This window comes from Dipodomys merriami, unplaced genomic scaffold, assembly GCF_024711535.1.
Source record: "Dipodomys merriami isolate MVZ:Mamm:240054 unplaced genomic scaffold, mDipMer1.0.p SCAF_9, whole genome shotgun sequence".
In the NCBI taxonomy this organism is placed as follows: domain Eukaryota; kingdom Metazoa; phylum Chordata; class Mammalia; order Rodentia; family Heteromyidae; genus Dipodomys; species Dipodomys merriami.
This window is the reverse complement of record NW_027206512.1, coordinates 9,881,701-9,953,789: the sequence shown is the minus strand read 5'-3', so window position 1 is coordinate 9,953,789 and position 72,089 is coordinate 9,881,701. Positions and strand designations below refer to the sequence as shown.

General features: G+C 38.8%; 1 protein-coding gene across 2 annotated transcripts; it reads left to right on the top strand.

The window, feature by feature from the left end:
* The first annotated feature begins 13,489 nt into the window (after positions 1-13,489).
* On the top strand, positions 13,490-66,743 carry LOC138820988 (probable E3 ubiquitin-protein ligase HERC6). Of its 2 annotated transcripts, none has more exons than XM_070013026.1 (23): positions 13,490-13,688; positions 20,148-20,307; positions 24,578-24,654; positions 25,425-25,652; positions 29,714-29,808; positions 31,724-31,851; positions 32,716-32,852; positions 33,785-33,852; positions 34,184-34,305; positions 34,828-34,887; positions 37,349-37,442; positions 41,148-41,337; positions 44,347-44,486; positions 47,790-47,903; positions 48,909-49,013; positions 52,412-52,573; positions 54,666-54,806; positions 57,789-57,955; positions 59,950-60,010; positions 60,982-61,052; positions 64,199-64,382; positions 64,472-64,574; positions 66,245-66,743. In XM_070013026.1, the coding sequence occupies exons 1-23, from the start codon at positions 13,490-13,492 to the stop codon at positions 66,469-66,471; spliced, it is 3,033 nt and encodes a 1,010-aa protein (XP_069869127.1). In that variant the 3' UTR covers positions 66,472-66,743. The 2 variants fall into 2 exon arrangements, with proteins under 2 accessions (XP_069869127.1, XP_069869128.1); XM_070013027.1 differs by lacking the exon at positions 66,245-66,743 and adding an exon at positions 65,700-66,174.
* Positions 66,744-72,089: the final 5,346 nt, after the last annotated feature.

Sequence of the window (72,089 nt, the reverse complement as noted above, 5' to 3'; positions counted from 1 at the left end):
TATGTTATAATTTCACTATACTTGGTTCATTTAATTCTTCAAGTCTTACTTAAAACCCAGAAGAAAATGGCAACAGATGCAGTAGATGAAAGTCCCTTCATTAACTATAATACAGAAAATTTCAGTTAAGAAAGGAAAATTGTTTCCAACCATGAATAGGATCCATGAAAATTTATTTCTTTTGGTCTATTACTTTGAAGAGGAAAGCTACACTAATCTCTTTGTCTTGCACTAGAAATACCCAAACAGAATATCTGGAGATTTTGCCTATCAGATATCATAGAGCACATGTGCAGCAAAGATGGCACTGAGAGGGAGTTGAGTGGACAGAACCCAATTTGCCTTACTTCAATGCATAACCAGTGGAAGCTTAGGTGCATGATAGGGTGTGACCTTGACAGTGATTGGTTCCTTTTCCTCCCTTGCCATGCCACCCGCTCTTTTTTGCTTTAAAAAGGGCTTGCTCTGTGTTAATAAACGAATTTTTTCCTGCTTGACTTGACTCCCGGCCGTGTCTGATTGTCTCCCGGGCTGAGGGAGGCTGGGGAGCAGGCCAGTGGCCGCACTTACTTTTCCTCAGACCCAGCATTTGTGGGACTAAGACCCGACAAGATATTCAGTGCTCTTCCCCAGCTCTCTTCCTATGCTATAGTTTTATTTAAGCTTTATAAGGCAATACAATTTTGGTGTCAAATTCATAATTGTGCAATATAGTCTTTCCTGAATTATTTGAGCCTTTCAATAATGGAGAAAATATGAGAATGTAACTATCAGTTTTTGAAGGACAAATTATCTAGAAGTGTTATATACAGTTAATTACAGTTATATAACTAATTTGAATGAGGATTAAGAGATATATGAAGAAAGATAAAAACTATACCATTACTATATATATGAAATAAACTCAATTAATGTTTCATTTCTCTCAGTAAAAGAATAAGGAGTAAACAAAGCCAAGAAAATATTTGAGGTATTGATCTTAGCAATTTGCATTGATTAAGGTAGTGTCTTACTCTCAACTTCCATTTTGGAATAAAATTCATATATATATATATATATATATAGGTATACATATGTAAATATAAAATGTACATATAGATAGATATTTAATTACAGAAATTGGTTTTCCTAAGCCAAGGGAAATCACTATATATTTTAAAAAAGAGTAATTTAACTTATAGGGAGAAATGGGGGGAAAAAAAGAACCAAGAGCAGGCTTACAGTAATCCTAGCTAATCAGGAGACTGAGATCAGAGGATTGTGGTTCAAAGACAACTAGGACAGGAAGCTCCATGAGACTTTTATCTCTAATTCACCACCAAAAGCCAGAAGTGGAGCTGTGTCTCAAATGGTAGAGCATTAGCCTTGAGCAAAAAAACCTCATTAACAGAAAAATAAAATAAAATAAAGTCTACAAAGGAGGCACAAAGTCATTCACTCAAGAAATGTACTTTGCTTTGATCACAAGGAAATAAATTGCCTCTCTGTTTTGTCTTCCTCATCTTACATCACTGTCTCTGTGCAGGAGGCTCACTGCAGGAGGAAAAAGAATCTTAGGCAATATAAAGCTGAAATAGGATAGATTAAAGGGAGAACTCAAATAGTATAATTTCTAAGAAAGGAAAAGTCAAAATTCAGCAAAATAAAATACAAAGAAGAGGGTACTAAAGAAAGGGGGAAGTGTGGGACAGATGAAGAAGAGAAAGGGGGAAGAATATAGTAAAAAAATTCAATATATGTCCTCCAAAATTAAAAAGAATTAGAGAGAGGGTCAGAAAGGGAGATGTGGAGAGAATGATGAAAGGGTAACCATTGATAAAGTTATATTGGATTAATAAACTGCTTTGTTAGATGGCAACTCCTTTGGTCAACTACTTAACAATAATAAAAATAAACTAAAAAGAAAGTAAGCATTATTTAGAAGAGCAGTTACTATTTTGTTAAGTATCTGATGAGAGCAAAACTTTCAGGTTGCTATCATAGACTAGTTTCTACTTAAGTCAGGGAGACAATCAAGAACAACTTAGGAAACCTGAGGCAGGGTCTAAAGCTAGACAAGAAAAGACCTTTAGAAGAAGAGAGTTCAATCATGAGAATTTCCCATGATTCAGTGGAGAGAGACATTCTAAGAAGAGATGCTACAAACTCAGATGTTAAATGAAGTATATCTGGAGATCTAGAAACTGCTTTTGTGCAAACTATAAGTGTAGAAGGAAATTTGAATTGATCAGCCTTTTAGATAGCATTTTAAGTCTGTGACAATCTCTCAGCATCTGGAAATGATTCTTAGAAAGAGTAGGCCACCATAAAAGAAATGTAAATCAAAACACCATTGAGATTCTACTTTACCCCAGTTAGCTAAGATATGGAACCAACCCAGATGCCCCTCAGTAGATGAACAAATAAAAAATGTGATATATATGCATATATATATATATACATATAATGGAATTCTATGCTTCCATCGGAAAGAATGCCACCACCCAAATGTTAGGAAATGGAAGGACTTGGAAAAAAATCATATTAAGTGAAGTAAGCTAGACCCAAAGGAATATAGGTCTCATGGTTTCACTTATTTGCAATATGTCTGGGATAATCTTATCAAATGAGCAGAAAAGTTCAAAGGCTATGTTCATATTTCCATAAGAGATCATGCTAAGCAAAATGAACCCAAGATATGGACACAAGAGGTTTTTCTTTGTTGTTGTTATTTTTAATTGACTATGCAATTTTTTGTTTCTTTTGTATTTCCTTCCCTTCCCCCTATGGTATATCCCCTGTTGTCACTATACTTAATTTTGGGACCCTGTATCTTGTGTATTCATTTATCTAATTTGGGGAGGGGAAGGAGAACAACAAAATGTTGAAACAAGGACACAGGATGACCCATTGCAACAATGATATTCACAAGACATTGTAGGAAATAATCTTTACAACTTCAATAGGAGGTGGGGGGGGAGAGGGAAGGGATAGTAGGAAAAAAACAAAGGAGGGGGTAACAATGTTTGACAAGAAATGTACTGATTACCTTACTCATGTAATTGTAACCCCTCTGTATAGCATCTTTACAATAAAATAAAATTAAAAAAATTAAAAAAAGAAAGGCCACAAGAACCAATATATTTCCTAGGTAGTGACTTTGCCCTGTAGCTTGTGTTGAAATATTCTGGGGTGGGCATATAGCCTAAATGGTCACTTCTGTACTCTTTCCTAAGATTCCTCAAAATGAAAGTAATGAAAACAATTTAATTCTAGGTGATTTGAACTCTAAGCCCTATTAACATAAAATTATTTATTTCCTGAAAGACAATAATTTGAATTGAAGTAACAAAGATTACAATTCTGCACTAGAAAGCCAATTTCCCAGAAGCAAATGTGTAAAAGGAAAATGTGTGTTTATTATATTATGTTTTACTTTTCAAAAGTCCCAGCTTGCCTAAATATTTACAGTTGTGTTCCTGTACCTGGAACTAAAAAAGACAACCAATAAATTATTTCATTAGATTGATAGAGTGTGTTATGTCTATAAGACTGGGCTCCACCAAAAGCATCTGTAAGAGGCAAAAATGACATTTTATCTTCAGGTAGATCAGTGAAAATCATAAGCACAGAGATGAAATATTAAGACATCCTGATAAAGGTGATAGCAAGAGATTATAACTCAAGTTACAGAACTAAGGATAAGACACAAAGATTTCTGATAAAGTCCAACACCTCTTCCGTACACATTTTTAGCCGTCTGAATTATTATTGTATTCACTAGAGGTGAGGATGAACCTATGCTGACAAAATATTGTCTCTCAAAGACCATATTTGCATTAGGATTCACTCTTAATATTGTATATTTGAAGCCAGCCCGGATAAGAAAATCCAAGAACCTTTTATTTCCAAAAAATCTACTCAGAAAAAGCCCGAAGTAGAGCTGTGGTTCAAGTGGTAGAGAGCTAGCTTGAGCACACAGAGTCTTGGGGACAGAACCCAGGACCTCATCTAAGCCCAGGACTGAAAAAGAAAGGAAGGAAGGAAAGAAAGAAAGAAAGTAAGAAAGAAGGAAGGAAAGAAAGAAGGAAGGAAGGAAGGAAGAAAGAAAGAAAGAAAGAAAGAAAGAAAGAAAGAAAGAAAGAAAGAAAGATAAAAAGAAAAAAGAAAGAAAGAAAGAGAAATAAATGTGATGACAAGAGCATGTTAAAGTAAAACCTATTGGTTCTACTGACATTCTCACCTCCTACCCTATTCAACCAATCCTGGCTCCAGCAAGGCCCAGACAAGCACACTGGTTCTGGAGCTATTTACATGCACATCATCACCTACATGCTTCCTCCCCTCCTCCCCTCGACCCCACAGTCAGGTCTTCCATGGCTTCCACATTCTTTCCATTATGAATCTCAAGATCATACTAGTGTCCCTGGGCAAATTTCTTTTCTCTGGACCTCAATGATCTGGATGCAGGGCTGTTAAATCTGGGTCATTTTAGCTCACCTGCTGCTGTGCCCCTTCTGTTAAAGCATATTCCTTTTGGCTGTTTGGGTGCCCTTTGTTTCAACCATTCCAAGTCTTTTTATTTCCTACAAGATGATGCTTAAGCATGCTTAAACCCAGATTTGAGGGATTGGGGCTACATTGATCTCTTCACTCTCTACTTACACCAAAAAGCAGAGGTGTCAGATATCACTGTCCTCTTCCCTAAAGATCTTTTTTCACATGCCTCAGGTTCTCTTATCCCCCTGCTCCCATAACCCCATTTAGAGACATCTGAACCTAAACTACAATTACCCTGGATGAGGATTGTTTACCTGTGTATCCCTTGAATTCTCTACCAGACTGGCTTTGAACAGAGGGCCTCATGTTCCTGATACAAAGCTGAGTTATACTGTCCAAATGGACACTCAGGTAGCTAGTTATTTTCCAAGCTCCTTCAAAAAAAATAATAATTCTGACAAAGCTGGAGATCATTTTTTGGTCAGCGCCCCAAATTAAGATGAGTCTGGAGGACAAGAGGTCATATTCTTAAAGCCTTCTTAAAGCCACTGTGAAAGTTTAGCTTTAAAGAAATAATGAGCAAAAAGAAAAAAATACAGAGAGCAAACAAACAAATATCACTAGTGAAGTTGAAAACCTCCAAATAAAGAAAAAATCCTTTGAGTCTTGTCACGTTTGTTAAATTTCAACTGAGTAACTCATACCCTGGCTGTATATGTATGCAGATCTCCATTCATATGTATGAATATGCACAAGCTATATAGTGTTGTTTCTAACCTGATTGCATTTGAGGTCTGCAGATCTTTATACAAAGGGCTGTTGCTAGAACTGTTGCTAGATGTCTGAGTAATTAGGGATAGGATATAGCTGAGCACCTCTGAAAGTTGACAGTATGGTAGTGGAGTCCCATATAGAATAACTCATTATTCACACTGAGGCATTTGGTTTTGATTATAACATGTTTAAAAATTGTTAGTCTCTGAAGAAGCACTTGATGGGGTATGAAGTTCAATTCAAAAAGTAGTAGGGATATGAAATTAAAGAACAAGGCCCATTTTTGTCTAGCATGGGTGAAGCCTTAGGTTCACCTTTAGCCCAACACACAAAATAAAACAACAAAAGGAAACTAAACAAAACTAAACAAAAACAAAGCAAAACATAAACAAGACATTAAGGAACACTAGAGAAGATAAAGTATTTACTTTTAAGCAATAATAACAACTGATGTGTATTTTAGCAAGAAATTGTAGATGATCAAAGTTTCATTTTTGGCATCAAATGTGTAGTAGATTGGGAAAATCAATAAATATCTTGTCTCATTTCAAGGCAAAGGAAATAAAAGTGATTTGAATAGTTGATTCAACTTATTAGGGATAGCATCAAGCTAAAAATAAAACAAAACAACAAACAAAAAAAAGTCATATAAAAATGGAAACAATTGGGCTGGGAAGGTGACTCAGTGGTAGAGTGCTTGCCTTGCATGCATGAGGCCCTGGGTTCGATTTCTCAGCACCACATAAGCAAAAAGAAAAAAGCCGGAAGTGGTGCTGTGGCTCAAGTGGTAGAGTGTTAGCTTTGAGCTGAAGAGCTGAGGGACAGCGCCCAGGCCAAGAGTTCAGACCACACGACTAGATTCCCCCCCCAAATGGAAACAATTGACAGGATGAAGTGACACTATATAAATAGCAATAACATTTATTTTATCTCAATATTTTATGAATATTGATTGCTATTCATCTAACAGAAGTATACATCCAGAATATGTAAAAAACTAAAAAAAACACAAAATTACAAACAATCCAATCATAAATGGAAAAGTATATACATATATTATATATAATGTTCAGCATTTTTACCCATCAAGAAAATCCTAGTGAGTATAGCCATTATCAAGAAAACAAAAAAAAAATCTGTAAGGATATTCAGAATGAGAAGTTATATATACTGTTTGTTGGAATGTAAGTTAACCCCAACACTATAGAAATCTGTTTATACATTACTCACAACCCTAAAGCAATAAAACTACCATATGATCCAGCTATGCCACTTTCTGAATATATAATGAATAAAATTTAAACCAATGTATAAAAATCAAAGCCAAATTACAAAGAGATGCATGAATCTGAATACTCATGTAGGGCATATGGGCAGCAAAGATGGTGCTGAGAGGGAGTTGAGTGGGCAGAGCCCGATTTGTGTACCTTCAGTGCATGAACAGCTCATGGAAGCTTAGGACATGATAGAGTGTGACCTTTACAGTGATTGGTTGGTTCCTTTTCCTCCCCTCCCATGCCACATGGTCTTTTGCTTTAAAAATGCTTGCTGTGCAGTAATAAATGAGTTCCTGCTTGACTCCCCGCTGTCTGATTGTCTCCGGGGCTAAGGAAGGCTGGGGAACAGGTGAGCTGCGCAGTTACAGTTCCTTGGACCCCGTCAGTCCTCTTCCTTCTGCAGGATGGAAAAGACCCGACATACTTAGCAATATTCACAATCATCAGATTATTAAATCAATTTAAGTAGATATTATCAGATAAATGTGACACACACACACACACACACACACACACACACACATATATGACATATATGTCACTTGTAGGAAAATTGATGTAATTGGAGATCAACATTTAAGAAAATAAACTAGCCTTAGAAAAAACATCACATTTTTTTCTCTCATATGTGGAGTCTTCTAAAAGAAGATAGAAAAGTAGAAGAGAAACTTCAAAGAAGAGAAAGGGAAAAAGTAGTATGTAAGAAAGGTGATGAGAGAAGATATGTAGAAATAATATAACCAAAGTACATTATTTCATATAGGAGATAGCATGATTAAGCCCATTATTTTATTCAACTTATATATGGTAATAATTTTTTAATAAAAAAGGACGTTTCTGGTTTTGAGGCCCCTATGTAGCTACAACTCTGGGAAGAAGTAAACATACAGAAGAAATCATGAAAACATGTCTTAGAGAAAACAGAAATAATTATCAATAAATTGGGGGAACAACATTATTTCTCAAGAAATCACCACAATCAAAGAACTAATGTGAAAAAAATCAGCATGAATTGAACAAAGAAAAAGTATACAATAGTCATGGACTATTTGATATTCTATATCATAGGAAATAATAAGAAAAACATGACATGAGTACTGTAGGCCCTGCCTTTTCTTCTATGCTCTAGGTTTACTAAGTTTATCTACCTTATGAATTTGGTATTGACACTCAGAAATGTTTAGGTACATATGTAAAAACAGAACCATATATTTCCCTTTTCCTCCCCTCCTTACTTTTCCTCCTTCCCTCTCTGTATTGTTCCCTCCTTCCCTCCCTTCCTTCCTTCCTCCCTTTCTTCCTTTCTTCCTTCCTTCTCTCCTCCCTCTCTCTCTGCCCTCCCCATGCTTCCTCTTCCCTCCCTTCCCCTTCCCTTCCCCTTCTTCCTTCTTTCCATTTTCTTTCCCTTCAGTGGTTGGGCTTGAATCAAGGACCTAAGGCCTTGAATATTCTAAGCATGCAATCAGTAGCTTCATCTCCAGATCAGAACTAATATTTCAGAATAATTAAAATGATAAACTTGTTTCTTTATAAATGAGGACAAAAATAAGCCATAAAAAGGAATGAAATATGTCATATCACAATACTATTTCTTGAGTTTATGATCTCATAACTTTTGAAATTTTACAATAAATCAAAGGTAGGGTATTTCCTTTCCAAATTATAATTATCTTTTCTTTTAGTCTTGAATCAAATCCAATCTCTACCTTGAACTTTCTAATAGGAGTAAATGTTTATTTTAACAGATAACACAAATATTTTAAATGCATTTAAAGTAAAACCTATCATTTATAATATTTATAAGAATTTTATTTGAGGATGTGAAGATTTTTGGTTATGAAAGATGTTTGAAAGACAATTGTGAAGTCACATTCCATTCATTTAGGGACATCTGTGAACAAGAACATATTCACCAAGAGCAATATATTCATTTTAGAAATATACATTTTAGTCATTTAAAAAATTATCTATGAAAAAGCCAACTTGAGTTCAGAAAGTGATTATAATTATTCTGAATTCCATTAATGTGTGTATACATATATATGTATGTATATATGTATGCATATGTGTGTATGCATGTGTGTATATAAATATGTATGTATATAAGCTAGAACAGCACTGGATTTATTCTGTTTTGATAAGCTTATTCTGAATTGAACACTTTATAATCTTCTTTAGTATATATTCCATTTGTGGAAGCTACCATTTGTGGAAGCTACCAACCTCTTTCTCCCCCTCTCCCCCCCCTCCACTGTTATAGTTTGGATATAATGTTTATATATTGTTTATGTGTTGAAAGCATGTTCCCCTAGCTATGGTGATTTTCTTAGAGGTTCTGGCACTTCTAGAAGGAAAAACTACCTGGAAGCAGTTTGTCCCTGGTAGCATGGGTCCTTTGTGGTATATGTTGTCCCAGACATCTCTGGGGCTCGAATCTGCCTCTGTCCATGCTATGAGCTCCTCTGCCATGTTGTCTCTATCACAAAGGATGAAACATTGGAAATTGAGTTAAAACATGTAATTATTCCCTTTGATTTGTTCTCTTGAGCATTTCAATCATAGTTCTTGAATAATGCCAACTAACACAGAAAGTTGGAACTATATAAGTGAAATCATTGCTATGATAACCTGACAATATGGTCAGTCATGGGGCTTGAACTCTGGGCCTGGGCTCTGTCCCTGTGCTCTTTGGCTCAAGGCAAGCCCTCTACCTCTGGTTTTCTAGTGGTTTATTGGAGATCAGAGTCTCACAGACTTTTCTGCCTGGGCTGGCTTTGAACCAGGATTCTCAGATTCCCACTTCCTGAGTAGCTAGGATTACAGGCGTGAGCCACCGGTGCCTGGAGACAATATGGTTCTTAAGCCTTTGGAATTTGGAAAAGGTTGCAGAAGTAGACTAAAGTAAGTCCAGAAGTCTGAAAAACAGAGCTTAATAGGAAATTCTGTTGTGACCTCAGGAAGAACTGATGCTGGTAACACTGTACCTGAAGTTTCTAGTGGGAACAGGTCTGTATTGGGAATTGAACTATAATTATTTTGTGTTACATCCTAGCCATCAGTCTATATTGGGAATTGAACTACAGTTATTTTGTGTTACATCCTAGCCTTAGTCTATATTGGGAATTGAACTAGAGTTATTTTGTGCTATATCCTAGCAATTCATCTACTTTTTACCTGTGACCAGAGATTTTTGAGGAAAGCTGTGTTCATACATGATGGACAATTTAATCTGAGGAAGGAAATTTAAAAGTAACATAATATTTAGTCTTTGTGCCAGTTATTAAAATCTCTTTCTGGCTAAGGATCAAATCCAGAGTGGAATGGCTTGAAAAACAAGCAATTTGGCCAGAAGAAGATATTTCTTTTTTTGGGGGGGGGGGGAGGGGTCTGGTCATGGGCCTGAACTCTGGGCCTGGGTTCTGTCCCTCAGCGCTCTTCAGCTCAAGGCTAGCGCTCTACCACTTGAGCCACAGCACCACTTCCGGCTTTTTTCTTTTTGCTTATGTGGTGCTGAGAAATCGAACCCAGGGCCTCATGCATGCAAGGCAAGCGATCTACCACTGAGCCACTTTCCCAGCCCAGAAGATATTTCTGATGCTAAAAGTAAGGCTTTTTTTATGTGTGCATAGGAACGATAGTAATGATGCCTTGAGGATATCTCAGGAATTGGCCAGACCCTCACCATGTCAGACTCAAGGATGTGAAATAGCAAACCCAGTTGAAAGATTTTTGACATTGGAAAGTGCTTTCTTTGTTTCTAAAGCAACTTGCTCATGTAGGAGCCATGTAGAAAGCTATTTCCCCAGGATTTGATACCATGCACAGGTGTCCAGACACTTACAGGTAGACATCATCATGGCTGAGAGAGGGGAGCTAGCCACTCAAGTTGGTATCAGAGCCTGTCATCATTCTTTAGGATGTTCACTTTTCAGGCTTCAGCATGGCAGGATTATGAGGTCCTGGATGCTTCTAGTCAAACTCCATAGGAAAGACTAGGAAGCTAGACAACACTAAGCAAGTTCAGGTTTCCCTCAGCAACAGCTTTGTGGGTGATGCCTGAAAGAGTGAAGCAGAAGGTGCTGGGAGCAGAAAATATCTGCTTAAGGGCAGCTCCAGGCATACAGGCTACAACTGGCAAGACACTAGAGACAGAGTTGCTGCACGACTTTGGAGCTCACATCACACTACCACACGCTCTGGTTACTAGGAATGGAGCTACAGGATGTATTGTTTGTTCTGCAGGGTTTGAGTCTTGCTTTACCCCGATTTCTCATTTCTAATGTTCCCATTTTTAGGAGTGGGAATATTCTTGCTGTGCCACTGTATCTTGTAATTTGTTATCTATTGTTTGTTTTACTAATAATTTTTTTATTTTATTGTCAAGGTGAATTACAGAGGGGTTACACTTACATAAGTAAGGTAATAAGTATATTTCTTGTCAATTTTGTTCCTCATTTTTCTCCTACTTTCCCTACCCCTAACACCTCCCCTCCCCAAGTTGTTTTTTGGGGTCTCACTACTCAGAGATTGCTTTCAATCCTACAGATGACTTTGAACTTTGATATTCAGACTGTGGGGTCTCTAGGGAATGGACTAATTGTATTTTGTACTATGAGATAGACATGAGTCTTCTTGGAGCTAGGTGAAAAGTGTTGGTTTGAAAATGATTTGTCCGGGAATAGGAGAAACCCTAGGTCTCCTTGGCTCAGGCCGAAATTTTCTGAATAGAGACCCAGAAACACAACAAATCAAAGAAAGGTTGGACAAATGGGATTGCATGAAGTTGCAGAGTTTCTGCATGGCAAAGGACATAGCTAGCAAGATCAATAGAAAGTCCACGGATTGGGAGAAGATCTTCACTATCCATACAAGAGACAAGGGTCTCATATCTAAAATATACTTGGAGCTCAAAAAATTATATCCCCCAACAACAAATCCTCAAAGAAACAACTGCCCAATAAATAAGTGGGTGAAAGACTTAAAGAGAAACTTCTCTGAAGAAGAAAGAAGGATGGCCAATAGACACATGAAGAAATGCTCAACATCCCTAGCCGTAAAAGAAATGCAAATCAAAACAACATTGAGATACCACCTCACTCCAGTTAGAATGGCAAAAATCAAGAACTCTAACAACATCAGATGCTGAAGGGGATGTGGACAGAAGGGAACCTTACTTCATTGTTGGTGGGAATGTAAACTTGTTCAACCACTTTGGAAAGCAGTATGGAGGTTCCTCAAAAGACTTCACATAGAGCTCCCCTATGACCCAGCAGTCCCACTTTTGGGCATTTACCCAAATGTTTACAAACAAGACCACACTAAAGCTACCAGCACAACAATGTTTATTGCAGCCTTCTTTAACATAGCTAAGATATGGAACCAACCCAGATGCCCCTCAGTAGATGAATGGATCAAGAAAATGTGGTAAATATACACAATGGAATTCTATGCCTCCATCAGAAAGAATGACATTGCCCCATTTGTTAGGAAATGGAAAAACTTGGAAAAAATTATATGAAGTGAAGTAAGCCAGGCCCAAAGAAACATAGGTCCCATGGTTTTCCTTATTTGCAATATCTAGTATATGTATGAGTCAAGCGGAAAAGGTCAGATAATGTGATGTTAGGAAAATGAACCCTTAGGTATGTATTTTAATGTTTTTTTCTTTCATGCATTTGTTTCTAATGCATTCATAAGATTATTTCTTTGTTGCTTTGTATGTCCCTCCCCCACAGTATAACCCCTGCTTTCACTATATTTGATGTCAGTATAACTTGTGGAGGAGATGGGGAAAAACAAGTCGTTTAAGGATACAGGTGGACCTGTTGCAACAATGAGAAGTACAAGTTGTAATGTCGAAAATGAGCTATACAACTTTGGTGGGGGGGGGAGGGGGGAGGATTGGGTGTGGGGGGAGGCTGGGAAGGGATGTGAAGGGTAAACAAAGGAGGAGGCTGCAATTCTTGATAAGAAATATACGCATTATCCTGCCCATGTAATTGTAACCCCTCTGTACAGTATGTTCACAAAATAAAATAAAATAAAATAAAATGAAAAAAAAAGAAAATGATTTGTCTGGCCCAAGTAGTTAGGCATTAGAGGTTTATTTCTTAACTGGTAGCACTATTTTTGGAGAGTCTACCTGGAAACTTCAGGAGCTGGACTCCAACTAGAGGAAGAAAGTCACTGAGGGTATGCTTTCTGGGGCTGTGTCTTTCTCTCAGGTTGTGTTGATCTCACTCTATTTTCTATTTACCATTAGACAATAAACACATTCCACCACTGTGATGTTCTGTACAGGCACATTAGAACATGCAACCACCAACTGAACTCTCTGAAACCTGAGCCAAAATAAACTCCTCATCCTTGAAAGTGTTTTATCTTTTTTTTTTTTTTTTTGTCGGTCATGGTGCTTGAACTTGGGGCCTGGGTGTTGTCCCCGTGCTTTTTTTGCTCAAGGATATCACTCTACCACTTTGTGCCACTTCCATGTTTCTGGTTGTTAATTGGAAATAAGAGTCTCAAGGCCTTGAACTGCGCAGGCTGGTTTAGAACTGCTGTTCTCGGATCTAAGCCTCCTGAGTAGCTAAGCTTACAGGCGTGAGTCACCAGCGCCCGGCTAACTTCCTCTCTCTCTTTAACACTCTTTGATCATTGTTTTTGCTACTGTCCATATGTCCTAAATGTAGTAGCTAAGGCACAGAACGGCTAGACGATTTACCTGGCACTGCACAGCTCGAAAGAGGCCATACCCTCTGCTGGTCATACTGGGAACATGGGTAGTCAGAGGCTAAGCTGACTTAGATGATGGGGCTGCGCTAGTCGGTTGAGGCGGGTTGTGAAGCAGGCTGACCCACTGGGAGGCTGGACCACACAGCCTTTGGCACACCCATCCCTGGCGCTCTAGAGTCCGTGGGGCGGAGCGCGCATAGCCAGTGCAGGTGGCAGTGGCCGGCGGGATGTACTGGTCCTGGGTCTCAGGGTCTCGGGGTCCGCAGCGCCAAGGGGCGGCGGGCGGTGCAGGCAGCGAGCTGCTGCAGGCGGCCAGCGGGGGACGGCACTCGCTGCTGCTGCTGACCGACCACACTGTCCTCTCGTTGGGGGACAACAGCTGCGGCCAGCTGGGCCGGAGGGGCGTGCCGAGCGCGAAGCAGGCAGGTGAGTGCGGGGCCCGGATGGGGGTCGCGGAGGGCCGCGGGGGGCTGGGGTCCTGGGTGCTCCGAGAGGCTCGGGAGCGGGGCACCCCGCTGCGCGCCGCCCCGGCTCACCCCATCAGTTTCGTTTCGGGACTCTTCGGACTGGTTTCGGTTTCCAGTTCATCCGGAGAACCAAAGAATTGCGCGAAGCTGGAGGCTCCGCCCAATGTGCCCAGCCTGGAGAGGGGGTCCCCTCCGCTGTCTACCCCGTCCTGGCCGCGCCATCTGGGGGCGCCGGCTACCTGCCAAACGTAGTGTGTGGGTCTGACACCGGTAACTAGCATTTTGTACCCACTCTTATGGATGCTTGTGGAAACACGAAAGGAAATCACCTATAACTTCAGCTCATAGACACTTTCCAATTTCCAAACTCAGAAATTTGGAAACTGTATCCGAATTTTCCCCCTTGTCTTTTTTTCCAGGTATATATTTAATTTTGATGTCAAAGATCTGCCATATGTAGTGTGTTGACAATTCTGTTAATTGCCGATTGAAAATTGTTTTTTATTGTAAAGATGCTACAGAGGGGTTACAGTTACATGAGTACGGTAATGAGTGCATGTCCTGTCGAACATTGTTACCCCCTCCTTTATTGTTCTCCCTCTATTCCTTCCCTCCCCCACCTCCATCACTCCTCCCTCACTCCAAGTTGTGAAGTTTATTTCTAATATACTGCCTTGTGGGTATCATTGTTGCAATGGATCATCCTGTATCCTTGTTTCATCGTTTTGCTCTTCCCCTTCCCCTCCCCAAATGAGCCAAATGTATATACAAGATGCAGTGCAGTGACAACAGGGGATATATCATAGGGGAAGAACATACAAAGGAAACAAAAGGAAACAAAAAGGAAACAAAAAAAAATCACATAGTACATTTAAAAAGGACAGCAACAAAGAAAGACCTCTTGTGTTCATATCTTGGGGTTCATTTCACTTAGCATCATCTTATATGGTCGTATGTACATAGCTTTTGAGCTTTTCTGCTCATCTGATAAAATTATCCTAGATGTATACTAATTATTGCAAATAAGGGAAAGCATGGGACCTACATTTCTTTGGGTTTGGCTTATTTCACTTAATATGATTTTTTTCCAAGTCTATCCATTTCCTAACAAATGGTGTCATTCTTACTGATGGAAGCACAGAATTCCATTATATATATATATATATATATATATATATATATATATATATATCACATTTTCTTGATCCATTCATCTACTGAGGGGCATCTAGATTGGTTTCCTATCTTAGCTATGGTGAATAATGCTGCAACAAACGTAGTTGTGCTGGTAGCTTTAATATGGCCTTGTTTGTGATCATTTGGAGGTTTCTCAAAAGACTACACGTAGAGCTCCCCTGTGACTCAGCAATCCCACTTCTGGACATTTACCCAAATGATCACAATTGCAGTTTTAATTTATTTTATTGTTTAATTTTTTAAACAAACGTAAGAATGTCATGAACATATTACCATAGTACCCTGGGTCTTGCCTGCTTGCTTGCTTTTTTCCTTCCTTCCTTCCTTCCTTCCTTCCTTCCTTCCTTCCTTCCTTCCTTTCTTTCTTTCTTTCTTTCTTTCTTTCTTTCTTTCTTTCTTTCTTTCTTTCTTCTTTCCTTCCTTCTCTTTCTTTCTTTCTTTCTTTCTTTCTTTCTTTCTTTCTTTCTTTCTTTCTTTCTTTCTTTCTTTCTCTCTCTCTCCCTTCTTCCTTTCCTTTCTCTTCTTTCTTTCCTTCTTCCTTCCTTCCTTCTTCCTTCTTTCCTTCCTCCCTTCCTTCCTTTTTCTTCCTTCCTTCCTTCCCTTTTCTTCCTTCCTTTTCTTCTTTTTTCTTTTTCTTTCCTTCCTTTCTTCTTTCCTTCTTTCCTTTTATTCTTTTCTTCCTTCTTTTTTCCCTTTCTTCCCCTTCCTTCCTTCCTTCTTTCCTTCCTTCCTTCCTTCCTTCCTTCTTTCCTTCCTTCCTTCCTTCTTTCCTTCCTTCCTTCCTTCCTTCCTTCCTTTCTTCCTTCCTCCCTCCCTCCCTCCCTCCCTCCCTCCCTCCCTCCCTTCCTTCCTTCCTTCCTTCCTTCCTTCCTTCCTTCCTTCCTTCCTTCCTTCCTTCCTTCCTTCCTTCCTTCCTTCCTTCCTCTTTCTCTTGAACTCAGGGCTTGGGGCAGTATCTGAGGATTTTTGCTGAAGGCGAGCACTCTACTACTTGAGCCATAGCTCCACTTCTACCGTGTGTGTGTGTGTGTGTGTGTGTGTGTGTGTGTGTGTGCGCGCGCGCGTGTGTGTGTGTGTGTGTGTGTGTGTGTGTGTGTCTGTCTGTCTGTCTGTCAGTCATATGACAGACAGGACTTTTCTACATGAACTGGCTTTGAACCTTGATTCCCAGATCTCAATCTCCTGAGTAGCTAGAATGTAGGTATGAGCCACTGGTGCTGGGCTTATTTTTCCAAAGGACATCTATCTCCGTGTATGTGTGTGTGTGTGTGTGTGTGTGTGTGTGTGTGTGTGTGTGTGTGTGTGTGTGTGTGTGTGTGTGTGTATGTGTGTCTGTCTGTCTGTCTGTCTGTCAGTCATATGATGAGAAAACAAGCCACATTTTGAGAGGTCTAATCAGGAGTCTTTATTAGAAGGCCAGTGATCACAGACATACTCTTGACATAAAGATCTGCAGCCTTGTGAATACACTTAACACTGTCATAAAACTGAGCCATGAGAACAGAAGAGGAAAGAAAGAGCAGAAAAACAATACCAACAATCCAGATGAGCTCCAATGGAGAGCTGAAGTGCGCTGTCATGGTATGCCTGTGCCTGAGCTGGTCCGGGCCTTAATAGGGTCAGGTCAGAGGGCAGGGTTCCAGGGAACTTGAGATCATGACCCAAGGCAGGCAGGTCCAGTAACCTATTGTCCAAGTCTCCACTTCTGCCTCTAAGAATTCAGGCACCCCCATCACTGGGATGGTGGGACTTTTCTGCCTCCACCATGAAGATAAAATGGCTCCAGTTAAACCCAACACCCTATCATCCACTATATGGCCAAGATGGTGTCAGTTAGATTCAGTATCCCTACTTCAGATCTCTCTCTCTCTCTCTCTCTCTCTCTCTCTCTCTCTACTTGCCTACCTATCTACCTATCTATTCTATGTCAATACTCAGGCTTGACCTTGAATCCATGGCCTTATCATCTTGCTTAGCTTTTGTGCTCAAGTTTGATGCTCTAGTCTTGCTTGAACTTTGATCCTCAGATCTCAGTTTCCTGAGTACCTAGAATTACAGAGTTAAGCCACCAGAGCTCAGTTTTCCTTAGAAAAATTTCACGGTGTATGGAGGATGGAAACCTTTTCCTTTACTCAGATTCAATGCCCAGGCTCGCTAATTTAAAAACAGATCAACAGGAGAAAAAACATATAATTGTGTTAATCTCTTATGTGGATGGTATTTTTCCTCTGTAGGAAGTTAAAAAAGAAATGAACCCTAAGAATTGCTTAGATGCAGGGGATCATATACATATTTAACAAGGAAAAGGAAATTTGGGATTCAATCGATGATGTAATGTGGGGAAATGACTAGGAAATACATGAGAGAATAATAATGAGAGAGACAATATGGATGGACGTGGCTATCAGATTTTAAATATCCAGGCAGCTGGTGGCTCATTCCTGTAATCCTAGCTACTCAAGAGGCTGAGTTCTGAGGATCCTAGTCTGGAGACAGTCCAGTCATGCAAATCCAAGAAACTCGTTTCTCCATTTAATGAGCAAAAACCTAGTTGAGCTAAAACCACACAAGAGAGTAAGGCCTTAAATTTAAGCCCCTGTACCTACACACACACACACACACACACACACACACACACACACACACACAGAGCCAGGCACAGAAAGACAAGTACCACAAGATCTGTGTCATATATAGAATCTACAAAAGCTGATCTCATAGAATTTGAAAGTAGAAAAGCTACAGTGGTACACATCTATTATATCTGCTCTATGTTGGTTATGTCAGGAGGATCAAGCTACTTATTAAGACCTTGCCTTGAGAAAAAGAATAAAAGAAGAAATAAAAGAAGCTGATGCTAGAATGGAGGTTGAGCCTGGTGAAAGCAGGGGGAGAAAAGAACTGGGAAAATGTGATTAGTAGTCCTGAACCACTTAGGAGTGCAATTACTCAGTAGGATGATTTTGTGATTTTGGAGTGCGATTACTCAGTAGGATGGTTGTAGATGATGTACCATATATTTTTAAAAAGGCTAGAAGGAAAAATTTCAAATGTTTGCATCATAAAGAATGGGCAAAGGTTTAAAGAGATAGATACATAGCCCAGTGCTATCCTAGATACTCAGAAGAGGCTGAGATCTGAGGATCAAGGTTTGAAGCAAGCCAGGGCACAGAAGCATATGAGAGTCATATGCAATTACCCACCAGAAAACCTGAATTGAAACTGTGGTTTACTGGTTGAGCAGTAGCCTTGTGTGAAAAGGCCAGGCTCTGAGTTCAAGCCCCATTACTGGCACACATATATGTACACCACAAAGAGAGGGGGGAGAGGAAGAGAGATATTTGACCTGATTTAAAGATTACACAAATTATACCTGTATTAAAACATCATATTGCACGCTATAATCATGTAGGATTGTTAGGTTATTATGTATTGATTTTTTTCATCTTTAAAACAATAAGACAATTTTTCCTTGAGTTGGCTGCCAGTGGCTCACACCTGTAATCCTAGCTTCTCAGAAGGCCAATTTCTGAGGACTGAAGTTTGAAGCCAGCCTGAGGAATTCACAAGAGACATCTCCAATTAACTATTACAAAAGCCAGACTGAAGTGGCTGAAGTGGTAGAGTAAAAAAACTCAGGGATAACACCCAGGAGTGGCACCCAGTACCAGCACACATGCAAAAAATTCCTCAGAAAACTTAAACATCACAAAAAATCAGTCCAAATAGTAATGCTATATCTATATCTATATTGATATTGATATCTATATATCCTTGTATATGTGTGTATATATGTGTTTATATGTATACATGTATATACACACACACATATATATATACAAATACATACACACATGTGTGTAGTCACACATATAATATGTACACATTGGACCGTAAGAGAAGATAAGGGTGTGGAAAGGGCTGTTTTTACAGATTTATCCTACTACTGACTCTTGCCTTAAATGATAACAGTTACTCCACTTTCTAATAAGATAGAGGAAAACAATTTGTAAAGAGAAATTGATCTCCTAACTAAAAGCCTAATGCCATGTGGGGGAGGGGAACAAAGAACACTTTCTAGGTCAATTGAGCCTCAATTGCCTTTGGCTCAAAATAACTCAAACTGGGAGTTAGTGGTTTATGCCTGTAATCTTGCTACTGAAGAGGCTGAGAGCAGAGTACTAAAGTTCAAAGCCAGCCTGGACAGATGGATTCTATTTTGAATTAACAAAAAAAAGGTAGGGCTACAAATGTGGTTTGACTCTCTCTCTCTCTCTCTCTCTCTCTCTCTCTCTCTCTCTCTCTCTCTCTCTCTCTCTCTCTCTTTCTCTGTCTCTCTATCCCTCTCTCTCCTGTCTCTCTCTCTCTCTCTCTCTCTCTGTTGGTCATGGGGCTTGAACTCTGGGTCTGAGCGCTGTCCCTCTTCAGCTCAAGGCTAGCGTGCTACCACTTGAGCCACAGCCCCACTCAGATCCTCAGATCTCAGCCTCTTGAGTAGTTAGGACTACAGGTGTGAGCCGCTGGTGTCCAGCTGAGCCTTGTATTCTCCAAGCACTGTACCTCTTAAACTATATCCACAGTCCTCAAAGGGTGAATTTAGAATGGTATGTCCTAGCCCCCAACACAGAAATGAGTGACAACAGGACCATTGGTGCCAACAAAAATGATACAAATTTTTAACTATAATAATTTAGACAGACATTTTGGGAAAGTTTAGACTGGCTTGTAGAGGAATGAGATTGGGTTTTTACTATAGACTCATTTAGGAGATCACTCTCTAGGAATACTTTCCTTCTTCATTTTCCACACAGGAGGCAGGCTCCATGATGATTTGAAAATCCCTAAAGGAAGTTAGCTGGCCGCTTTTAATGGGTAAAGTCTACTTAGAGTACAAGGTTGTTCATGACTTCTGATTGCTTAAACTGGAGCTTTGTTCCTCTGTGCTTTGACCATCACTCTGAGACAGGTGTGTATGCTTACACAGGGAAGTCATCTTAGTCAAATGGCATCCCAATTAATTCTATAACATGGCTATATTATCATAGAGGTATTGTGACAACACACTAACCTTAGTTCTTTCCAATACTTAGCAAGGATTTTAGACTTCGATTTAGAAGACAAGGAGGAGACAAGGAGTTTGGGTGACCCTTCTGTTTTGAAGAAAAGTGCTGCCTTGAAATTATTAAAATAATAATCTTCTGGGTTTTTGTTATTCCCAAAGGACACATTCAGGCACTGGAAACGCTTCATATCGATGTTGTGAGCTGTGGGAAGGAACACTCACTAGCCATCTGTCATGAAGGAAAGGTTTTTGCTTGGGGAGCTGGTTCTGAAGGCCAGCTGGGGACTGGAGAACTTAAAGAAATAAATTTTACACCTAAGTAAGTATCTCATGTCACTACTTTGCTTGTTTGACATTTTTGTGTATCACATAACAGGCATCCTTCAAGTCTTAGGACCAGAGTTGGGTACTTGGTGGCTTATTCATTCTCTCAGCTACCTAGGAGGCTGAGATCTGAGGATCAAGGTTCAAAACTATCTCAAGCAGAAGATTTCATGAGACTTTTATCTACTACTAACCACCAAAAAAGCCAGGAGTGCAAGTGTAGCTCAAGAGGTAGAATGCCAGCCTTGAGTGAAAAAGCTAAGGGACAGCACTCACAGCTGAGTTCAAGCCTCAGTACTGACTCTCTGACTCTCTCCCTCCCCCTCTCCCTCCCTCCCCCTCCCTCCTTCCCTTTCTCCCTATCTCCCTCTCCTTCTCTGTCTCTCTGTCTCTCTGTCTGTCTGTCTGTCTGTCTCTGTCTCTGTCTCTGTCTCTCTCTCTCTCTCTCTCTCTCTCTCTCTCTCACATACACACACCAACCAATTAAGGACACAAATATGAATGTGACAAAATAGAGACTAGATGTCTAGTTGCTGAGGGAAAACAAGAGAAAGGGCACACATCAGGTATTTTTTTTTCTTAAGTACCACTTTATTTCTTTTTTTTTTTATTGTGAAAATACTGTACAGAGGGGTTACAATTATATGGGCAAGATAATGAGTACATTTCTTATCAAGCATTGTAGCCTCCTCCCTTGTTTCCCCTTCCTATCCCTTCCCAGCCTCCCTCCCCTCCCCCCCCCACCCCGCTCTCCCACCCAATCCCCCCCCCCACCAAAGTTGTAAAGTTCATTTTCGACATGACAACTTGTACTTCTCATTGTTGCAACGGGTCCACATGTATCCCTATTTAAACAATTTGTTTTTTCCCTTCCCCTCCACAAATTATACCAACATTAAATACAGTGAAAGCAGGGGTTATACTGTGGGGGAGGGACATACAAAGCAACAAAGAAATAATATTATAAATGTGTTAGAAACAAATGCATGAAAGAAAAAAAACATTTGAATACATATCTTAGGGTTCATTTTCCTAACATCATCTTATCTGACCTTTTCTGCTTGACTCGTACATATGCTAGATATACATCAGGTATTTATTTAGAGTCCCAGGAAGGAGGAAAGGCAGGATGACAAGAGATGTGATTCTTTCATCTTAGTCTTATGTATTGTAATGCAACTTTGTGGACCCATTGAATTCCCCCAGAGCAAGCATAAAGATTATTTTAATATTTATTTTAACAACATTAAAATAATATCAAACTATAAGGGTCCTAGGAGGCAAAAATGTCTTTTGTCAAAATAATCAGAGCTTTCCGAAGTCATGTTTATTAATGTTCTCTTGGAAACTCAGATGCTGTGTAGGTAGGCTGTCCATCATCATTGCCATCAAAAATCCCAACCTTCCATACTCTCCCCTTTGAGATCCTAAAACTATATATAAAGGTTTACTCTGGGCTGTTTTGCATGACCTGAGAAACTTTTTTGTTTGTTTGTTTGTTTGTGTTTTTGTTTTTTCCTTCTCTGTTCTCTATTGTCAGTTAACATATATATATTTTTTTGGGTCCGGTCATGGGGCCTGAACTCTGGACCTGAGCACTGTCCCTCAGCTCTTCAGCTCAAGGCTAGCGCTCTACCACTTGAGCCATGCTGCCACTTCCAGCTTTTTTCTTTTTGCTTATGTGGTGCTAAGGAATTGAACCCAGGGCCTCATGCATGCAAGGCAAGCACTCCACCACTGAGCCACCTTCCCAGCCCTTGTCAGTTAATTTGCAAGTACTAAACATCAGTTGAAAGAGGAAAAGTTTTCTTCTCTACTCAACCGTTAGGCTTTTCATAGGCCTCAGGATCATAGTAATTCACTAAGTACAATGAAAGAAATACCATGTTTCTGCACTAATATTTCCTAGGACAGGTGATACAAAAGGCAGTCAGCTTTGAATTATGTATTTGAAGGCATGCATTTTAATTCGTGGAAATGGAATTAAATTACCCATGCTCATCTATCCAGTGAGAACTGTTAAAAAAATTTAGCTGGGCACTTGTGACTTGTGTCTGTAAATGCTAACTACTCTGCATGCTGAGATGCGAAGGATGAAGGTTCAAAGCTAGCCTGGGTACAAAAGTATGTATCTCCAAATGTGGCTTAGGCAAGCAAGTTCCCATACACAAGGGAAAATGACAACAAATCTAGTTTTACAGATCTTGCTCAGCTTTTCTTGCATATAATTCAAGAATTCTATAGGAATCTGCACCCAGACTGGTTCAGAATGCTGTATCTCTCCATATGGACAGGTTATATTTATGGCTAAAGAAAAAGAAGGTGACAGAACATTAGGTAGAGATGGCCTGATTGGTTATAGCATATGTCTCTCTTATTTGCACATGTTTGGGCAGTGAGCTACTTGTGGCTAAGAGTAGGCTAGTTGTTATACCATGAGGTTATTGTCTGTTTTGAACTGTCACAGTTCATACATTGAGAAACCTTCAAGCCAAATGCTAAGTGTGCATGCAGGCAATTTTAGATTAGATGAGAAGGCCAAGATTTGAATCTAGTTCTATAGGTTGAAAGCTATTGGATCTCTCTGAGTTCCATCAGCTTGACTGGTGTGAAATTTCTGATAGTTATCTCTTCTTGACCCATGGGAATGGCTATGTTGTATGGTTCAAATTGCTCCTTTAAAAGAATCTTATAAGGCTTAAATTAAATGATGATTATTGGCCATCTCTAAATTTCAAAGCCTATGCTATGTGATTGGAAAAATGTATTTTCTCTCTTAAGCCAGTAAGTAAAGATAATTACATTAAGCCAATTAGATATTTACATTGTCTAATGCATCAAAAACCAATAAAATCAGTTTTGAATTATATAGTTTTGGATAATAGCCTATGGTTTTGTACATATTTATGCCATAGCAAAAACAATTTCAGTTGGCTGTTGGTGGTTCACTCTTGTAATTTCAGCACTCAGGATGCTGAGGGAGAAAATTTCAAGTTTGAGGTCGGTTAGTGCTATGTAGCCAGAGCCTGTCTCAGGAAAATCCCAAGATCCCAAACTGAAACCCAAACACATTTTTGATACTAAGTGATTTCTGCCCAGTGCAAGGAATGTCAAAAGTGATGCAGTTCTGTGGAGCAGGACCTCATATTGGCGGTGATAGTGACTTCACATAGCCCATGACTTGTCTGATTAGTGATGCCCATGAGGTTGGATGAGAGTCCATTGTCTTATTTATATATTTAATTGTTTTAGCTTTTTTTTTTTTTTTTACCCTTTCTCTCATCTTCCTGAGTAGCTAGGATTACAGCCTTGAGCCATTGGCACCCAGCTCCATTTCTTTAACTACTGTTAAACCACAGTTTAGGAAGCAGGCGTGGCTGTCAGCAGGGAAGATTATGTGAACTCCTGATTGTTCTGGCATGGTGAAGAGAATTGAGGGGAGTGGAGTAGTGGGAGAACTCCAGCATTGTCTTGTATCTCTTGGGGGGATTGGGAGGGTTGCAGCCTGCTAATGAACTATTTCTCATATCCTCCCACCAAAAGTAACAAGAAGAAGAACAACAACAAAACAAGATCGATGTGATGTTGCAAACCTATAATCCCACTTGAGGCTGCTCAGGCAGCCATGATTTAAGCCTAGCTTGGATTAATTAGTAAGACTTTGTATAGGAAACAAAGAAAAAGAAAATGAAAATGAAAGAGCAGGGGGAGGGAAGGTGGCTCAGTGGGGGAGTACATGACACTTTCCTGACATGCGCAAGGCCCAAGGCTCTATCATCAGAAACACAGAGAGAAAAAGAAACACAGAAAACACAGAAAAAGAAAAGAATGACTGAAAAAAAGAAAGAAAGAAAAAAAATTGTTTGAGAGCATTGGGATATCACTACAGAAATACAAGATATAAAAAATTGTTTACTTGACCTAGTTATTACCTGGGATATTTTGAATTATCTGTAGTTTACCTAGAACCTTATCCTAAATACAGATAATAGTTAATAACATCAATAATAATATTAGTAATATTTTAGTGTTACTAATGGTATAAATACCAGTGTTATTATTAGTATTAACCACATCAATAAATATCAATAATTGATATTATTAGTAATCAACATTAATGTTAATAATTAGAACACCAATGATTAGATGATCAAATTGATACTCATTGATGAATAGTCATTATTGGATTAATGAATATCAATAAATATTAATGGTATTATATTGACATAATCTTAATGAATGAATTTGTGTCATTTTTATTACAGGAGAATAAATGCTCTGGCTGGTATCAAAATAATACAAGTTTCATGTGGAAACTTTCATTCTCTAGCATTATCAGAAGGTAAAAAGTTCTTTTTGGCTCTTTGAGCTTAAGAAATATTTTTTCTTCTTTTTATTAGGGCATACTATTATACAAAGCGTTTTAATTGTGATATTTCCATCCATGCATATAGCCTACTTTGTTCAATTGTACCTTTTCTATTATCTTTTTTTCCCTCCTTTCCTCTGTTTAAAGTAATTTTTTTTGGACAGACTTGTGGCTTGAACTCAGGGCCAGGGCACTATCCCTGAGCCTCTTTGTGCTCAAGGCTAGTGCTCTCCCACTTGAGCCACAGTGCCACTTCTGGCTTTTTCTGAGTAGTTTACTGGAGGTAAGAGTCTCATGGATTTTCCTGCCTGGGCTGGATTTAAATTATGATCCTCAGATCCCAGGCTTTTGAGTAGCTAAGATTATAGGAATAAGCTTATAAGGCATCCAGCTTGTTTAAAGTAATATTTAATCTCAGGATCTTTGTATCTACAACTGAACAGTGACATTTAACATTGCTCGAGTCCTTAGAGATGAAGAGTTCACTTTACAGTTGGGATCACTAAGGAAAAGAGATCTATTGTGTAAAAGACATTAGTTAGAAAGAGGCCTGGTGTAGTGGTTTATACCTATAATGACAGCTTCTTTGGAAGTAGAGGTAGGAAGATTTAGAGTTTGAGGCCAGCTAAGGCAAAAAATAATGTGAGATCTTATCTGAAAAGTAACAGTAAAAGGCATTGATTTCTTCTCCCCTTTGGTATTCCAGTATGTGTGCAATTCACAATTTCTCTTTGCTTTGCTAGACAGCCAAGTCTTTTCATGGGGAAAGAACAGCGAAGGCCAATTGGGCCTGGGAAAGAATGCCCCCATGCAAAGCACCCCTGAGAGGGTGAGGTCCCTGGAAGGAATACCGGTGGCTCAGGTGGCAGCTGGAGGAGCTCATAGCTTTGCCCTGTGTCTCTCTGGGACTTGCTTTGGCTGGGGCAGCAACAAGGCTGGTCAGTTGGCTGTCACAGGCAAGAATGTCCAAGGTAAGCATATTGTCTTTTATTAGCAATAAATTTAGTTTTTATTTCTAACTAGAAGACCAACCTGGCAAAGGATGTTCTCATAGGTCAAAGTCATTCCTACACTTTCTTTTAAGTTACTATCACATGGGAAGTGTATTAGTGATATTAGTGACAGTGGCTGAGGACAATACAGATTTATTAGCTTTTAGTTCTAGCAGTTAGAGGTCTGACATGGGTCTCAATGGGCTAAAGTCATGGTGCTTGGCAGGGCTACCTTCTTCTTCAGAGTTTCCAGGGGAGAATTATTGTTGTCTTTTCTATGCTCTAGACACTACTTGTATAAGTTGACTCTTCTCCCTTTTCCAAAACTAGCATTTGCTGATTTAGTCTGCTTTGGTCTTATTGTTCTGACATTAACACTTGGGCCTCCTTCTTCAGTGAAGAGAACCTTATAATTATATTAACCCCCCACTGAATAATCTAGGATAATTTGTCTTTTGAAAGTCAACAGATTAGCAATTGCAATTCTGTTTGCTTCCTCCTCTCACCTTTGCTAAATAATCTAACAGATTCACAGGCTCTGGTATTGGGAAATAGGGGATGATGATTTTTTTTGGTGTCTACCTGTCCTGGGGCTTGAACTCATGGCCTTGGCACTGTCCCTGAGCCTTTTTGCTCAAAAGTAGTGCTCTACTACTTAAGCCACAGCTTCACTTCCTGTTTTTTTTTTTTGTTGGTTAGCTGGAGATAAGTCTCATGGACTTTCTTTCAAAGGCTGGCCTTGAACCACAATCCTCAGATCTCACCCTCCTGAGTAGCTAGGATACATGAGTGAGCCATCAGCTCCCAGCTAAGACTATTATTCTTTAGGATGCTATTATTCTGCCTATATTAGAATACCTTTAACAGTCTTGGCGGCAACCAGTTATGGTGGTTGTATATCTGTAATTCCAGCACCCAGGAGGCTGAGGCAGGAGGATTTCCAGTTTGAGACCAGCCTCAGCTACATAGTGACTCTATCTCAAAAAATAAAAATAAAATCAAAACAAGTCTCCCATACCAATGAAATCAGAATTTCTGGGAGTGAAAGGCAAGCATCAAGTCATAGTTGAGGATCCTCTATGAAGGATAGGAAACTATTTTCTTACTAAGATCTAAATGGATGTTTATTTATTCATTTATGCACTTAGTGTTGGTGCTGGGGCTTGAACTCAAGGCCTGGGCACTGTCTCTGAGCTTTTTTTGCTCAAGGTCAGCTCTCTACCACTTGAGCCACACCTCCATTTTCAGCTTTTTTGGTAGTTAATTGGAGATAAGAGTTTTACAGCCTTTCCTTCGTTGGGATGGCTTTGAACTTTGACTTCAGCTCAGCCTTCTGAATAGCTATGATCACAGGCAAGAGCCACAGGTGCCTGGTCCTTTAGAATATTTATAATATCATTATGGGCCATATGAAATTTCAATAGAGGCAGATGGCCTTAGGCAGTCAAGAAGAAAGTATGTCTGTCCTGTCATATAGCAAGGGCCAGGCATTCCCTACCCTTGCTAAGTGATTCCAATGTGCTGACAAGCTTGAGAAGCACTGGATTCTAAGATTGAAAGTATTAGGGGAAATGACAGGTTCCTCCAGACAAAGAAAACTTCTCTCAACAATAATTCCTTTAAAAATTAAACTTATCAAGGAGTCTTCTTCAAGACCGCATCCTTCCCTGTTCACCTCTTCAGTTCTTTCCATTCAGCTAACATAATAACAAGTATCACTTGACAGTACCATGGAAAGCCTGACATCTCATTTTATTTAACTCTTGTAACATGAATAGGTGCTCTTTTTTTGGTCAGTCTTGGGTCTTGAACTCTGGGCCTGGGCGCTGTCCCTGAGCCCTTCAGCTCAAGGCTAGTGCTCTACCACTTGAGCCACAGTGCCACTTCCGGTTTTCTGAGTGGTTTACTGGAAATAAGAATTTCTCGGACATTCCTGCCCAGGCTGGCTTTGAACTGCAATCCTCAGTTCTCAGCCTCCTGAGTAGCTAGGATTACAGGCATGAGCTACCAGTGCCTGTCTGAGTAGGTGCTCTTTACTCCATATCTACAGAACACAGAAATGAATATAAAATAATGACTATATTATTGGGAATGAGATCTTGATGTTTGGTTTTCTTGGTCAATGGCCTTAGGCATCATAAGGACAAATAGCTTCCAGATATAAATGAAAAGGATAGCTTTTCTTTTGCCAAAGAAGAGCTTTTCTTGTTCTATACTTCTGACTCTTCATGAACAATATATTAATGAGATAGGGACTGTTGGTGCATGCCTATAAGCCTAATTACTCAGGAGACTGAAATCTGAGGATTACATTTCCAATCCAGCCCTGGCAGGAAAATCTGTGATTCTTTCTTTCTTTCTTTCTTTCTTTCTTTCTTTCTTTCTTTCTTTCTTTCTTTCTTTCTTTCTTTCTTTCTTTCTTTCTTTTTCTTTCTTTCTTTCTTTCTTTTCTTTTCTTTCTTTCGATTGGTCATGGGGCTTGAACTCTGGGCTTGGGCACTATCCCTGCCCTCTTCAGCTCAAGGCAAGTGCTCTACCGCTTGGGCCACAGCACCACTTCCGGTTTTCTAGTGGTTAATTGGAGATAAGAGTCTCACGGACTTTTCTGCCTGGGATGGCTTTGAACTGTGATCCTCAGATCTCAGCCTCCTCAGTGGCTAGGATTACAGGCATGAGCCACCAGCCCCTGGCTAATCTGTGATTCTTTTTCTTTTTCTTTTTCCAGTCCTGGGGCTTGAACTCAGGGCCCAAGCACTGTCCCTGAGCTTCTTTTTATTTTATATGTATTTTTATTAATACTTTTTTATTGTGAAAATACTGTACAGAGGGGTTGTAATTACATGAGTAAGGAAATGGGTACATTTCTTATCAAGCATTGTTGCCTCCTCCTTTGTTTCCCCTTAAAATCCCTGCCCTCCCTTAGCCTCCCCCATCCCCTGCCAAAGTTGTAAAATTTGTTTTTTGACATAAAGTCTTATACATCTCATTGTTGCAATGGGTCCACCTGTATCCTTATTTAAACAATTTGTTTTTTTCCCTTCCCCTCCACAAATTATACCAACATCAAATACAGTGAAAACAAGGGTTATACAGTGGGAGAGGGATATACAAAGCAACAAACAAGTTATCTTATAAATATGCTAGAAAAAATAGCAAGAAAGAAAAACCATTTGAATCTTTATCTTGGGGTTTATTTCGCCTAACATCAACTTGTCTAACCGTTTCTGCTTGTCTCAGACATATACTAGCTTCTTTTGTTCAAAGCTAGCTAGCACTCTACCACTTGAGCCATAGTACCAGTTCTGGCCTTTTCTGTTTATGTGGTACTGAGAATTGAACCCAGGGTTTCATGCATGGTAAGCAAGCACTCTACCACTAAGCCACCTTCCCAGTCCCCAAATCTGTGAGACTCTTTTTTTTGGGTCAGTTGTGGTGCTTGAACTCTGGGCCTGGGTGCTGTCCCTGAGCTCTTCAGCTCAAGGCTAGCACTCTACCACTTGAACCTCAGCACCACTTCTGGTTTTCTGGTGGTTAATTGGAGATAAGAGTCTCACAGACTTTCCTGCCTGGGCTGGCTTTAAACCCAGATTCTCAGATCTCAGCCTCCTGAGTAGCTAGGATTACAGGTGTGAGCCACCGGCACCTGGCTGTGAGACTCTTATTTCCATTTATCAAGCCAAAAGCCTAAATTGGAGCTGTGGCCAAAGTGGTAGAGAAACCAGCCTTGAGTAAAAAAGTTAACAGTTCCTGAATTCAAATCCCAGTTATCAACACACACACACACACACACACACACACACACACACACACACACACACACACACACACACACAGTGTATAAACTATGTTGAAGAATATATAAAAATATAAACACTCATGAAATTTTGAGTCTGTTAATCCCCCTCTCTTTTCCTTTTCTTTCTTCTCTGTTTCTTTCTTTTTGACATAGGGTCTCACCCTTGGAGTCCAGGCTAGAATGGACCTTGTGACCCCTCTACCTCTGAATCTGTTTATACTTTTAGATTTCTTTCTTTCGACAGTAGAAAGCTACAAGCCCCTTTCCGTTGGTGCCCTGAAGACTCTGGGTGTGACCTACATCAGCTGTGGACATGAGCATACTGCAGTACTAACTCAGGTAATTTGAGATGTGATGCTATTTGGGATGGATTTTTTTTCAATCATCATGAGAAGAAGACTTGAAGACTATGTGTATGGTTGAAATGTTTTAAAGATTTCTTCTACTCCAGGGTTGGGGCTATGACTCAGTGGTAGAGTGATTACCTATTTTTATTTTCTTCAGCATTGGAGTTTAACTGGATCTTGTGCTTGTTGGGCTTGCTTGCTCACTGCTGACACTACCAATACAACCATGTCTCCAATCCTGCTTTTTGCTGTCTAGTTTGGAGAATGAAGTATAGTGAATTTTTTGTTTCAAGCTATTCCCAAACCTCAATCCTACAAATCTCAGCTTCCCAAGTAGCTAAGATTATGGACATGAGCCAAGGATGAACAGCATAGGTGGTAGAGTTCATTCCCCAACCTCCAAAAAAAATTGTATAACCTAAATGATTTTTAAATGTGTTTACTTATTGATTGGTTTTTTGTTGGGAATCAAACCCAGGACCTCATGCATGCCAGGCAAGTGCTCAACTACCAGACCACCAAATGATTTTTCCTGTCTTAAAGTCATGTCTTAAATTAGGAAACCATAAATTCTTTGAACTATGGTTTAGTTGACAAAAAAATAGAGTTGTTTTTAATTATAGAACCATATTTTGAAAAGAGTATTTCCAGAAAATGTACTTTAATAAAAAAAGCAATTTAAATACCAGGGTTAAATAGTATACTTAAATTGTAGGGCTATTCTTGAACCAATAAATATGTCCATCAATTCATTCAACATACACTTGTTTAGTATCAAATTCTTTTTCTCCTTGTCTTTATTGGGATATAATTAGCAAAATTCATATGCATGTGGGGGCACAGCGTGGTGTTTGATACATGTGTACTCTGTGAAAGCATTACTAACTTGTTTTACCTCACATAATTAGCCTTATGTGTGTGTGTAGTGAAGGCCCAGATCAACTTCTTTAGCAGTTTTCAAGAGTGTAGCATAGCAAGACACTCGTGGTTCATGCCTTTAATTCTAGCTATTCAGGAGACTGAGAGCTGAGGTTCTTCATTCAAATCTAGCCTCAGCAGAAATGTCCATAGATGCTTATCTCCAACTGACCACCAAAATGCCCAAAGTAGAGACTTGGCTCAGGTGGTAGAGTACCAACATTGAGTGAAAAAAGGTGAGAGATTGTGGCACTGAGTTCAAGTCCCAATACGAGCACACAAAAAAAGAAAAAGAAAGAAAAGAAAAAAAAAGAATGTAGCATATTTTTTTTGGGGGGGGGAGTCCAGTCGTGGGGCCTGAACTCTGGGCCTGGGCGCTGTCCCTCAGCTCTTCAGCTCAAGGCTAACGCTCTACCACTTGAGCCACAGCACCACTTCTGGCTTTTTTCTTTTTGCTTATGTGGTGCTGAGGAATGGAACCCAGGGCCTCATGCATGCAAGGCAAGCACTTTACCACTGAGCCACTTTCCCAGCCCCAAGAATGTAGCATAAATATTACATTAACAGCCAGGTTTTTAATGGAAATGTCAAAGCTTCAGGATATTTAATATGTTAACACTACATTTACTGTAAGAAGTAATAAAGACTTCAAATTTATTTCTATGGTGCTGATGTTTCACATGTTGCTTTCCTATTAACTGTCTTAGGATATATTTAATTTGTTAGCTATCAGATACTTTCTTTCCAGTGCCAGTGATCATACTATCATCTCTCTCTCTCTCTCTCTCTCTCTCTCTCTCTCTCTGATATATATATGATATATATAGATAGATCTATCTATATATCTATTTATATCTATATCTATCTATTGATAGATAGATATAGATAGATATATCTATAGATAAATAGATATAAATAGATATAGATATCTCCTAGTCTGAGTTACTGTTTTTAGCATAAATTTAACCCGACTCCCTCATTGTGAACAGGATGAGAAAGTGTTCACCTTTGGAGACAATAGCTTTGGACAGCTGGGATATGAGTCCTCTGCCCAGGTGAGAGGACCAAAGCTTGTAGAAAGACTGGATGGCCGTGTTTCTCAGATAGATTGTGGAAGGTAACAGCTTTTCTTTTTTTAACTTTCTTTAAATCCTTATTGATAAAGTACTCATCTGGAATTTAATCAAACCACCAAACCCTAAAATACATGGCTGCTCTTTATATAGAGCACCCCCAACCCTGGAAATTTACTTCCCTTGAATATACTTTAAATTTGCTTTTAATTTTTTATTTTATGATCTTGATCTTTGCAATTCAATTTATATAATGAGAAATTCTTAGATATATACTGTGTATAATCAGGACTGGGGGTGTGGTTAGATTGGTGACCAAAATAAAATTTGCTTGCTTGAGTTGATAAGATAAAATGAATTTTGTGTATATAGAACATGATGAATATTTGAATACATATCAACACTTTTGTATAACTTAATTATGAGAGTTTTTGGAGTATTTAAGTATCCAACTCAATCTATTTTCCTTTTTTATGCCAGTACTGGGTCAGTGCCTAGGTACTGTCCCTTAGTTTTTTTGCCCAAGCCTGGCACTACTACTTCTGGCTTTTGGTGGTTAATTGGAGATAAGAATCCTATGGATTTTCCTGCCCATGCTGGCTTCACATTGTGATCCTTAAATCTTAGCCTTCTGAATACTAGATTACAGATGGGAGCCACTGGTGTCTGGCTTGCATTTGCATTTAAAACTCATGATAGAATTCATGGTAAAAAACTCATCATTGATAGTCTCTTTTTCATAATGCTAATGTGTTACTATTCAGCACTTGCTTAGCCACATCACTGATACCCTATGTCCATGGACCCTGATAAGCACTCTGGGCTGTTAGTAAAGATAAGCCTGTCACTTTGTCTTTCCTGGAGCAGTGAGTACCTGGATCTTCAATAAAGTGTGTTTTCTCCCACAGTTACCACACCCTTGCCTATGTTTACACTACGGGTCAGGTAGTATCTTTTGGTCGTGGACCAAATCACTCGAGCAACCCAACCCAATCAGAGGCCCCAAGAGATACTTGTGACATGACCCGCCTGATTTCTGCTAATGGTATGCCTGGGCTCCCTTCTTCATGATTTTGTTTTCGTAGTTAGTACCGAAGGAGAACTATTCCTCAGCTTCTCTTTAAAGGAACCCATGACCCTGTGATTCTTCTTTCAGTTTTATTGTAAATTTGTATATTTGTAATGCAGCGTGGATTGATTGCTAATCATTTCTAAAGATTAAAGTAATATAAAAGAAAAGCCCAAGTTGATTACTTAAGTAATCGTGTGTGTGTGTGTGTGTGTGTGTGTGTGTGTGTGTGTGTGTGTGTGAATACTGGGGCTTGAACTTTTAGGGTCTTGTGCTCTTGTTTGACTTTTCATTCAAGGTTAGCACTTTACGATTTGAACAATAACTTTACTTCCAGCTTTTTCCTAGTAAACTGGAGATATAAGTCTCAGATTTGTCTGCCTAGACTGGCTCTGAATCAAAATCTATGAAGACTGTATCTTAGTAAGCATCACTTGCATATATTTAAGCAAAACTCTTCTAAGGCATATCTGCTTAGATTAATTAGGCAAGAAAACTTATTTATTTATTCATTTATTTACTTATTTTTGCCTTTCCTGGACCTTGAACTCAGGCCTGGACAGTGTCTTTGAACTTTTGTGCTTAAGGCTAGCACTCTGCCACCTGAGCCACAGGTATACTTCCAGCTTTTTTGATAGTTAATTGGAGATAAGAGTCCCATGGACTTTCCTTCCCAGTCTGGTTTTGAACTGTAATTTTCAGATCTCAGCCTTCTGAGCAGTTAGGATTATAGGTGTGAGCCACCTAAAATTTTAATGGAATGCATGCATGACATTTAATCTTTTGTGCTGTTTCTATTCAAACTTGAGGGGAGTATAAATAGCCAATAAATGAATACTTTTGGGTTTGTTGTATATCAGAGTAACTCTTTCCTCATAATTCTTGGTATAATTTCTGACTTTTTTCAGACCTTGAGAATACTCAGATCAAACACATTTTTGCTGGGATGTATGCTGACTTTGTGACAATCCAGAAGGTATGTGGGGCAGTTTATATTCCTTAGAAAAATTGTTTCCTCTAGATTTCAGAGCATAGAAGTTTGAGGCCAGAAAGAAAGGAGGGAGGGGAAAAGGAGGGAAGGAAGGAAGGAAGGAAAGGAGGAAAGGAAGGAGGGTGGGTGACAGGGAGGGAGAGAAGGAAGGAAAAACAGGAAGTGGAAGAGCTAAGCTAGTTTGATGTCAGAGGTCAACCAACCAAAAGCTTGCCTGAAAGAGCAAGACAAGTGTATTACCCGTGCCAGATGCTTTATTTATGATCAGTTAGCATATATGTGCCTTTCATATCATCTTGTTTTATTTTTCCTGCAGAATGCTAGATCCAGAGGTGTGTCTAAGAAAACACTGCCAGAAATAAGCCAGATTAAACCATCTCTGGAGAAAAAATGGATAGCGGTGACAAAAGGAAGTGATGAACATGACTTGGCTAAAAGGTGACTCTCTGATAAGTTATCAGTGCTTCATTTCTGAGGTGCTGGTCATTTCATCCTAACCATAAGGGAAAGGGACTGGCTTGTGAAAGCATTTCCACTTTGATCATGATTTTCTTCTACCGTAGTTTTAGTTTGAATTGATAATGGTTTCCTGAGGCATTCAACTTTTATTTAATATAAACAAGAGATATTTCAAGAGTATACATTATTGTAGGTATCTCATAGGTGAGAGAGATGCAGGAATAAATGGAGGAAAATATGAAGCTCACAAAACATCTTGTAAATCATATACCCACAGTTTATTCTGTGGAGATCTGCAGATTTGGTCTTGAGAATGTTGAGTTTTATTCAAATCTAGATGATTCGATCCAATCTAGTATTAAGGGTTTTGGTGAGATTTGGCAATAATTAGAATTGAGTCTCAATAATGATCCCATGACATGAATTATTCATTGAAACACAAGTTAAATGAAGTATGCTTTACAGTATATTGTTATATAACACTTGCTATTCCTTTCACAGAGAAATTACAGTGATATTTTCATCTCCTGCTTGTCTGACTGGAAGTTTTTTGAAGAAAAGGTAATACTTGCATGAGATATACCTTCATTTAAAACATTGGGACATATAATTTGTGGAGGGGAAGGGAAAAACAAATAACTTAAATAGGGATACAGGTGGACCCATTGCAACAATGAGATGTACAAGTCATTATGTTGAAAAATGAACTTTACAACTTTGGCTGGAGTGGGAGTAGAGGGGTAAGGGGAAGATGGGAAGGGATGGGAAGGGGAAACAAAGGAGGAGGCAACAATGCTTGATAAGGAATATACTTATTACCTTGCCCATATATTTGTAACCCCTTGTGTATGGTATTTTCACAATATCAAAACAAAACAAAACATTGGGACATCAAGCATAGTAACAATCATCTGTAATTCTAGTACTTGGGAGGATGAGGCAGGAAGAATGTAAACTTGAGGCCAGGCAGGGCTACATAGTGATACCTTATCTAAAATATTCAAATATATAAATAAATCTAAAACCCTCAGTAGTATCTTTCATTCTCTATAAGTAGTCGTAAATAGAGGTTTCAGTTGAACATGTCATTTTATGAGTACAATTCTGGGAAACACATAAAGTGAAACAATTAGAGTCAATTTGTCTAACATGAATTTGTGTGTGCATATCCATGTGTGCATGTGTATGCGCTAGTACTAGAATTTGAACTCAGGGCCTGGTGCTTTTGCTTGTTTTATTTTAACTCAATGCTGGTGCTCTACCACTTGAGTCACAGCTCCAGTTAGGGCATTTTGCTGGTTAATTGGAGTTAAAGAGTCTCTGATTTGTCTGCCCAGGCTTACACTGAATGTTGACTTTTAGATCTCAGCCTCCTGAGTGGCTAGGACTGTAAGTGAGAGTCATCGGTGCCTAGCTAGTACATGAATTTTGTTGTCAGTGTCTAAAGAGTTCAACATAGAGAACTCTGTAGAGTGCTTTAGAATTCTTCAATTTTATAAAGTGATCTCTGAATAGCCCACCACTGGTTGTAATTCCTAATTAACCTCATCTACTGTTTTTCCTGTATTATCTGATTGGAGAGAATGATGCTTCTTTGTAGCTACAACTGAACAATTAAATTCAACATGGCTTTAGTACTTAGAAACCAAGAGTTTTCTTTACATTTCCTACTATATAGGATCAATAAGGAAGAGATCTTGTGTTTAACTTGTTATAGAGGAAAATTAAATTTTCTTTTATTTGGTTTAATAATCTGATTTTCCTAGATTAATCAATTCCTTTCTTGCTTTTATTTTCCCTCTTCCTTTGAGTTCTCCAGTATGGCCCCTGGGTGTCTGAGTGAGGAATGTGATGACTAGCTTCCCTTTTGCCTTTCCTAGATACTACTGCTCTGCTGAACTGTTTGTAGCCCCTGCAACCCATTCTGCTTTCCCTTCCTCTGGCCAGGTCTGACCCTCCCTTGATAGCTTGGCTTCAGGTTGGCTCATTCTTTCAGAAGATGGTGGTACACATGTTATATTCTCTCCTGGCAGCTTGGAAACTGAAAATTTAAACTACTACTTATACATATCACCATTTCTATTTATATCGAATGACACTGTTTTCATTAGCAGGGAGCTAATGATCTAATAATGATTTTCCTATCTGGGAGACTCTTGTCTAGGCAAATGGCTTGAAGTGTTCATTATAGAAACTTAAATGATTCATTAATTTCAACAGAAAATGCCAGCAGGCAGTTTGAGCACTAAGAGTCTTTGAATATCTCACCTCAAACTCTTTTTCCTTGTTGAGCCCCAGTGGCTCATGCCTGTAGTCCTAGCTTCTCAGGTGGCTGAAATTTGAGGATATCAGTTCAAAGCCAGCCTAGGCAGGAAAGTCCATGGGACTCTTATCTCAAATTAAACTACCAAAAAGCATGAAGTGGAGGTGTAGCTCAAGTGGTAAAGTGCTAGCCTTATGTAAGCTAGCTCAGGGACAGTTCCCAGGTCCTGAGATCAGGCTTCAGCTCTAGTACCACCACCACAACCAACAACAACAACAACCAAAATAACCCCTTTTCCTTACTGTTTTGAACTACTGGAAGTATTTGTTAATTGGCCCTGTGGTCATCAAATCTATAGCCCTCTCCCATAAGACTGCCCAAGCTAGTGCCTTATAAACCAGTGTGATCTGTAGTATATCGCGACCTAGCACTCAACAAGCTTTAACAATTGTTTTTTTTTTTCTTCAAATAATGCATTATCAAGAAATATTTGTGTGATGGTGTGTTCCTGTGAACCACCAATGTTTGGTTTTATCTACAATATTTTTCTTAACAATCAAAATATAAAGTTTATATATATTTTTTGATGCCAGGTTAACTTATTTTGAAAAAAAGAGGCATGTTTTATGACAAAAATTTCTTTCTTAAGTGTGTTATGATAACAAAAAATAATGGCGTGGGAATTAGAAATATCTTTTTCATCTACTCAAATTCACATTTATTTACTTATTTATTTATTTACATTTCTTGTATTCATAGAGTAATTGGAGGAACCACTTCCATTGATTTGGTCTTAGAAAGGGCAAGAAATACCTTCAAGAAGTTAACACAAATTGAATGGATTTCTTCCATGGTAATAACCAATATTTATCTTGCTTATAAATATAACAACAGAATTTTTTTACAGGAACATCTGCAATTGCAGGTTAGTTTAGCTGGAAGCTGGGAGATGGGTCTATGATTGGGGTTAAAGCATAGTGCTATTGTTTATTGTGAAGTTATTCTATATCGGGACACTATATTAGCTGTTGACGTTTGTTTTCTTCTTAACTCATTAGATGTTCAATGGATAGAATGTTTTAATTTCTAGCATGAGAAAAACAGAGCATGGAAGGTAAATATTCCCTAGTAAAATGAACAGTAAATTCATTGGAAAGCAGGATAAGTTTGTTCTGGGCAGGGATATTGAAACACCCACATCTATTTTGAGATCAGTCACAAATCTGTTTGAGATGAATCTCTGCTACTGATTCATCTTTCTCCCTGTCTCTGTCTCTGTCTCTCCACCATCTCTCTCTCCCTGTCTCTCTTGTCTGAGACCAGGGCTTGAACTCAGTTATCAGACACTTTCACTCATTGAATGGCCCTCTACCACCTGAACCATGCCTCCAACCCCATCCCCTCTCTTTGGTCACATTTTTAGTTAATCTTTTCAAGTTCCATAGTTTGAATAGATTTTACGTTGGTCACAATTTAGGTTTGAGTACATGGGAACTAAAGAGATGTGTGTTAACAGTAGATAGATAATCAGGATGTCAGATAAGACTACTGTAAATGAATATCATAGTCTGGATGGTTTATAAAAAATGAAAATTGTCTTCCACTTTTCTGGAAGGTGAGAAAGTCCAAGATATAGGCAGATTTGATCTGATATGGGCCTACTTTCTGATTAATAGATGACTACATCTATTGTAGTCATCTATTTGTTGGACACTTTCATAGCAAAAGAAAATAAAGGTCTGTCTTGGATATTGTTATTATTATTATTATTATTATTATTATTATTATTATTATTATTATTATTATTATTGGCAGTACAGGGTTTCTTGCTTGGAAGGCAGTTAGTCAACCATTTCAGCCATACCTATAGCCCTTTTTGCTTTAATTTTCAGATATAGTCTCACTACTTTTTCCTCCAACTTGAATCCAAATCACTATCCTCCTATCTATACCTCCTAAGTAGCTGGGATTATAGGTGTGCACCACTGGACCTGACCCCTTGGATCTCATTTATAAGGGCACTAATCCTTCTCACAAAGTTTCTGTCCTTATTACCTAATCATTCATAAAAGACCCTACCTATTAATATTATGACATTGGTGATGTGAGCAGTCTGAGTGACTGGCTTCCTTCCTGGCAGTGAAGCTCTCTGAGCACTGGGAAAATTGTTGCTTCCTTCGCCTTCCCTTTCTCTTACTTTTTTTTGGTAGTATTGGGGTTTGAACTCAGGGTTTGTGCTTACTATTCAGGTCCTCTACCACTTGAGCCATACTCCCAACCCTTTTAGCTATAGTTATTTTTTGGAAATTATTTTTCTGAGACTTTATTGGAGATAAGCATCTCACAGACTTTTCTGCGTGGGCTATCTTTGAACCATGATCCTCAGATCTGAGCCTCCTGAGTAGGCAGGATTACAGGTGTGAGTCACAGGTGCCCTATTTGCTTTTCCTTTTCTTCCTTTATTTATCTCAGGGCCTGGTTGCCATCCCTGAGCTGTTTGGCTCAAGGTTAGCACTTTACCACTTTGAGCCACAGCCCCACTTCCAGTTTTCTGCTGGTTAATTGGAGATAATTGGAGATAAGAGTTTTACAGCCTTTCCTTCTTAGCCTCCTGAGCATGTATGACTATAGATACATTGCACTGTCCTTAGCTCACAATGTTGGTTTTGCAACATTTTATATTAGTTTTGAGTATTTCAATTCACTCTGTATGTCCATGAACATTTGGTTTCACTCTAGTTCTTTCATGGACCTCAATATAAGATGGGGTAGCATCTCACAAATACTGATACTCTCAGGAATGATGGGGTTTCAGTAGTGGCTTTAGAAGACTCAATGGTTATTCCATTGGATCCACCCCTGCCACGCCTACTCTGGTGGATTCTGCTTAGCATGGGAAACCTGCTTTCAGACCTGAGAATGGGGCTTCACAGAAGCCTATCTCTGAGAATGGGACTTCACCGAAGTCTACCTCAGAGAATGGGGCTTCAAAGAGACCTATCTCTGAGAATGGGACTTCACCAAAGTCTACCTCAGAGAATGGGGCTTCAAAGAGGCCTATCTCTGAGAATGGGACTTCACCGAAGTCTACCTCAGAGAATGGGGCTTCAAAGAGGCCTACCTCCTGGAAAGGCTGGCAAGCCCCTGGGAAAGATGTGTTTCTGTTCCTGTTTTTCTTTTCTTCACTGTATATGAGTGCCTATTAATCTTTTACTGTTCCTGCTGCTCATTGTACTTACTCATGCTCAAAGTTCCCTTATTCAAGGCTCTTTCTTAAAAAGTGTTGACGACTCCAACATCTGATGAGTGTCTTAAGAATATGACTAACTCACCAGAGTTAAATGCTACCCTGAAAGCCCCTCTTGTGGAGGCTAGTAGACAAGTCATAAGTAAATATAAAAGTATTGGGGGTTTCATGACGTCACTTCAGCAGAAGGAATTGTTTGTAAGAGATTTATAAGAAGCTGTAGGCACGGCTAGAGCAGAAAGAGTGTATGGTTACTGGAGACTTTCCTTTAATCCTAAAACATATACAATAGATTTATATAGATATCCTGTAGATAAGAAAGAAATAGAGGGATATTTAGACCAAAAGCTAAATAGGATTCCTAAAAGGTTGGTAGATGAAAAGGTGGCAATGGCTTATCAGAGGAAAATGGTGGGATCCTCCATTATCTAGAGGACCCCAGAGACTTCCCCTAAATCCATAGCCTTTTACAGGTGTGTATGATAAGGATGGCAATTGCTGGGAAAACTACTTAGGAGAAAGAACTTCCTGTTATCTCTTTCATTTACTAAGAGACTTGCTAGATCTAGGCCTCCTTGGTGCTTACTATTAAAGAAGGAACAAGAAAGATCTTATGGGACAGTTAAGGCCTCTATAGAAAAAAGTAAACGATTATGTGAAAGGGTTACAGAAAAGACACTATGAGCTTAAATTTGATATATGGCCAGATTTAACTAAGTATACTGAATATCATGATTTTTGGCCACAAATTGGGAACCCTCTAAGCACAATTGCTTAGAAAAGATTTAAAACGTATAAAGTACAAAACTAAAACAAAAGTAACTATGAAGTACTAGAGTTCATGCCTTTCTGTTCAGCACCTTGCCCATATACTCTGGTTAATGGTTAATTGGTGATAAACATCGAAACCCATTGTATTTCTTAAAAATAGAGGTAAAGCAGAAAACAAGTGCCTATCGTCATAGCTCCTCATCCAAAAAACAAGATCAGGTGACCAGCTGGTGACCACCCAAGAACGAAGCCCTGCAAGCAAGATTGTGTAACCTTTTGCCCTTTCTCATGGAGACTTTTGCTATAAAAGCTTGTTATCCTCTGCATTAAATCGCACTCAGCATCCACTCCTCTTGTGCGTGAGTTGTCTGTTTGCCATCTCCTCACCTATTCCAGTTCCTCCACTAGGTGTCCTCCGTTGTCCCGACAGAGCCGTGGCACACCCCCAGAATGAAACTTCTGATCTCATAATTACCTTGTTAAAATATGTAATATTTCACATAACCTGGGCCCTTGTCCTTGATCCTGTTTTGATCACAGATAAGAACCTGTCTGGAAGAAAGATTGCTCAAAGCTCTCCCAAGTCATTCTCCACACCAAGAAGCTTTGTTGGTTTTCCTCCTACTTTCTGAATGTCCTTTGATGAGTGATACCATGAACTCGCAGAGCCTGGTGATTCCATTTGCAGAAGCCATTTGTAAAATGAGTAGAAAATCTCTGCAAGTCCTGAGTAAGTTTTATGTCACTTAGTCTACAAACTCAATTGAGAAAAATTGAAGTAAAAATTGTACCAAATTTTGGACACACATTTGAGTACAGGGATTGTGAATTTTTGTAAAAGTTAATCTAAAGCAATTAGAATCATTATGTTTATCATACAAACAAGTGCAGTTCTTAGATTTAGGTGTAATTTGACATCACAAGTTGTTAACTGTCAAGCATCCAATGAGAAGAAATCTGTATTTTACAACTTTAAGTTGTTTTTAAACTTTAAATATTTGACCAGAAGTGATGCAAATGTTAATTTTTATTACTGTTTAGTTTATTCAATTTTATGTGATGATTTTTTTTCTAGTTTAACCTAATGTCGAAGACCTAATACTTAAAAGGTACAAAGGATTATGTAGAATGAAATGTAGGTCACCCAGTTTTCTCCTAGTTACAGTTTTTTCTTGGTTACAGATGCAAATATCTTATATGAACTGGATATTTTATGTATATGAATATATACACAATATTCTTTTGTTATCCTTTTCATAGTTGGAAACCATTCCTATTTTTCTCTGGAAACTTATTTATTACAACTTGATGTATGCCACAAAGTTTATTCCATTCCAGGACCCAATCTGTCTCAATCTTTATTGGCTAGATTTGTTGTCTTTTCATCTCCATTACAAAATACCTGAGGTGAAATACTTATAAAGAAAGAGGCTTATTTAAATCATTATTTTGAAGGTTCAAGGGCATGAAACTGACATTGCTGTTTCACATTACAGCAGGTGACAATGACAGGGACATGTGTGGGAGCAAATGATCAGATCTTGATACAAAAAGCCAGAGAACACAACAAACTTTTTTTTGTTTTGTTTTGTTTTGTTTTTGTTGTTGGTCATGGGGCTTGAACTCTGGGCTTGGGCGCTGTCCCTGCGCTCTTCAACTCAAGTCGACTGCTCTACTGCTTGAGCCACAGCACCACTTCCGGTTTTCTAGTAGTTTATTGGAGATAAGAGTCTCATGGACTTTCGTGCCTGGTCTGGCTTTGAACCGTGATCCTCAGATCGCAGCCTCCTGAGCAGCTAGGATTACAGGCGTGAGCCACCAGCGCCTGGCTACAGCAAACTTTTATAACAACTCTCTTATATGAACTAGCAATGGCTGCAGGATAACTACTTTCATATCTTCCAAGGGTAGAGTCCCCAATGACCTCCCACTAGGCCCTACTGCTTCAAAGTCCTATCACCTTAAAATTGCTATAAGAGGGATGAAGTGTCTAAACATGAGCCCTTGTGGGACAAAGCATATACAAACTCTAACAATGACTGAAGAGTACTTTGTTACGAGGAAGTGCCATCTATAGATTGTTGTATCTACTCTTGTAATCATAACAATGTTAATAAGCATTTTTGTACATGTATAAAGTGCAGGAAAAATTTTAGGAAGCAAAATTACAAGATCCAAGTGAAGATGTATTTATTTTGGGAGACTGACCTTTCACAGAGAAAGGGCCCACGAATTTAGTGATCCCCATTGACATGATCACCTATGTGCCTTGTAGCTCTTGACTTGGGCAACAGGGCAGCCCTGAAAGAGGAAATATCAATTTAAACTTCATCAGTAAAACTTCCAATTCTAGATCATTGCCATTCTAGATCCAAATGATCACCTCAGATATTTGTCATTTCTTTATGATAGAAATACTCAAAACTCTTCTGTTCTAGCTATTTTGAAATAGCTGTGTAACTACACAGCTTAAAGAAACATGAGAAGTTATTCTTCTCAACTGTATGGCTCTCTTGGTTAGCCATCCTGTCTCATCCTCATCTCTGCACTGCTTCAGCACACACTTCCCAGACTCTGCTAACCACAATTGTCTTCTCTGCTTCTAGAAGATCAGCATTTTAACTCCATGTATCAATGAGAACATGCTATATGTCTTTTTTGTGCCCCATTCGTTTCACTTTCCATAATGTCTTCTGGCTGTATCCAGATTGTTTTTGTTCTTTCCTCCTATTATTTTTACTATTTAATGTTTATGTTAAACATGAAATTTTACTTTTTATTTTATTAAATAAAATTTATTAAAATTATCTTTAATTTTATTTTTCCTAAAGGGCTGCTCAGTTGTCCTTACCCATTTATGATCTGATCTGTTTGATTCTCATGAATTTACAATCCCAACTTTGTCATGTGCTAATGTCCCAGATGTGCTGGAGTCATTTAGGAAATTCCTACTTTGCTATTTTGTTGGCTTTATATAATCTCATTAGTACTGTTTTAATTTGGTAGCTTGGAAATTTACTCTGTCATTTTAGGACTGTTTTCTGAGAAGTCACTTTTAAATGTATCAAAATTGTGATCATAATCTCAGAAATATGAAAATACAGTAATCATTTTCAGTGTATGTGTCCATGTGTGACAGTTGTTCATAAAATCTGAGAACATAATGTATAATTTTTCACAGACTGAAAAGAACCTTGATGACATTCTTTTTTTTTTGGCGGGGGGGGTCTGGTCGTGGGGCCTGAACTCTGTGCCTGGGCATTGTCCCTCAGCTCTTCAGCTAAAGGCTAGCACTCTACCACTTGAGCCACAGCGCCACTTCCGGCTTTTTTTTCTGCTTATGTGGTGCTAAGGAATCGGACCCAGGGCCTCATGCATGCAAGGCAAGTGCTCTACCACTGAGCCACCTTTCCAGCCCTTGATGACATTCTTTATGTATTGACATGTATGTTTTCAGCTTTTGTAGATCCTCTGTAAAAATCAGGTTGAAAATCATAGTCTATTAATTAACCATAAATATGATCCATTAACAAATTTCTTCAAATCCTGAAATTGAGTTTTTCATTCTTATGTTATTCACTCAGGGAAAACTTTACCCCCTTCTGTGAATAATATCCACTTAGAAAATATAGTTTTTGGGTTATGCCACTGGAAATGGAAAATATACCTATATCTGACGTAGAAGACTCAGACAGTGAAGGGGGGGCTCTACTTAACATGGTTGCCTTTATACCCTCAGAAAAATGTTGGTCATCCTTGCAAGCATCTTCTCTGAACACACTGGTCCAGATGCTTAAAACAGCAGTCTTTCTGCAGTTCTTGCCTGAAAATTACCATAATATTAAAACTCTTCTAGAAACTATGAGAGAAGTATATAAGGTAAGTTTTAATGCTTCATGTAAAGGAATACATGAACCAATCATCCCTTCCTCCCTCCCTCCCTTCCTCCTTTCCTTCCTTTCCTACCCCCTCCCCACATACACCTCTCTCTAGTACTAGAGCTTGAACTTAGGCCCTTGAGCTTTGGCCTGTTTTTTGCTCAAGGTTGCATTCTACCACTTGAGTCACAGTTTCAGTTCCATCTTTCTGCTAGTTAATTGGAGATAAGAGTCTCTCAGTTTGTAAGCTGGGTGCTGGTGGCTCACATGTGTAATCCTACTTACTCAGGAGGCTGAGATATGAGGATTGCGGTTCAAAGCCAGCTATGCAGGAGAGTCTGTGCAACTCTTACCTCCACTTAACCACCAGAAAACCGGAAGTGACACTGTGGCTCAAGTGGTAATAGACCATTCACCTTGAGCAGAAGAGCTAAGGGACAGTGCCCAGGTCCAGAGTTTAATGCCCCCATCCCCACGCCCACCCCCCCCCAAAAAAAAACAAAAAGTCTCTCAATTTGTTTGCCTAGGTTTGCTTTGAATCTTGATCCCAGACATCTGAGTAGTTAGAATTTTAAGTATGAGTTACTGGTACTTGGGTTTTCTTTCGCTTACTATAAGGTTGCCAGGGTTCATCTATGTTGCAGTAGCAATTACTATTTCATTATAATACATTATTATATGGATATGCCATACTTTTAAAAAATTTGTATTCTTTTCTTTTTTTTCAATTGTCAAAGTAATGTACAGAGGGGTTACAATTACATAAGTAAGGTCATAAGTACATTTCTTGTCAAACTGTGACCCCTTCCCTCATTTTTCTCCCACTTTCCCTACCCTACCACCCTCCATACTCCGAAGTTGTACAGATCATTTCCAACATATTGTCTCCTGTATATTGCTGTTGCATTGGTTCTTTGTCTGTTGTTCGCCTTCCCTAATTCAAATAAATGTCCCATTTGCAAGGAAATGGAAAGACTTGGATATGTCACACCTTAATCCTTTTAGCAGCTAGTAGATATTTGGGGTATGTTTACTTCTTAACTATTATGAACCATGTTGCTATTTATACATGTTTTTGTGTAGACACATATTTTTATTTCTCAGGGGCGTATAGCTAACAGTGGAATTGCTGGCCCTTATTGTTATATGGCAAGAAAGCAGAGAAGCCACATTTTGAGAGGTTGAATTGGGAGGCTTCATTAGAAGGCCAGTGAATGCAAGAGGACTTTTGTCACAAAGACCTGCAGCTCCACGAATACATTTAACACTGTCAGAAAACTGAGCCATGAGAGCAGGAGAGGAAAGAAAGAACAGAAAATACCAACCACCCAGATCAGCTCCAATGGAGAGCTGAGGTAGGATGCCATGTTGGCTTGAGGAGAGCCAGGAGACAGGATAAGAGCAGACAGGAGACATGTGGCATGTTGTACCTTGCCTGAGCTGGTCCAGACCTGAGTTGAGTCAGGTCAGGGGACAGGGGCACAGGGAGCTTGAGAGTTGATGACCCAAGACTGGCAGGTCCAGTGACCTATTGTCCAAGTCCCCGCCCCTGCCTCTAGGAATTCAGGAACTCCCATCACCTTGGAGGTGGGACTTCCCTGCCTCCACTATTAAGACAAGATGGCAGTTAAACCCAATACTCTATCAGCTACAACTTGGCCAAGATGGCACAGGTCAGATCCAGCATCCCCGACTTCAATATGACAGTCCTATGTTTAATCTTACAAGGCACAACTGATGGTTTTTCAATCACCGGCACTATTTTGCATTTTGATCACAGAGATGAGAAAGTTATAGATTTTGTTCTGTACTTTTATTTTGCCAGTTGTGGTGTATGAACTCTGGGCCTGGGTACTGTCCTTCAGCTCTTCAGCTCAAGGCTAGCGCTCTACCATTTGAGCCACAGCACCACTTCTAGCTTTTTCTGGTTATGTGGTGCTGATGTATCAAACCCAGGGCCTCATGCTTGCAAGGCAAGCACTCTACCACTGAGCCACCTTCCCAGCGTTTGTTCTCTGATTTTGCCAACACTTGTTTGTTATCTATTTGAATTATTGTCACCAAAGTGAGTAAGAAACTGGTATTTTATTGTGGCTTTGCTCTGTATTTCTCTGATGGTCATCAGGGCATCATTCTATAGATGGACTGGCTATTTACGTATTTTATTTATCTTAAATTTTTTTGTACTTAAGACAATGCATAAAATAGGAAAAATATGATTAAATCACACATGACAAAGCTTCTATTTTTCTCATAGGTGTCTTTGAAGCACAAAGGGTGTGTTTTTGGTGTGTGTGTGTGTGTGTGTGTGTGTGTATTTATGTATGTGTGTGCCTGGGACTTGAACTCAGAGCCTGGTGCTGTCCTTGAGCTATTTTTCTCAGTGCTACTATTCTTCTTTCCTTCCTAGAGTCTTGCACAGGCTAGGAAATTGCTCTACTATTGAGCCTCCACCTTTCACTATAGAGATTTCAATGTAGTAAATAATCTGTATCTTTACATTGCTTTATTCACTTACCAGCACATTTATTTTTGCACACTATGAGGAAATTCTTCAAATTAAAGAAAATGATTGTTTGAAATGAAGTGATTTATGTACAGGTTAGTAAATGTAAGCCAAACATTTGGAAAATAGTGTTTGAGTTCTTGAAAAACAAAGGAAGAATTTAAAGAATAAATACACAGTTATAATTGAAGTGGAGGCCTAGGTAATACATGAATTCCTTATGGACAAATTAAACTCATCTTTCTTTTCCCTACAAATCTGGATCTGTGTTTGAGTGTGAGCAGCCTTCATTCTTCTTAAGCCTCTGTGTAACCTGCACTTTTGTCTGCTGGTCATCTTAAACCTGTCATTCTTTCCAACCCTTTAATCTAGACATCACTTTAACCCCAGCTCAGAAACTCTCTTCTATGGCTTACCCCCAAAGGTGATATTTAAATCTAGGTTTATCCCATGTTTGACATAGTACTGGATGTCAAATAATTTTTCTTTAATATGTGAAGAAAATGCAAAGTTTGCTAAAAGAAAATTCTGTTTCTATTGGATTTTTATCCTCAAAGTTTATAAGCATTTTTTTCATAATATCTGAGCCCAGGGATTAATTTATTCTCTCACTGATAGTACCTTATATCTTTGACATTAATTCTTTATGAAACTTGGGGAAATTTAGGGTAGGCAATTGAAATTTTATAAAATGCTACTTCATCCTTTGTGAATGTTTGTTATATGTGCATACCTATATATTTTCAATTATACCACTTATTAATAGAAACTAAAATTCTAAGTCATATTTTCTTTAAGGTAAACAAAAACACTCGTCAACTTCCAGAAGGCACTTTCAACATAGATGAACTCTACTACTCATTTGACTTTCATAGGGAGAGTCAGAGACTGTTCTGGAGTGATCAAAATCTGGTAAGAATAACAAGTTCATTTCCATGTTTAGACTTTAAAGTAGGACACCGTAGCTATGTAGAAATCTCTGTAAGTAAAGATTTGAAAATTTTCTCATTACAATGATGAACTTGCTGAATCAATTGATCACTTAAAACTTAAACATCTTTCACTCTAATGTAGATGAATGAAAAGAGGAAGAGAGGAAATGCAGTCATAATATTTAATGTATATTCTACAAATTTAAGAAAATTGAGGGAGAGGTTGGGCTAGGTAGGGATGAAGACAATGATGAAAGTGATGACATTGATCAAAATGCACTGTATTTGGCCTGGGAAAGTGGCTCAGTGGTAGAGTGCTTTGCCTAGTAAGCATGAGGCCCTGGGTTCAATTCCTCAGAGCCACATACCCAGAAAAAGCCAGAAGTGGGAGCTGTGGCTCAAGTGGTAAAGCACTTGCCTTGAGCTGAAGAGCTTGGGGACAGTGCCCAGGCCCAGAGTTCAAGCTCCAAGACCGACAAAAAAAATAAATAAAGCACTGTATTCATATACTGATTTGTTGAATGGCAACTCCTTTGTACAACTACTTAAAGATAGCAAGCAAATTAAAAGAAAAAAAGAAAGCTGAGCAGGGTGCTGGTGGCTCACACCTGCAATCCTAGCTCCTCAGGAGTCTGAGATCTGAGGATCTGGGTTTGAAGCCAACCAAATGTTTATGAGACTCATTTCTAATAATCTACTCAGAAAAAGCTGAAAGTGGCGCTCTGGCTCAAGTGGTAGAGCTTTAGCCTTTAGCACAAAGAGGCTCAGACAGAGCTCAGACCCTAAATTCAAGCCCCAGGACAACCCCCCATTCCCAAACATATTTGTTTATACGTAACTTAATTTGTTTATAGGTTATTTAACTTGTTAAGCACAAATACCAAAAGCAATGAAAAAATTTACATAAGAGTTTGATTTTTTTGAGTTGTTAGGCCCTTGCAGAAATTTATTATTAAAATTTTCATTATTTTAAATTATTTTTCAGGCACTTGCAGAAAGTTCCAGTCCTATTTTCTACGACTTTCCATTTATTTTTGATTTGCATTCCAGGATGAAATTATTGCAAATATATTCATGTATGAAACTATGGGTATGTATGCTACATTTTTTCCTTGCTATGAGAAAATGTGTAAGGCTGGATACTTGATAAAGTAAAGAGGTTTACTTGACTCATAACTCTGGAGGCTCAAGAGCATGATTTGGGCTTTCTAGTGAGGCTGTAGCCTACCTACCTGCTGCATTACAATATAGTATACAAGCAGAATATGGGTAATTGTGTGTGTGCTAAAGGGACTAATTGTATTGGGTGACATAGCTATAACAAGTACTCTTACAGGAACTAGTTTACTCTATGATCGTAGCAGTAATCCCTTCTGAGGGTAGTGACCCCACAACCTAATTAACTTCCACTGGCATAACTTCATAAGGCTTCCACCACCTCCTGATGTCCCCACTCTGGAGACTAAGCTTCACAGTAACTTTTGAGAGACATACTCAAACTATGTCAAAGCCATAGCATATGGCTTCCTCTTTGTTCTGTAGAAGTGCAAACATACACAAAATAGAAACACTGGTATAATGAGCCCTATTACCAAGATTCACAGGTATCAACATTGGGCCATACTTTTTTTCTTCACCTATCATTTTTGTTATTGTTGTTGTTTTCAGATCTGTTTTTGGCTGCTGTCTCTTTTTTTAAAAAAAATTGGAGGATATTAATTGAATTTTTTTATGCTTTACAATGTAAATTTTTTTATTGTGAAAATACCATACAGAGGGGTTACAATTACATGGGCAAAGTAATGAGTACATTGCCCCATTTGTTAGGAAATGGAAAGACTTGGAAAAAATTATATTAAGTGAAGTAAGCCAGGCAAAAAGAAACATAGATCCCATGGTTTCCCTTATTTGAAATATGTAGTATATATCTGAGACAAGCAGAAACGGTTAGATAAGTGGATGTTAAGGAAATGAACCCCAAGATAAGGACTCAAATGGTTTTACTTTCTTGCTATTGTTTCTAACATATTTGTAAGATATTTCTTTGTTGCTTAGTATGTCTCTCCCCAGTGGTAACCCTGTTTTCACTGTATTTGATGTTGGTATAATTTGTGGCGGGGAAGGGAAAAATTGTTTAAATAAGGATACAGGTGGACCCATTGCAACAATGAGATGTACAAGATGTTATGTCGAAAAACGAACTTTAATTGTATTTTTGACTGCATTTCTTCCCTTTCTTTTCTTCATATGACCTTCTGTATCATTATAGATAGGTTTTACCAGATCATTTCCAGTTTCATTCCTAACATCCCTGGTAATACAATCCTTCCTCCCCAAATCTAATTTCCCATATATTTTCCTTCACCAAGTCTTCCATGTGCTTTGTTCTACAATAATGTCTCATCAGTCTACTCTGTTAGTAAGTAGTTATATGGATACCAGACACAGACAGGTTGGAGTGGGAAAGAAAGCTCCTCGTTGTAATTCTCCTTAGAAGCAGACCTCACAATCTGGTTCTACAAAGGACAGATGAAGACCAAAGTCAAAACGGTCAGGTCTAAACTAGGTTACAGATTCAAATACACAGGGAAAGGGAAACACATAGAGACCAGCAATGGAGAAGCTAGAATGTAAGCTGATATGCACGGTGTCCACAGCTCCGCTCCCTGCTTTTGTCAATAGAGAACGATGCTGGCTATTCTCTGTCACTCAGTCATGGACCATGTTTCTCAGTGGTCAGTAATTGAAGCCTCCTTTACTCCAGGTGGCCTACCACCAAAAAGGAGAGACTTGCTCCACCTCATACAAACCTAGAGCTTCTTAAAGAGAAATTCAAGGGAAAACATAACAATCTAGGAGAATCATACTGCTTCTTAGCATGTAGGTGGAAGATATCTGCTCTGGGGATCTCTCAGGGCTAGAATCATGTGCTCCTTCCCTGGGTGCTCTGAGAAAGCTAATGTGGTTCACCTCAGTAAGCCTAGTGCTCTGGAGTGGGAGAACTTTGCTATCTTCTGGTGTTGCTCACTGTTGTAGGAAAGCTGTATAGGTTATGAGTTCCTAAATACTCCTTTATCATTCTCATCAAATATCTTAGAGGAATATTGAAGATCAAAGCAAGAATAGCAAGTCTATGATTGCATTTCTATGCAAAGGAATTGAGCAAGATCTGGCTGAGAATCCAGAAAAGCTTAATATTGATATTAGTGGGGTATATGTGTGTGGCATGGTTTCTGAAGTTCCAAACAGATTACAAGAGTAAGTGGGTGGATCTCGCAGTTACTTGATGGCAAAGTGTGCACTTCTCTGCGCAAGTCTTTGTTCTCATCTTCTACAGCTAATATTATCCTCAAGCCCCCAACAAAGTGAAACTGCCCTTCTGTTCCTGAGGGTTATAGAGCTAACACTATGTTCTCTTCCCCCACATCTCCCAGTACAGAGATGTATGTATGTATGTATGTATGTATGTATGTATGTATGTATGTATGTATGTATGTATGTATGTATGTATGTAGTTATTTTTGTGCTGATACTGATGCTTCAACTCAAGGCCTGATTGCCATCCCTCAGCTTTTTTGCTCAAGGCTGGTACTCTACCACTTAGGCCACAGCTCTACTTTCAGCTCTTTGGTATTACTTGAAAATAAAAGTCTCATGGACTTTTCTGCTTGCACTGGCTTCAAACTGTCGTCTTCAGTTCTCGACCTTCTGAGTAGCTAGAATTACAGATATGCATCATGGTGCCAGTTTTGTGTTATTTAGTTAGCTTTAAATCATTTTTAGACCATGATTCTTCTACTTCTACTTCCCAAGATACATGTATCACCACCCAAGGCCAACACTGTACTTGTGTGTGTGTGTGTGTGTGTGTGTGTGTGTGTGTCTATTTGTCTGTCTGTCTGTCATGGGGCTTGACCTTAGGATCTGGGTTCTGTCTCTAAGCTCTTTTGTTCAAAGTTACTGCTCTACCACTTTGAACCACAGCACCACTTCAGTTTTCTTAGGGTTAATTGGAGATAACAGTCTCACAGACTTTTCTTGCCCAGGCTGACTTTGAAATACGATCCTCAGATGTCAGCCTTCTGAGTAGCTAGGATTACAGGTCTGAGCCATAGGTGCCCAACTAACACTGTACTCCTTAAGATTGGTCATGAATGATTGTCTTGCATGTTTGTTACTAATATTGCCTTTTAAAGTTCTGTTACCACAGGTGATCTGAAATATATCTAATTGCATAGCTGCTTATCTTTTGTAACTAATTTTGGTACATGATTCCTTGGTGTTTCTCTGATCCTATAATTAATAGCTTTATCTTCCCTAGTAAAGATCCAGTGTAATTTTCTCAAGTAGTTACAGTATAAGTACATACAGCAGTTGCAGAAAGATTACGTATATACTGTGCAGAATGTTTCATTAAAAATATTAAACCTTGGAATTTCTAGAGGACAACAGACAAAGCTAGCTATTTTTCTTTTCTTTTTCTTTCAGAAATCAGGAGAAATGACATGTCCAAATCAGGGGCCAGCAAGTATGTTAATGAACAATGAACTAAGGATGTTTAAACTGAAGGTCAGACGGTCTCACATAATTGAAGATGCCCTGCGTCAGTTAAGCCAAGCTGAAATTTCCGAGCTTTGGAAACCTTTATTGGTACTATAAAAACCCTCATTGGTACTTTAAAAAATAATTTGGTGGCAATAGGCAGGAATAAATTCATTTAATATAGCAAGGAGTGTTTTAAAAAAGCCTGCATTTGTAGTTATGATTATCCTTCTACCAGAATTTCCCTTGTTAACTTCAGAGACTAACAATGGGACTTAAAAAGTAGAGTTAATTAAAGTATTAATGGCTAGAAAATGTCATCTATTGAACTATCCTAATGTTTAATGGCTTAAAATAACAATTTAACTCATAGATATCCTGATATAGACTCCATTTATCATTAAGGAGTTGGAAGATCTGTTGTTGTTTTATTGTTGCTACTGTTGTTACAGTGTTGGGATCAAACCCAGATCTTGTATCCTATGTAAATGCTTGACCAGAGAGCTTCATCCTAAGCAACACAAATGTGGTCTGGATGTATTTATATGGCTGAGAGCTAGATAGGGATTGGCTGATCTATATAGGCTAGCCTGGGACAGTTGAGCTATGTTTTGCATTCCCTTCATCCTGTTTCTGGGATCAGCAAGTAAGGTCTTTTCATAGCAGCATGGGAGGTACAAGACAGCAATCACTCAACAAACACAACATGAGTCAAGTCTCCTAGATGAGACCAAGTGAAGGGCTGAGGAAATAAATAAACTTCAGTGGGAGGAACTACAAAATCATATGCAAAGTCCTTTGATCAGGAGAGGTAGGAAATTATAGCTATTCATATAATCAAGAGCAGCCTGTGGAACACATGCTTCTACATTTGAGCTGTGGTTTTAGTTAGGGACCTTTTACTGTACAGGTTTAACTACAGTCACCCTTCATCTAATCTTTTGTGGATGCTCCCCGGGTGTTTAACTGTATGGTACATCAGATATTTCATCATATTAATACAGAATAGAATACTGGTTAGCTGTGAGGAAAAGCTGGAGTCTTCATAGAAAGTAGTGGCTTTCCCTAATACTAGCATGAGGAAATAGGCTTTTAGAGAAGACATCAGAGCTTGGAGTATAGGAGCTAGAGAGATAAGGACATTTCCCAGTAGTTGGGAAATGTATGGGATGCCAATAATTATCAAAGAAAGTATTTTATAAACCAGATTTTCTAATCATGTGACTTCTCTACCTGTTTTTCTTTGTATTTTGACTATTGAGAAACTCAGTAGAAAATCATTTGCCCTGTAGATGACCAAGAAGTAACACAGTTAACTTAGATAGATCAAATTAAAATATAGACTTAGAGCATGGTAAGATTCCCAAGACTAATTATGAGTGAGTCTTGACAATGACTTAAGCAGACTTGTTTTTAAGTTAGCAGAAGAAAGAAAATCAGAAGTAAGCTGAAATTGTTAGCAGGCTATACAGAGGGGAAGATAAGGTAGCATTTAACTGTGATGGCTGTCACCATGAAGTTTGATCAAAGATTAGCAGTGAAAGCAGGGGTTATACCGTGGGGGAGGGACATACAAAGCAACAAAGAAATAATCTTATAAATGTGTTAGAAAAAATTGCATGAAAGAAAAAAATTTGAATACATATCTTAGGGTGCATTTCCCTAACATCAACTTAACTGACCTTTTCTGCTTGTCTCAGACATATACTAGTTATTGCAAATAAGGGAAACCGAACCTATGTGTCTTTGAGCCTGGCTTACATCACTTAATTTCTTTTTCAAGTCTTTCCATTTCCTAACAAATGGGGCAATGTCATTCTTAGTAAAACTCTCCCTCTTTGCAGATGACATTTTTTTTTCTTATATGCAGTATCTAGGCCTAAAGAAGCAAGTGACATAAACGTAAAGGGGAACTATTTGGGGCAAGTGTACTCTAATCATCTCACTCATTTTCATCTCTCTATTTTCTGCATTTACCTTCCCCCTCCCATTGTATGTGTCCCCAAGAGAGCCTGTTTTATTTTTTCTCTTGCATGTGTGTTAATTGTACCAAGGGGTTTCAGCATGATATTTCAGAGGTATATGTGTTACATTTTACTCAGAATATACCTCTCTATTTCTTTCTCTTTCCCACTCCTTCATCTTCCTGTTGTGAGCAGCATATTAAAATCAAAGTCTGGGAATGTGTTTTATTCTATAGGTTGGGTTTATTGATGAAATTCGTCCTGAGACTGGAGTCATCTTTGAGTTCTTCCATTGTATATTTGAAGAGATGACCAACCCTAAATATGGAATGTTCACATATCCTGATAATGGTTCCTACATGTGGTTTCCTACCAATGTAAGTTTTTAATTTCTTTTGCAGTTTTTCAGAACAGAAGAGTGTGCTCTTTATTGCAATATAAAACTATAGAAAATAATTTAAAATTGGGCTGTACAGAATCTCAAAATATTCATATGGTTCATAAAGCAGCAGCTATGTCCTCTCCTAGAACATTTAGAAAAAGCAGAAGACTAGCCAGTCATGGTGACACATGCCTGTAATCTCAGCACTTGTGAGGCTGAGGCAGGAAGATTGCAAGTTCAAGGTCAGCTTGGGCTATACATAGTTAGATCCTAACCCTAAACAACCCTTCCCACAAATTTCTGGTTTGGCTCCAGACTTACAGAGTTGAAACTTGTATTTATAAGATTCCCAAGTGATTCATGCACATGTTAATGTCTTTTTGGTACTTGGGATTGAATCTAATTCATGCTTTCAGATTTCTCTCTCTCTCTCTCTCTCTCTCTCTCTCTCTCTCTCTCTCTCTCTCTCTCTCTCTCTCTCTCTCTCTCTCTCTCTCTCTCTCTCTTTCCTTCCCTCCCTCCCTTCCTCTTTTCTTTTCTTTGGCTTGAATTCAAGGCCTGGGTGCTATCCCTTAATGAAGGCTGGTACTGTACCACTTGAGCCACAGCTCCACTTCCAGAATTGTGATGGTTAATTGGAGATGAGAGTTTCATGGATTTTTCTGTCCAGGTTGGCTTCAAATCCTGATCTTCACATGTCAACCTGCTGAGTAGCCAGGGTTACAAGTATGAGCCATTACTTCCTGGCTCCTATGTTAAATCTTGAATAGCACAGATGATACCTGAGATACAATAAACTGCACTTAAAGTGTCTAATTTGATGTTTTGATATATGTATATACTCAAAAAACTACACAATCTAAATAATGAACATGTCTATCCAATATTATTTGATTATCTGAAATTTCCTTTTCTCATTTCCTTCCTCCTTATTTCCTTCCATCCCTCTCTTCCTCCCTGGAATATATGAATTTAAGAGATTATTTCTTAAGACAGAAAGAAATAAAAAAGAAGTGATTGAAAAGAATATCATGGCCAAGTGGAGACTTGGAGTTGGTGGTTAAGGACAGGGACTCATAGACTGAAGAAATGCAAAGGTGGGTGGAGAAAAGAGAATACTGAGCTTTTCAGCAATCTTGAGAAATGGATGGCTTATCTCATTTTACAGATGGAGAAACTGAGGTACACACTGATTTAATAAATTGTCCACACAACTAGCAAGTAACCAAGTCACACTATGAGGTTAGGGCTTTCCAATGCCAAAGCTCTTACTTGTTTTGTGAGTTTTTTGAGACTAGAAGGGTTTTTCTACATAGCCTAGGCTGGACTTGAACTCTCAATTCTTCTACCTCAGCCCCCTACTGCATGTGTGACCACAACTGCCAAAGTCCTTACTCTTCAGCATTATACTGTCCTGCTGGGCTAGGAAATAGAGATTATTATTTTTCAAATTAGTATGGATCAGTTAAATGACAAAATCAAATTATGGAATTATGGGGGGGGGAAGACACTGATTAGGTTAGGCGAGGCTACTTTTGGAGATTACTTGTATTTTTAAACTCATTTTGAAAATCCAGATGCACACTTATCCTCCCACTGAGGAGTAAATAGGGCAAGTGCATCATGAAGGCTAATATTGTATGAGACCCCAAGGTTGGGGACTTGCTGGTAGCAACCCTGGCACTGGGATACTTGGAAATCATAGAATTTTCTGGGTAGTGTCTCTGTAGGGTTGATTATGGCTGAGACAGAAGGACCTAGGATTTTCTCATATCCAGGGTTATAAGGAATGGAGAACTAAAGCCAACAGATTTAGTCAGTTTTCATTATTTTGATTGTAACAAATCACCCGGGCTTTATAAAGAAAAGAAGTACACTTAACTCACACTTGTAGAGGTTCAACAACTTGGCACTGACACCAGCTCAGTGATCTGGTGAGGAGTGAAGAGATGGCATTAAAAGCAGGAGATTTTGAAGGTAAAATAATTACATGGTGAGTCAGGAAGCCAGAGAAAAACTGGAGTTCTTTGAGAACTATGTATATCCCTCCCCAAAGCACAATCCAATGACCTAATGACCTAATGACTTTCCACTATGCCCTGCCTCTTAACACCCAACCATCTATTAACACTGCCACAGGAAGGACCAGACTTCCAACACAGGAATACTTTGGTGACACACTGAAATCATACCCAATTGATTGCACCAACTTAACAGGACTCTCCTCTTCTTCCTCTTCCTTCCATCCTCCTCCAGGATGGGCAATGTTAGGGGCTTCTTTCTCTGCCTTGGCCCTGCTGGCACACCAGGTTGTGGGCTGTTTCCAAAGGGACAACATTTAAAGAACTCTTATATAAATATCTGACGCTGTCCAGAAGTGAGGAGAAAGTATATACTTCCTTTCTCAGTGTTGTTCAGTCCATGAATAGGAACATATTAATTATAAAATTAAATCATGAAAAACTTAGTTTATGACTTGTTTATGTTGTATATTTCAGATATTCCATAAGTAACAGAAAATAAATTCACTTATGTAATATTAATGTGCATTGAAAAGTGCAGCAGAAATATTGTATTCTACCTATGAAAGAATTTCAAATTCTATTCTCCTCATGTTCAATTTGTTTCTTTTGGGGTTTTAGGAAAGGAAACTAATATATTTTCTCTTTTTTATTGGTTCTGAGGTTTGAACACTGGGCCTGGGCAATGTCCCTCAGCAGTTCAGCTCAAGGCTAGCACTCTACCACTTGAGCCACTGCACCACTTCTGGTTTTCTGAGGGTTTATTGGAGATAAGAGTCTCATGGGCTTTCCTGCCTGAGCTAGCTTTGAGCTGCAATCCTCAGATCTCACCCTCTTGAGTAGCTAGGATTACAGGCGTGAGCCACCGGCAACTGGCTTAATATTTCTCCTTTTTAGTATATTCCTTTGTCTAATTGATATGAATATTCACAGAAAAGATTTTTCTTCTTTTTCAGCCTAAGCTTGAGAAGAAGAAATATTACCTCTTTGGAATATTATGTGGGCTCTCCCTATTAAATTCCAATCGTGCCAATCTTCCTTTCCCACTGTCGTTGTATAAAAAACTTCTAGACCAAAAACCATCATTGGAAGACTTGAAAGATCTCAGTCCTCTTGTGGGGAAGTAAGTAAATGTATTTTCTTTCTTGGGAATATACCTAGGAAGTCTGAACTGTTTAGGCCCAAAAAGTTACACAAGGAGAGACCCATCAGACAGATTAGGTAAATATAATGAATTCAAATTTTAGCATAACTTAGAGTAAACCTTCAAATATTAATACAAGCCAAATATACTCTAGTTATGAATTATTTTAATCTAAATTAGCCTTGTCTTTTAAAAAATATTGTAAAGGTGGTGTATAGAGGGGTTACAACTATGTAAGTAAGGCAATGAATACATTTCTTTTTTTTGGGGGGGGGGAGTCTGGTTGTGGGGCCTGAACTCTGGACCTGAGCGCTGTCCTTCAGCTCTTCAGCTCAAGGCTAGCACTCTACCACTTGAGCCACACCGCCACTTCTGGCTTTTTTCTTTTTGCTTATGTGGTGCTGAGGAGTCGAACCCAGGGCCTCATGCATGCAAGGCAAGCGCTTTACCACTGAGCCACCTTCCCAGCCCTGAGTACATTTCATTTTGAACACTGTTACTCCTTCTCTCACTTTCTCCCACTTCCCCCTCCCCTCCTTGATTCTCCTTTATTTCCAACATAGTATCTAGTGAATATCACTGTTGCATTGGTTTACCCTTTGTCCTATTGTTTCTATACTTCCTCTTCCCTTCTCCAAATCCGACAAACTTATATACAAGACAAAGTGTTCAGAAATAAAAAAATGGTGACAATGGGGCATAAACCAAAGGGAAAAAAAGAAAGAAAAAAAGAAATAACTGCAAACAATGCATTACAAAAAAACCCTCTTGTTTCAGCTTCTTGGAGTTCATTTTGATAAGCTTCATTTTATGTACCTAGCTGTTGAGTTATTGTGATCTTCCTCTAAGAATATCATAGACATAGTCTAGATATTACAAGTGAGGAAAATTACAGAGCCTGTATTTCTTTGGGTTTGGCTTATTTTGCTTAATATATATATATATTTCCAAATCTTTCTATTTCCTTATGAGTGTAATATCTTTCTTTCTGATGAAAGCATAGAATTCTATTGTGTATATACACCACATTTTCTTGATCCATTCATCTACTGTGGAGCATTTAGGTTAGTGCCATATCTCAGCTATGGTAAATAATGCTGCAACAAACATGGTTGTGCTGGTAGCTTTAGAGTTAGCCCAGTCTTTTGACTTGATCAAGGTAGGAAATAGTTACTCTGCACAGTTCATGATATATGTCCTAAGTGTGTCTTCACACAACATTGTCAGACTACAGACCGGTGATGTAAGTATGTACATAGAGATGGCAAATCAAAAACTGAAAGCATGCTCTACTTCATTAGTTACTGAAAAAGCAAAAGTGAGATAACATTTTTTCTACAAATACACTTACAACAATAAGTTGGGGGAAAGAATTATCTTCTTAACTAGACAAGGGAGAATATAGTGGCCAGATTTACCTTAGAATAGAGTTTTTCAATCTTGGCAATATTGACATTTGGGGCTACATTTTTGTTTACTGCTTCATTTTTCAGGTTCCAGGACTCAAATGCAAGGCCTTATATGAGCTAGGCAAGCTAATTATCACTAAGTTAATCTAGCCCCCTCGGGCTGCTAATACTGTGTTCTGAGGGGCTTTCCTGGAGATTGTAGAATACTTATCAACTTTAGGGTTCAGCCTCCATGAGATGCAAGTAGCTACTCTCCCCTTCATGGTAAAGATCAAAGATGTTTCCAGTCTTCTCCATATCCCCACTAGGAGGCAGAATGATGCCTAGTTCAGAATCCCTGGTCTAGAGGATGAAGCTCTGTGCCATCAGATTCTGTAGTCTGTGTGGCAGGAATAAGTAGTCCAGCTGATGAAACTAAAGACAGCTGACACCAGGAAGAACTATGGGTAGAAAGAGAGAATATTACATTGCATTTGATACATTTCTGGACTGTTCATATTCTTTCCCATTGAACATTTACTATAAGATCAACAAATATAATTTTTTTAATCAAATTTTTCACAGGAGTCTACAGGAAATTCTTAATTGTAAAGCTGATGTCATTGAAGCTGACATTTATTTTTCTGTGAGTAATAAGTTTGATTATAGTTTTACTTTAATCTGTTTGGTTGTGGGGGGAAAGCCTAATGCATACCAGGTAAGTGCTATGTTACTGAGATATATACCCAGCCCTAACCTTTCTTATTAAAATTATTTTTAATATAGAATCTTACATATATGGTGTGCCCATACTTTTGAAAGACTATTTACTTTTGTGCTGCAGAAATTTCCCTGCCCATTCACTAATTATTTGGTAATTTATATCTATAGATTCCCCTAAAAGGTATAGTAATTGTTCAATTAATGTAAACAATCTAAACAGCTAAACAGAATAACTTATGCCTTAAATAATTATAAAATATATATTTGAATAATTTTTAAATTTTTAATTAATTAATTTTTGTGCTAATACTTGGACTTGAACTCAAGTGTGTGCTCTCGTTTGGCTTGTTAGGTTAAGGCTGGTTTTCTACCACTTGAGCCACAGCTCCACATCTGTCTTTCTTGATGATTAATCTACCTGGGCTGGCTTTGAACTGTGATTCTCAGACCTCTGTTTAGCTAAAATTACAGGCATGGGCCGCGAGTGCCTGGCTTTTAATACGTATTTTAAAAAATGAACAGGATAAACAATTGACCCTAATTATTTAAATTTCTATAGGGAAAAGTGGTGTTAAGCCATTATGGGAATAATATATTATATGATTATTTTTTAAAATTTATTTATTTATTTATTTTTTGGGTCCAGTCATGGGGCCTGAACTCTGGGCCTGGGCGCTGTCCCTCAGCTCTTCAGCTCAAGGCTAGCGCTCTACCACTTGAGCCACAGCGCCACTTCTGGCTTTTTTCTTTTTGCTTATGTGGTGCTGAGGAATCGAACCCAGGGCCTCATGCATGCAAGGCAAGCACTTTACCACTGAGCCACCTTCCCAGCCCCCATAATACGATTATTGAGACTTACTTTTATGCTTGATACCTGAAACATTTTGGTTACAGATATACTGGGATGAAAATATTGTTGATTTAGTACCAAATGGAAGCTCTATACCTGTGAACCAAACCAACAAGTAAGTTACAAGATGTATATACCTTAAAGACATATATATATTTTAAATATACATAAAATACTTGTGTCATTGTACTTTACAGAATATCTATTGACTTATCAGATGAGTAGATTAACTCATTGTCTTTTAGAAAGATAAATAAATTATAGGGTAAGAGAATGGGACAAAGGAATCAGAATTAAATATTTCTAAACTGGGTGCTGGTGGCTCCTGCCTGTAATCCTAGCTACTCTAGAGGCTGAAATTTGAGGATTGAAGTTTGAAGCCAGCCCAGGCAGGAAAGCCTGTGAGACTTTTATCTCCAATTAATTATAAAAAAAGCCAGAAGTGGAGCTATGACTCACCTAGCCTTGAGGAAAAAAGCTCAGAGACTGCACCCAGACCCTGGGTTCAAGCCCCAGGACTGGCACTGTGTGTGTGTGTGTGTGTGTGTGTGTGTGTGTGTGTGTAATTTCTATCATTTCACAGATTACTCAGCATCTGTCCTATATAAGACCCTATTTCCCTATTGTGGAATCTAGAGATAAAACAATGAAAAATAGAAATGTGAAACTTAAATTCTAGTGGAGCAGAAAGCATATACCTAAATCATCATGTAATATAGGTATGTAATGTAGGGGTGCGTACTCTGAGGAAACTTAAAGCCATTCAAGAGACTAAGAGATTACTAATGGTAAACTGGAGCTAGCTGATAACCAATTTTTAAGAACTGAATTTTCTGAAAGAATTGTAGTTCATTATTAAAGCTCCTGTAGCTTGAAGTCAGCCTTAGAGAGAATATATGCACCACAGAAACTGACAAATGCTTCAGATAAGATTCTTCCTCTTGGGGCTGGGAAGATGGCTCAGTGGTAGAGCGCTTACCTTGCATGCCTGAGGCCCTGAGTTCAATTCCTCAGCACCACATAAGCAAAATGAAAAAAGCCGGAAGTGGCACTGTGACTCCAGTGGTAGAGCACTAGCCTTGAGCTGAAGAGCTGAGGAACAGCGCTCAGGCCCAGAGTTCAGGCCCCACGACCGGACCCAAGTTAAAAAAAAAAAGATTCTTCCTCTTCTTCCTCTTCCTTCTTTCTCTTCCTCCTTCCTCTACATTCCTCTTCCTCCTTCACTTCCTCCTAATTCTTCATTTTCCTCTTCTTCCTCCTTTCCTCCTTCTCCTTCTCTCTTTTCACTTCTTCCTTTTCTCTCTCTTCTTTTCTCCCTCCTTTCCTCCTTCTTTTTCTCTCTTCTTTTCCCCAATCCTTGTCTTCCCCTCCTTTCAGAAAACTGGTTGTTGAACACTTACCAGCCCATTGCTGGTTACAAGGGAGGATATCTAGAGATGATTTTTTTCTTTGTCACTTAAAAATATATCTTTATTATAAAGGTGATGAGCAAGGGGGCTACAGTTTCATAAGTAAGGTAGTGAGTATATTTCTTTTTAAACACTCTTACCCCCCTCCCTCATTTTTCTGGCTTACCCTTCCTTACTCCCCTCCCTTCCCCCACAAGTTGTATAGTTCATTTCCAACATAGTGTCAAGCCCACAGACTGGGAGAGATCATTACTAGCCACACTAGTAAAGGCCTCATATCTAAAATATACTTAGAGGTAAAAAATTTAAATCTCCCCAAAATAGATCCCCAAAGAAACAACCACCCCATTAACAAGTGGGCTAAAGACTTAAGAGAGACTTCTCTGAAGAGGAAATAAGAATGGTCAGTAGATTCATGAAGAAATGCTCAACATCTCTGGCCAAAAAAGAAATGCAAATAAAAACAACATTAAGATTCCACCTTACCCCAGTTAGAATGGCCATTATCAAGAAATAATTGAGGTAGGAAGGTTTACTAGGCTGACTGAAAGGTAGAGACCAAACATGCTTCTGGTGAAAATGCCTGCAGTAACAATTGGGTTCTATTGGTATATTTTTCATTACTAGAGGGAAATACTGACACTAGGTAACTTAATAAAAAGAAAAGGGGTTTATTTAGTTAATAGTTCTCTTCTGGTCTTCTTCCCCCAGTGTTTAATCTTGAGGGTCCTTGTGATAAGCTATATGATTCTAACTACCTTCCAAAGACCTCATCTCTAAGCACCATAATCAGGTAGAATTTTACCCTTTTAATATTGCACAGTGGGGAATAGATTTCAATATGTGAAGTCTATTCATGTACCCATATCCAAACTGTAACACTTGGCATTCAGGAAATTTATCATACAACGGGATCTGTATTTTGTAGGGCAAATCATGCAGAAAAAAACCCCACAAAGTGGGACAGAATGACCAGCCCTGAAAAAATCATAATCATATCAAAATCTGATGACTAACAGAGAGGGAAAAACAGGTGAATAGGAAACACAATGTCGACTTAAAAACAATAACAATAATTTTAAAAGGTTAACATGAATAAATGGATGGGGGTATCACTTGAAATTCCTTATTTTGTACAATTAATATACACCAATAAAGTAAAATAATGTATTGCATTATAATATATACAAACTGAAGTCTTAGGCAAGGTCAGTGTGATAGAGCTAACATCCAGGAGCTGCTGGATTTGATGGTAGAAGGAGGTCTGGATTCACAATAAGGGTGAAGTCTTTGGAAGATTTTAAGTAGAAGAATGACTTAGAGTAGTTCAGATTAACAATGGTGTGGAAGTATCATGCACTTAGTAGAAACCGTACTCCACAGTTTTTTATTTCAACCTTTCCCTGGGCTAGCAAGTAAGCCTCTTACTCTGGTAGCTAGGCAGCTGTTGACTGATCAGGAAGTTGATTAGGAAGCTGTGATCAGGAAAGACAACATCCAACACTCTACAATGGACTGCATTGCTAAACTATCACACTTATTGAATACATATTTGATATATGGAGTTTTCAATTTACGATGGATTTGTTCAGATCAATGCTTTAAAAAAATTTCTGGATGGTAGGAAGCAAATGTAACAATAAAATGCCAGTCCATTTGTTTATAGTCTGTACCATTTCCCTTTGCTAGCTGATCAGGCTTTTATATCACTCTGTTATGCAGGTCTCTGTGCTATGCAGAAGATATAGACTTTTCTTTCCCAATAGAAATGATTAAACAACAAAAGAAAAAAGTGGAGACTATGTTAGAGACTAGTAATATATTTCATTTGCTTTTTTCTTCTTCCCACAAGGAAAGACTATGTTTCTAAGTATGTTGATTATATTTTCAACATCTCTGTAAAGCCAATTTATGAGGAATTTCAGAGAGGATTTTATAAGCTCTGTGACTGGAAAATGGTTCAGTTCTTCAAGCCTGAAGAACTAATGACAGCAATAATTGGAAATACTGATTATGACTGGAAGCAGTTTGAAATGGTAGGTGTGTTATCTATAGTGCCCCTGTCTTTTCTAAATAATTTTTACATATTTCCCCTAAAGACTATTTTTGTCCTCTTTCTCTCAAGAATTCAGTGTATGAGCAAGGATATAACAAATCACATCACACAATAAAGTTATTCTGGAAGGCTTTCCACGAACTATCATTGGCTGAAAAGAAAAAATTTCTCTGTAAGTATTGCAGTAGTTGAAGTCATTTTTAATGGTGTGTCATGTCTATTAACAATAGGTTACATGTCCTAACAGTAGGTCATGTGTATGAATGGTAGGTTATACATATTAGTAGTAGGTCACATATATCAATGGCAGACTCCTTGCTTTTAGGTCATCATTATATTTTTAGCCTGTCTTCCATTGATAAAAGTATTAGACACAGTGCTATTTTAGTATCTTTGCTACACTGAGCAGTCTCATCTCCAGTTTGTTTATTTATTGATTTACTTATTTACTGATTGGTTTAGTATCAGGTACTTGGGCTTGACCTCAGAGCCTGGGTGCTGTCCTTTAGATTTTTTGCTCCAGGCTAGCACTCTACCATTTTAGACACATCTTAATGTCTGGCCTTTGACTGTTTAATTGGAAAGGAGAGCCATATAAATTCCTTACCTGGCTGGCTTTGAATTACTATCCTCAGATATCAACCTCCTGAGTAGCTAGGATTACAGGCACCCAGCCAGTCTTTCATCTCTTAGTCCTTAGGTTGTATCTAGGCAGGTGCTCTACTACTTCAGCCATACCTCTAGCCTTTTTTGCTCTGGTTATATTTTGCCTAGGCTAGCCTGTATCTTAAGCCTTCTCAATTTTACACTTCTCTCTGTAGTGGGTTGACAGATATGTGTCACCTATCCCCAAATTTTGGTTGAGATGAGGTCTTGTTAATGCCTTGCCAGCTTCTAGCTCCCGTTCTTCCACTTAGCCTCCCAAGTACAGGTGGAGCCGCTGCACCCAACTTGATTCAAATTTTATCATTGGTCTCAGTGTAGAGTGCTTGCCTTGCATGCATGAAGCCCTAGGTTTGATTCTTCAGTACCATATAAGTAGAAAATGCCAGAAGTGGCGCTGTGGCTCAAATGGTAGAGTGCTTGCCTTGAGCTGAAGAGCTGAGGGACAGCACCCAGGCTGAGAGTTCAAGCCCAAGACTGGCAAAAAAAAAAAAAAAAAAAAAAGATTTTACCAACAGTCTCTATTCCTAGCTGCAAATGGGTTGGAAATTGCATGCATTGTTAGGAGTTATGATAGTGCTGGCAAAGAATCATCAGTCTTGCAAGAAAAGGATTGATCTTAATCTCTTCGTAGTTTGGAAGAAGGAGTCCATTATATCTCTGTAAAATGGTCAACAAGTCATGGAAGGTTAACTACATATTCAAGGTCAATTTCCAGAGGGCAGGCATGTAGAAGGTCAGTTCAAAGGTTCCGCTGTGCCTGTCTGTGATCTCATTAACAATGGCCTTCCACTCCATTTCAAGTGTTGTGAGCTAGTGTTGTGAGCTACTCCATTTTGTTTTTTCCTGAACATTTGAAGACTCACCTCATTCCTCTTTTAGAAAACTAGCCAGTCTGACCTCAGTGAACTTCCTGCTCTCTCAGTCCTTCATATTTCTAATGCAGCTCATTTAAACTTCCTTATATTTGCTTTTGTATTTTCTTGTTAATAATTTCTCTATCATCATGACTCATGGAGAACCAAAACCAGATATCCTGATTTTGTATATTTTACCTGGCATCATGTAGTTCTTGCCATAGAAGCATATACAATAAACCTTTATGGAAAACCATTGTCTTCCTTCCCATTTGAAGTTTTCCTCTATGAACTATCTTAACCAAATTTTATTCTTTTCAAGTGTTTCTTACAGGAACTGACAGACTGTCTGTGAGAGGTCTGAATGATAGCAGAATACGATTTTGCTGTCCTGAAACTTACAGTGAAAATGATATACCAAGATCACTGACTTGTCATAATATTCTACTCTTGCCTAAGTATTCTACAATGAAGAGGATGAGGAAAGCTCTTCAAGTGGCCATCAATAACTACAGAGGCTTTGTCTCACTAGAGGCTGGCCAGCAATAATCACCTCTTGATTCTTTTTCACATCTCATTGATAAAAGAGATTGTAAGATTTTAGTTAGGATTACTTAGAAAAATGTGAGGATGACCAATAAGCTAATGAAATCCAGAATAAATGAAATTCTAGTGAAATAAAATGATACGAAACACTTCCTGTATTCCTAACTTTGCTGTGAGGATTTTTTTTAAATGAATCATTTCCAGAATAACTGTCATTTAACAACAGGATACTTTAAAATATTTTAATAATGTAAAAAGTATAAGTATTCAGCATATTGAACGTTATTGTTAATGACATGTTAATTAAATGTAAATCTCAAAGACATAATCTTGTTTCAAAACAATAAGCAAAAATTGCAACCTGTGTCTGTGTGTGTGCATGCACATGCACGCATGTGTACATGTGTTTTGTGTGTGTATGTGTGTGGTTGTACTGGGGTTTGAACTCAAAGCCTTGCATTTGCTCATCAATCATGGTATCACTGGAACCACACTCCTCCAGGTAAATGTACATGTATATTTTCTACTGAAGAATGTTTTTGAATTTAATTTAGCAAATTTTTGACTGTCAAATGTTAAAGGATTCATTAATTCTTCGAATAATCATTTAAATCTAATATTGTGTTCCAAGAACCTTTCTGAAGCAGGATAGAACAGGAACGGATGGCATGAAAACAAAAGCAAACTAAAATCCAGTCTAAATGGAGCTAAGAGCCAGGAGCTAGGAATAAGTACCACTCTAACAGGTAATGGGAAGTCTCACTATACTTTTAACTTTGCACTTTCTCTGACTGTGTATGTTTGGGGGAAGGGAATTTCGTCTCAAGTAAAGCATTTGACAGAACTCATCCTTGGACGAAACTAAGCCTTATCAAAGGAGATAAATAAAGGTCATCAAAATATGGGCTTTTCTGCCCAACTAAACATCTTAAAAAGAAAGAAACTGATAGGTTGTCAAACCTAAGATGCAATGAAAGAAGGAATGTGAAGACTGCAAACTTTGCATTGTAAACATTGCCAGCTCACACTTCTTTTATCAACATTCCCCACTTAGCCAGAATACATAATAAGAATATATAATAACAATTAGTAGAATATACGATTCAAAGGAACAATATACCCCCAACTGAAAGATGCTGATATTTAATGAAAATAGTAGCCACAAAAGCCACAGGAACAGGCACCCTTTCATAAAGACCCTTTACTCACCATAGCCGCATCTCCACAATACTGGGTGACTATGAAATTTCACAGCAACAAATTTAGGATGTGTATTTGGAGAAAAGTAACATTGAAACTATTTCACTATAGCTAACATAAAGAGGCCTACGGCAAGAGCCACCAAGTTCTTGGTCAGCATTTATTTCCCCACCATCTCTTACTGCTCTTTTTGAACTAACAAAACCTCTGTCCCTTCATATTTTATAAACCACCTCAAAATTATTTTTTTTGGTGGGGGGAGGGTGCCTGTCCTGGAGCTTGAACTCAGGGCCTGGCCTCTGTCCCTGAGCTTTATTTGCCTCAAGGCTAGCACACTACCCTTGACTTCCACCTTTTTCTGTTTATGTGGTATGGAATCCAGGGCTTCATACATGCTTGACAAACACTCTGCCACCAAGCCACAGTCCCAGCCCTTGAAGTTCAAGGGTGAGTCCTGGCGGGGAGGGGGAAGTGTATAAAGTGACAGGTCAAGGACTTGAAATACAGGTTTAGAACGCACATTTCTAACCCTCTTCTAACCCTAAAACAGCCTGTTGGCACAGTAGACCACAAGAGGGCGCAGTGGCTCTATGGTGAAGAGCTTTAGGTAGGAAGTTTGGCCTTAACCCTGCTAAAATAATTTTACTTTTTCTTTTACTCTCGTTTTTCTAACTTCTCTTTTAATTCTCCATGTTTCACTTCAGAGCCAGCCTATGAGAAAATGAGACACAAGAGCCTCTAGGTAATACACACCCAGGGTTGATCAGTTTAGGGAGCCACTATTCCCCCCAGAACTAAGGAGACTCAGAAAAACCATTGATTTTTTAAGAGGGTAAACAGAAAAAAGGGGTGTGTGTTTTCCTCAGCACTTCACTTTTGAAGGCGTATATCCTCACTTTCTGGGTTGTAAGTTCCTCTGTGGTGTGTGTGTGTGTGTGTGTGTGTGTGTGTGTGTGTGTGTGTGTGTGTGTGTGTGTGTGTGTGTGTGTCCTGTGGGGGTGAGGGTGTGATCTCAGAGTTTGGTATTCCCAGCTGAGGAACTCTGAGCTGCTGTGAAAGGTGACAGCCTCAGAGCAACACCAGGTGACAAGCTTTCAAGACACAGTACATTTGCAGCCTCCAGGGGGCGCTCCTCCTCTTACTTCTTTGAGATCTTCCAGCCCTCAACCTCTCTGCCTGCCACAGTACAGGGACCTTACCTGTAGTCCCTGTCTCTCCACCTGTTCAGATCTCCTTGGTGGCTTTAGGACCATTGCTGAGCAAGGACCATGTTGTCAGTCCTTCTTATAACATGCCTTGGGGCCCCTCCCTTCCTAGAAGAGCCTTCCAGGATTCTAGGTAAGAGGATGGAGACAATGGGAGGTCACACTCTAGCTTCCCAGGAGGGTGGGTGGGATGGGCACTGGCTGATTTTCCTGGTCCTGGATGCATAACCACTACCCACTGGGACATGGAGCTCTATGGAGAACATGAGTTGCAGATGGATGACATCTTAGCAGCTCCTCTTATCCCTTTTTCACTTCCCCATTTATTTATTTGCTGATCTGTTTATTTTCTTGTATGGTACTGGGGTTTGAAGTCATTGAAGTCAGAGCCTACAGCTTGTTATTCAGGTGGCCTACATCAGAACATCTTCTGTCCCTTTTTTTTTAACCTTTTATCATTCTATATTTTGCCAGTACTTAATGTGTGTGTGGGTGTGCGTGCGTGCTTGCACGCACACCAGTCCTAGGGCTTGAAGTCAGGGCCTGGGCACTGTCCCTGAGCTTTCTTCCTCAGGGCTAGCATTTGAGCCACTGCTCTACTTACAAGTATATCTATTTATTTTTGGTGATTAATTGAAGATAAAAAGTCTCACAGGGATGTTCCTGCCCTGGCTGGCTTTGAATCATAGCCTTCAAAGCTCAGCCTTCTTAGTAGCTAGGATTATAGGCATGAGCCACTGGTGCATAGCTATTTTGCCAGTTCTGGAGCTTGAACTCAATGGCTTGTGTTATGTCTTTGCTTGCTGGCTGTACTCTGCTACTTGAGCCATGCCTCCAGCCTGACTTTTTGCTGGTTAAGTAAAGACAGAATGACTAGGGCTTTTGTACTCAGGCTGTCTGTAACCTCTGACTGAACCACAGATACCTGTCTGGCCTCAGGGTTGCATTTTTTTGTCTTGGCCGGCCTGCACCTGCATCTCTAGTAGCTGGGATTAAAGACTACCACCACTGTGTCCAGTTGTTTGTTGAATAGGATTGTGATAGCCCTTTTCCCCTGACTGGCTTTGGATCTCCACTCCCTTCTTACCCACATGAGCCTAGAAAGTTCAGGGTGAGAATCTCACCAGTGCTCCATCCCAAATCTGCCAACCATTGCCATGCATGCCATCATTCTTCCCCATGCACGCAGCTGCTCTCTCTGGTTTATTTTCATTTCTGGTTTAAATCCTGGTTGGGACAGGGATCATAGTATATCTGTCTAAATTTTGCTGTATCTCTTATAAACAGAATCTGAACATGATATACCCCCTCTTTGTGAACTTGGGCCATGGTGTTTTGCTTTATGGTGCTGTCTACAGGGCAGAAGAACAGTTCTCTCTTGGATATGGTATTTGATTTTTGTGAGTACCTGAGAAAACCAAACCATAAACATACTTCTTGGTTGAATCCACATGTCTACAAATTGGAAAAGTGGACAGGAACTACTTAAGATAGGAAACTTCCAGGACTTTGGTACTATGGAGAAGAAGTCAAGTTCCATTCCTTGTCTCCAGCGGCCTTGGATTAATTCTGTCTTTTCTACAGTTCTAGAGAGTTATCAACAGTGTCAGTGGAGACTAAATGCTTTCTATTACCCACAATGGGGAGTTAGTTTTTCATAATGTGAGGTAGCAAGAAGACTCTTATCCAGAAATCAGGTTCCTTGAATTAAGTCTTTATAAACATATTGTACAATAAAAATAGAAATTGTTATTTTGGAGAAAAATTCAGGTACAGAGATAATATTCAGGTTCCAGGTATGAATCTGTGTTGTGTTGAACATTAGAAAGTGTTATTTCTTTCTCTAATTTTTGAATTTTGAAGTCCCTTCCTTTCAAGGACATTTCATTTTCAACATAATATTGTACAAACTGGACTAATACATTTATTTGAAAGAGCAAGCTTCAACTTTAAGTGACAAATGTTTACTTTTAAAATGCATATATGTGGTTGTGTGTACTATACTTGATACATATGGATTTTATAATTATGAGTATATGTTCTCAAACATATACATTTTGTAACACACATACCACTGGAATAAAATACAAAAACATATACTGGGTGCTGGTTGCTCATGCCTGTAATCCTAATTACTCAGGAGGTTGAGATATGAGGATTGCAGTTCGAAGCCAGCCTGGGCAGGAAAGTCTGTAAGACTCTTATCTCCAATAAACTACTAAAAGGCTGGAAGTGTAACCATGCTCAAGTGGTTGAGTCTTAGCCTTGAGCAGAAGGAACTGAGGGTCAGCACCTAGGCCTTTAGTTCAAGCCTCAGGACCAATACCAGAAAAAAAGCAAAAACATAAAAAAAGTTAACTCTTAAGCACTAAACTACAGGGAAAATAAAAAGGGCAGTTACTTAAACAATTTCAAAGGCAGAGGATACAGGTACCTAATAAAAGACTTGAAAAGAGATTTTTAAAGGGTCTTGTAATGGGATTTTGGGGTTAAATTAGTTTCATTTTGTTATAAACATAATCTAGATTCAACTCTTATTGCAAATATTTAGGTCTATTAGCAAGTGTGTTCTGTAAATTAGAGAGAAAAAATTTAAATTGTTTTTCTGCCCTAGGTCTTCCGCAAGAGTATACTACAAAAAATTGTTGAGTGAAGAAATAATTTTATCTAAATTCATTTTTTTGGAGGGGGGTGTAAAGGTTGGTTGGTTCAGAATATGAACAGAAAAGAGAATGGTGCAGCATATAGAGAAATTCTAGACTAAAAGATTATTTTTCCAGGGAAATTTTTGTGTGAGTGTGTCATGACTGGGGATTGAACTCAGGTACTCAGCCACTTAAGCCATGTCTCCAGCTTGAGAAAAGATTTTGGGACTGGGAAGGTGGCTCAGTGGTAGAGCGCTTGCCTTGCATGCATGAGGCCCTGGGTTCGATTCCTCAGCACCACATAAACAGGAAAAAAAAGCTGGAAGTGGCACTGTGGCTCAAGTGGTAGAGCGCTAGCCTTGAGCTGAAGAGCTGAGGGACAGCGCCCAGACCCAGAGTTCAGGCCCCACGACTGGAACCCCCATCCCCTCCCCCAAAAAAGATTTTGTGTAACCCAAAGTAGACTGATTTTTTTATGAAAATCTACCTTCAAAAGCTAATTCTTGAGATGTGTATAAAAATATGTATATACATATGCACATACACACATACATACATTCATATATATGTA

Excerpts from the sequence above, each read along its gene's own strand:
- LOC138820988 (XM_070013026.1), top strand. The coding sequence starts at position 13,490 with ATGTACTGGTCCTGGGTCTCAGGGTCTCGGGGTCCGCAGCGCCAAGGG. Across the intron at positions 41,338-44,346 it reads AAAATCTCTGCAAGTCCTGA|AAAAATGTTGGTCATCCTTG; the intron begins GTAAGTTTTATG and ends TTATACCCTCAG. Across the intron at positions 64,575-66,244 it reads TGAAAAGAAAAAATTTCTCT|TGTTTCTTACAGGAACTGAC; the intron begins GTAAGTATTGCA and ends ATTCTTTTCAAG.